This window comes from Gymnodraco acuticeps, unplaced genomic scaffold, assembly GCF_902827175.1.
Source record: "Gymnodraco acuticeps unplaced genomic scaffold, fGymAcu1.1, whole genome shotgun sequence".
NCBI lineage: Eukaryota > Metazoa > Chordata > Actinopteri > Perciformes > Bathydraconidae > Gymnodraco > Gymnodraco acuticeps.
The window spans coordinates 40480-102141 of record NW_022991848.1 but is presented as its reverse complement, the minus strand read 5'-3'; the positions used below and the strand labels follow the sequence as shown (position 1 = coordinate 102141).

The 61662-nt window shown below is 40.7% G+C and overlaps 2 protein-coding genes across 2 annotated transcripts; both read right to left on the bottom strand.

Moving 5' to 3' along the window:
- Nucleotides 1-1196: 1196 nt before the first annotated feature.
- LOC117535424 (dehydrogenase/reductase SDR family member 13-like) lies at nt 1197-19095 on the bottom strand. Its single transcript, XM_034199872.1, has 6 exons — nt 18848-19095; nt 11967-12085; nt 9034-9157; nt 5325-5497; nt 4614-4767; nt 1197-1928 (listed from the first exon to the last, which is right to left on the bottom strand). The coding sequence occupies exons 1-6, from the start codon at nt 18972-18974 to the stop codon at nt 1669-1671; spliced, it is 957 nt and encodes a 318-aa protein (XP_034055763.1). The 5' UTR covers nt 18975-19095; the 3' UTR covers nt 1197-1668.
- Nucleotides 19096-26577: 7482 nt separating this feature from the next.
- Nucleotides 26578-34237, bottom strand: hikeshi (heat shock protein nuclear import factor hikeshi). The gene is made up of 2 exons (XM_034199869.1): nt 33646-34237; nt 26578-27479 (listed from the first exon to the last, which is right to left on the bottom strand). Exons 1-2 carry the CDS (start codon nt 33982-33984, stop codon nt 27216-27218), a joined length of 603 nt encoding a protein of 200 aa, XP_034055760.1. The 5' UTR covers nt 33985-34237; the 3' UTR covers nt 26578-27215.
- Nucleotides 34238-61662: the final 27425 nt, after the last annotated feature.

Genomic DNA, 61662 nt, shown 5'->3' with positions numbered 1-61662 from the left:
TCTGTGACTGTGAGCATTAAACAATTAACATTACACTAAACAAACACAACAGTACGTTATTGTCCTAATAAAATAAAAACATACATTTTGTCCACCGAGATAATACAGGCACCTTACCCTCAAGAGATCCTCACGTGCTATGAGAATCTCCCACAATGCATTGCCGTAACAAAGCTAATGCAGGCACACGTTTGTGACACCAGATGGCGCAATTGTGTATGTGCGTGTGGGGAGTCTTGCAGTAGAAAATTCGACTGTAGCGCCGCCACTGTGGGCTAAGCCCCGAATGTTTCCAGGTCCAGGCAACGCCCCTGGTGCTCAAACATGTGGGGTTTCCCATTAATGTACCGGGCACTACAGAGGAATGTTCTACTACAACACTCCCCACACGCACGCACACAGTGCACCCGCGACTGTTACAATGAAGGCTCGATAATCAGCTCACGGCATATGTGTAAGCAGGGGTAAAGTGCTATTTTCTTTAAGTGGGGGGGGACCTAACCTCCTCTAGGGGGAAGATTTTTTTTTATTATTGAAGTCAAACGCATCAATCTGGTGCACTTTGAGAGCAAAATGAAGAGATCTATGGATACATCTCTCAACACCAATATGAAATAGAACTGTAAACAGATTTTTTATTTCACTAATCACTCCCCTTTTAAACTGTATTCTTGTTTTACTGTCATAGTATTTCATAACTGTTTTTCATGTATTACTCTTATATTAATATCTGACATCACATACATCGTAGCATTAAAGTTCACAGTTTACTTATTATTACAAAAATACGTGTTCATTGGGGGAGAGCAGGAATGTCAAATGGGAGGGCCTTGATTTCAAACATTAATAAGAACATCAATTAATGAATGATTAACAAAATAGGTTCTAATGCATGGCTGCTATGAGCCAAGAATGTAAGGACTCTTTTTACCCTGTGAAATATATGACAGTAGCATAATAGATGAATACCACAGTAGATACAAATGTCTTAAATTGCAGTAAGGTCCCTATAAACTGAAGGTAACATGCTGTACTACAGACTCATGAGTTCCCCTTTATAAGTTAATATTAAAGTGAACCAGCAGAAAATGACAGTCAGATCGTAATCAATTTACTGAGTGCAATAAACAGACAATAAATAACAACATGTGTTCCCAGAGGGGAGGAATACTGTAAATAAAAGATGCTACACAACAAAACTTTGAACCAATTTATATCATGACATGGGTACAGGCAATTTGACTTAAGTCTTACAGAAAATACTTGAATAACAGAGTAAACGCAGGTAAACAAGAAACTAAGAGAAGAGGCAAGGTAACACTAAACAAAAGATAAACAGCACAACTAAAGTAGATACAAAATGGGATGGCGGAAAACAGGCAGCGAGTCCAGAGGAAGAAACAGCCGAAAGGAAACATGGTAGATAGAAACATCGATGAAACATTGACGAGTAGAACCACGGTAAACATCAACGCCCAGAAAAACTCTGGGAAAGAGAGGCGTATGTACACAAAGAACTAATAACTAACAAAAGACAGGGCGGGGCAAACAATCACAAAAAGGCGGGAAGAAAACCAAAAGGGCGGGAAAACAAAGACAGAGTGAACAGTTATTTTACTTTGATCCCTCCTGGACTTAACAACCCATTTACAGCAGAAGATAAGTGTTTTAAGAGATTCCACAGAGCCTCTCGCTGACCTCCCATAGTTTCTGGGCCACGGCGTCGTCCCGAGCCTTCGCGCACGATTCCTGCACGGCGCAGCAGGCAAAGTAGCGCCCGCTCAGAGGTTCGATTCCCTCCTGGAGGCAGCAGTGCAGCGTGGTCTGAGCGCCGGCCTCCGGGTCCAGGAACAGCAGCCGGGCGATGGGCTCGATGAACACCTTCTGCCACAGACTGCAGTGACGGGACAGCCCGGTGCGAACCACGCCTGTAGGAGGAGAGACACCTGGGTCAATGCAAGCATGAGGTAAGACAAGACTACAACTTCACACTAACACAACCTTCATCACAGGTGTGGTGGGTTGTACCCAGTGGTGACTGGTCATTAGGGCACAGCCCCACCTAGTGTCAGCAGAAAGTATTAAAAATAATGATTACAAAAAAATGCAAAAAAATAAAATATATTTTAAGATCATGTTTAATCATCTGATTCGTCTGTACATTGCTGTTTTAGTCTGTGTTCTTCTAATTAGTGTCTACAGTGTGTGCCTATTGAGCTGTTTAGAGCCATGTGGGACAAAACCCGATCATGCCCCTCCCTCTCACTGTCTAAGTGAACATTGACTGTAAAAACTACACTGCGCATGCTCAGAGTATTGTCCTATTTAATGTGTGTGGCAAAAAAATAATGACCATAGGGGCATAGAGCTGCCATCCCCACCATACGTCATCTCACATAATTCAGAGCTGATTGGCTGTAAGTACGTGTGCCGCGAAAAGTGTGGTGTGTGAAGAGGAGACGAGAGAGCTGCATTGACGCATCCTAAAACCCGGAAGTAAGCTGCGCATGGCTTCCCTCCACAAAAAAGCAATGACATTTCTCCATAGGATTTTAGAAAATAGCTCAAAATAAGATCTGTGGGAAACAAACCTGTTAAATAAATGCATGTTTTGTTCAGCCAGATAATATCCACATGTCTACCCTACTTTTATAATTTTTGAATCATAAATCTATCGATTAGATTTATGATTCAACTTTTGAAACTAGAAGAAGATAAGGAGAACTTTTACAAAAAAGTAATAGAGATTTTAGTCCAGTAGGATAGTACTTGGTGTAGTAGCGGCTATTAGCTTTCAATTTGCCTGTTTTAAAGGTTACCCGTCCCCTTGTGTGTCATGATGGTTTTTCTGCTAGTGGAGCCTCACAGATGGGGGTGCTGCAACCCCCTCAGCACCCCCCCCTTCCCGCGTGCATTTGCGATCTCTTGCTGTCTCGCAGACCCCACGCAGCAAGCAGGATATTAACCCAGCTCACACTGTCTGCTCCTCGCAGCAGCGAGCCCCGCAACGTCCCCCCCAACACGGCACCAAGACCCCACGCAGCATTCTCATCTGTTTGTCATTACTGGTGTCATTTTTCTGGTTGCTAACAAACGCCATTGTAAAACATAATCACTGGTGTTCTGCTGTAACGGTGGTGGACTCAGAACAGAGTGGGAGAGCTGACCAATCAGAGCACAGTGGGCTCACAGGGAGGGGGGAGGCAGGAGCTCCAACAAGCCGTTTAGGACAGAGAGTGAATACACATACTATACAGAGATGCTGTGAGAAACCAATGTGAGTTTGGAAAATTGAACAATGTAAATCTATTCTAGTAGACCTCAACAATGGAATTATGATCAGTAGAAATGGCCAAGACATGGGTCCTTTAAGATGCATTTCAATTTGCATTAGGAAATGTGAGTAATAGCAATTGAAATTAAGTTTATAACAGCTCTAAAAAGTGTTTCCACTTGGCTGTGCAATATATTTGCGTTTTATTTGATGCAAATGTAGATTTTTGTAGGACGACCCAGATGTTAGCATCACAAAGGCTCCCTTGACAAAAAGCAAATAGGCTCTGTGGCACGTTTATGATAGTTATGTGTTTTTTTCAGCAGGATAATCTCCACATATTAACACCACTTTATATCATTTTTTACGTAAAAGCTAAAGTTAAGCTATAAAAGGAACTACAGCACGGTCACATGACTTCACATCACCACCGCTAAGCTAAAGCTGGCTAATGTTGGGCTATAAAGGAACTACAGCACGGTCACATGACTTCACGTCACCACCGCTAAGCTAAAGGTGGCTAATGTTGGGCTATAAAGGAACTACATCACGGTCACATGACTTCACGTCACCACCGCTAAGCTAAAGGTGGCTAATGTTGGGCTATAAAGGAACTACAGCACGGTCACATGACTTCACGTTACCTCCGCTAAGCTAAAGGTGGCTAATGTTGGGCTATAAAGGACCTACAGCACGGTCACATGACTTCACGTCACCACCGCTAAGCTAAAGGTGGCTAATGTTGGGCTATAAAGGACCTACAGCACGGTCACATGACTTCACGTCACCTCCACTAAGCTAAAGGTGGCTAATGTTGGGCTATAAAGGACCTACAGCACGGTCACATGACTTCACGTCACCACCGCTAAGCTAAAGGTGGCTAATGTTGGGCTATAAAGGAACTACATCACGGTCACATGACTTCACGTCACCACCGCTAAGCTAAAGGTGGCTAATGTTGGGCTATAAAGGAACTACAGCACGGTCACATGACTTCACGTCACCTCCGCTAAGCTAAAGGTGGCTAATGTTGGGCTATAAAGGACCTACAGCACGGTCACATGACTTCACGTCACCACCGCTAAGCTAAAGGTGGCTAATGTTGGGCTATAAAGGACCTACAGCACGGTCACATGACTTCACGTCACCACCGCTAAGCTAAAGGTGGCTAATGTTGGGCTATAAAGGACCTACAGCACGGTCACATGACTTCACGTCACCACCGCTAAGCTACAGGCAGCTAATGTTCAGCGTGATGAGGTGTCTTCAGTTCCAGCACTTAGAAAACATTATTCAGACGTTTCCCTCTGACATGTTTGTCAGAAGTGTGTTTGTTCACCTGGGTGCAGGCTGTAGCAGGTGACGTTGGATCCCTTCAGCCTCTTGGCGAGCTCGTGGGTGAAGAGCACGTTGCACAGCTTACTGTTGCAGTACGCGTAGAAGAACTGCCAGCTGTATTTGCCGGTGCCCAAGTGTTTGTCCACCTCCAGAGCCTGAACACAACACACATCAACAAGTTCATGAACACAGCATCACCTGAATGAGTGAGTGAGTGAGGGGGGAGGGGGAGGGGGAGGGAGAATGTTCTCTGCAGAGCGCACAGGAATGTCTTTATGCGACATAAGAATTTCATCATGTCACACCTGAACCAAAGTAATACCTGAAACTCAAGAACAGGTTCTGATGCTCAGTCAAAGTTTCTGTTAACAAGGTCATTCACGTAAAGTCTTGATGTGACTATTCTGAGAGGTAAATATAAAAAAAAGAGAAAATTAAGTAAGAAGTAGCAAAGAAGGAGATTGTATTAAAATTCCTCTTGTTCATTCCTTAGTATGGCTTTACAATATGTATCAAATTCCTTAATATTAATCAGCAAAACTAAATAAAGCTATAAATCATATTTTACAGACTTAACAACACATACAGTATAACATGAGATAATTATTCAATTTCATGCATTAAATCGCAATATCAGTAAAATATTCACAATTAGTTTTCTTCTCCAAATCGTGCCACCCGACTAATATTTGTGTGATGATGGGTGTTTTACCTCCGGGTCGATGTGTCCCCAGCTGTGAGCCATGGAGGACAGAGTGACCACCCGGCCCCCCCCAGCCTCCTTCAGGCGTCCCAGAAGCAGGTGAGACAACAGGAAGTGTCCCAGGTGGTTCACTCCCAACTGGATCCCAAACCCGTCCTCTGTCTGCCCGTCACCCACCAGACCTGCAGGACACACACATTCACTTTTAAAGATCTCCGATTATACTGTGTTTAATCAATATATCACAAGTCTCAGATATATACAGAACCTGTCTCTGATTGGCTGAAACATCAAACAGATCATTGCAGCATTACCCATAATCCCCTCTGTTTCAGCCCTGTTTCCAAAGTGCTGATTCTCTGTCTGTTACTTTAGATGAAAATAAGGAGCCCCTCCCCACGCCCCTCTGAGAGAGATTTGGTTACAAAGAACTCAATGGTGCTCTAGGAGGAGATTCAGGTGATAAGGTGGGGGGGGGGGTTACCTTGGTTGCTGATTGGCTAATGGTTATACAAGACAAAACATCGTTATGACATCACAAAGTGGCCAAAATCTGATCAGCTCATTTTCAGACCGGTTTTTATAGAAATGGATCAAAAAGAGAGAGAATCTTTGTTCCTGAAACTTTCAGAGTCTCTTTCCACAGAGGGGACACATGTTGATGTAGAAGAGACATGAAGAAGAGGGGACACATGTTGATGTAGAAGAGACATGAAGAAGAGGGGACACATGTTGATGTAGAAGAGACATGAAGAAGAGGGGACACATGTTGATGTAGAAGAGACATGAAGAAGAGGGGACACATGCTGATGTAGAAGAGACATGAAGAAGAGGGGACACATGTTGATGTAGAAGAGACATGAAGAAGAGGGGACACGTGTTGATGTAGAAGAGACATGAAGAAGAGGGGACACGTGTTGATGTAGAAGAGACATGAAGAAGAGGGGACACATGCTGATGTAGAAGAGACATGAAGAAGAGGGGACACATGTTGATGTAGAAGAGACATGAAGAAGAGGGGACACATGTTGATGTAGAAGAGACATGAAGAAGAGGGGACACATGTTGATGTAGAAGAGACATGAAGAAGAGGGGACACATGTTGATGTAGAAGAGACATGAGGAAGAGGGGACACATGTTGATGTAGAAGACACATGAAGAAGAGGGGACACATGTTGATGTAGAAGACACATGAAGAAGAGGGGACACATGTTGATGTAGAAGACACATGAAGAAGAGGGGACACATGTTGATGTAGAAGAGACATGAAGAAGAGGGGACACATGTTGATGTAGAAGAGACATGGAGAAGAGGGGACACATGTTGATGTAGAAGAGACATGAAGAAGAGGGGACACATGTTGATGTAGAAGAGACATGGAGAAGAGGGGACACATGTTGATGTAGAACTGAGACATGAAGAAGAGGGGACACATGTTGATGTAGAAGAGACATGAGGAAGAGGGGGACACATGTTGATGTAGAAGACACATGAAGAAGAGGGGACACATGTTGATGTAGAAGACACATGAAGAAGAGGGGACACATGTTGATGTAGAAGACACATGAAGAAGAGGGGACACATGTTGATGTAGAAGACACATGAAGAAGAGGGGACACATGTTGATGTAGAAGAGACATGAAGAAGAGGGGACACATGTTGATGTAGAAGAGACATGAAGAAGAGGGGACACATGTTGATGTAGAAGAGACATGGAGAAGAGGGGACACATGTTGATGTAGAAGAGACATGAAGAAGAGGGGACACATGTTGATGTAGAAGAGACATGGAGAAGAGGGGACACATGTTGATGTAGAACTGAGACATGAAGAAGAGGGGACACATGTTGATGTAGAAGAGACATGAAGAAGAGGGGACACATGTTGATGTAGAAGAGACATGAAGAAGAGGGGACACATGTTGATGTAGAAGAGACATGAAGAAGAGGATTTTGCACAATAGGTAACCTTTAAAGCCTGGTTCAGCTTTTATATCTGCGATCAAACGCTTTTCATACATATGCTACACAATAGAAAAAAATAAGGTTGAATTAAATATTATATACATTTAAAAATAAATAGCAAAATGCAGTTTTAAAAATGTAAACCCAAGAACTCATATCACAATATTTGAAGCATACTAATACTACAACAACATAAATAGATTTGGCTTGATTGAATTAGCAAACACATTCAAGTAAAAGTAAAACAAAAAATTGAAAACACTGAAACGTCCCCTGAGACAAATGTAAAATGCGTGATATTGGGTTATATAAATAAACTTGAATTGACACCGTGTGCTCCGGCGTCTCTCCTTTTGTCCTCAATATTCTGGTGTCAGTTGAATGAAAAGAAGCGCACTATAGACCTGTGTCTCAGTGCTTTGTGAAGTGAAAACAGTGATGACAGACAGACAGGTGTGCCCGTTGTCTCACCGTCACACCTGAGCTTCACCTGAGCTTCACCTCTCGGGTCAAACGTCTTTTTTACCCGTCTTAAAACCCACCATTTCTCCTTAGCATTCGAAACCAAGTAGATTGTTGCTTTTATTTGCTTTCAGTGGTCTATTGTTTTTATTTTGTAATTGTTACGTTTATTCTGGTTTGTTTTGTGTTCATACCTTTTATACTTTTTTTTTTTTTTGTGAGCTGAGCGATTTTATATTGTATGTATCTCTCTGTACAGCACTTTGGTCTTTTGGTTTTAAAGTGCTTTATAAATAACGTTGGATTGGACACATCTGTCAGAGTCACATCCTGTCTGCTGGTACTCTGTGTTCTCTTGTCTTTCCATTCATGAGTATCTCCTGCTCTCTCCCAAATGTAGGTATTAGACAATAGTTTGCACCGCAGGCCTTTTTTAAGATCTGATAATTTCATGAGTATTTTAATGTTTTTGTCAGTTGAATTAAAGACTCCAGACTTAATGGAACTCAAAGAGAGTTTTTGTGTCAAAAACCTTCTTTTTTTTTAATGGTTTACAATCATGTTTTATCAGTTTATCATGTTTGGTACATACAATCTGTAAAGTAACATACATGTATTTACCTCTTAGATATTGTTGAGTAAATAGAAGTATATGGTAGCATATAATAGAGATAATCAAGTAACTTACAAGTGCAGTATTTGATTAAATGTATGTGACCACTGTTGACATGATTTAGGGGAACTAATAAGGATTTCACTTTAGTATAGTTACCAGAATGTGCAGTTGTTAAGGTTTCGATTGTATTCTCGTCCTAACTTTAATATAATGTTATGGTTTGAATCAAACGTTTATGTAACTGTGTGTGTGTGTGTGTGTGTGTGTGTGTGTGTGTGTGTGTGTGTGTGTGTGTGTGTGTGTGTGTGTGTGTGTGTGTGTATGTGGGTGTGTGTGTGTGGTCTAGCATTACTATACTTGTGGGGACCTAAATCTGTTTACATAGTCACGTGTGGGGACTGGCTTCCCTTATGGGGACAAATTGGAGGTCCCCATGAGGGGGATCATTAATTTTAGGGTGAAGACTTGGTTAGGTTAAGGTTAAGGGTTAGGGTTAGGCATGTGTTGGTTATGGTTAAGGTTAGGATAAGTCTCCAGGAAATGCATGTAAGTCAATGTAATGTCCCCTGAAGTGATGTATACGTGTGTGTGTGTGTGTGTGTGTGTGTGTGTGTGTGTGTGTGTGTGTGTGTGTGTGTGTGTGTGTGTGTGTGTGTGTGTGTGTGTGTGTGTTTACCGGCGTTGTTAATGAGCAGGTCCAGTCTGGACTCGGTCTTCAGGAACATTTCTGCGAAGCTGCGGACGGACTTCATGCTGGCCAGGTCCAGCTCCATGTAGAACACATCAGTACTTCCTGTTTCCTGCAACAAGATCATCGTCAGGTCAAGAGGAAAAAAACATACAATCTACACTTTAGTAAAATTACTTAGAGGCCCTATTATGCTTTTTGGGGTTTTCACTTTCCTGAAGTGTGTTGTATAGGTTTTAGTGCATGTAAAGGGTATCCTTTGTTTACTTCTGGAACACAGTGACATCAGTATTCAACACTTGTGCTTCTATTGGCTAGCGCACATTGTACGTGATAGGCTAAGGGGCGGGACATCTCTAAGCTGTTGACCAATCACAACAGAGCCGGCCAGCTAACCAATCAGAGCAGACTGGGCTCTGGTTTCAGACAGAGGGTGAAAAGAGGTGCTGCAGCACAGACAGTATGAGAAATATAAAAGAGTTTTTTGATCATTAAAAGGTTTTATACTGTGTTTCATCAATACATCACAGGTCTCAGATATATACAGAACCTGTCTCTGATTGGCTGAAACACCAAACAGATCATTGCAGCATTACCCATAATCCCCTCTGTTTCAGCCCTGTTTCCAAAGTGCTGATTCTCTGTCTGTTACTTTAGATGAAAATAAGGAGCCCCTCCCCACGCCCCTCTGAGAGACATTTGGTTACAAAGAACTCAATGGTGCTCTAGTACCCATTCACACCAACGGTGTTTCAGGGCCGGTTCGGAGCTGGAGCTTGAAAAGCACCGGGTTTTCCTGTTCACACCGCAGCGGAGCAGCTGCTCCGGAATCCGGTTCGTTTCAAGCACCAAAAAATTGTCCGGCTAGAGCAAAAGCACCGCATACGTCACGCTTACGTCGAGGCGGGGACAGGGGCGGGATCAACTCCTGAACAACAACAAAAAGCCGGCGTTTTATCCAGCTTGTACACAACGATGGAGAAACTTAACAAGCAGCAGTGGTCCACTGAAGAGACCAGCTACCTGCTGGGTATCTGGTCTTCCGAAGAGGTACAGAGGAAGCTGGAGCACAATCGGCCATTGTTGTTGTTGTGGTGTCAGCTGTGAGGGGTTTCCGCGAGGTTTGGCTTTATGAAGCAGGCAAGCAAACGGTTACGTCATGACGCAAACGATGACGCAGCACCAGTCGGACTCTGGGCGGTGTGAAAAGAGCCGGAGCTAAACCGAAGAACCGGTTCTGAACCTGAAAAGCTCTAGCACGGAGCTTGAACCGGAGTTGCGTTGGTGTGAATGAGTAGGAGATTCAGGTGATGTGGTGTGGTGGGGGGGGGGTTACCTTGGTTGGTGATTGGCTAATGGTTACACAAGACAAAACATCGTTATGACATCACAAAGTGGCCAAAATCTGATCAGCTCATTTTCAGACAGGTTTTTATAGAAATGGATCAAAAAGAGAGAGAATCTTTGTTCCTCAAACTTTCAGAGTCTCTTTCCACAGAGGCGACACATGTTGATGTAGAAGAGACATGAAGAAGAGGGGACACATGTTGATGTAGAAGAGACATGAAGAAGAGGGGACACATGTTGATGTAGAAGAGACATGAAGAAGAGGGGACACATGTTGATGTAGAAGAGACATGAAGAAGAGGGGACACATGTTGATGTAGAAGAGACATGAAGAAGAGGGGACACATGTTGATGTAGAAGAGACATGAAGAAGTGGATTTTGCATAAGGTGACCTTTAAAGCATGGAGACATGTCACAGTAGAGACGCTACATATGAATAGGGTTGGGTACCGGTTGGGTACCGGTTCGGAACCGGTTCTCGGTTCCAACATTTCGATTCCAACGGCATCATTTAGAAATGTGAATTTCGGTTCCGCTTTTCGATGACTGAGGAAATGTTTCTCGCCGCTCTCCGTAGCCTACTGTAGGACTGCGGCGGGGCGGGAAATGTAGCGTTGTACCTACACTTCCTACAGCGTAACCTGGGACCAGGGCCGGCCCGTCGCACTGGCGTTATAGATGTTCGCCTAGGGCGCCAGATCTGGGAGGTGCTGCGCTGACAGCTCTGGGAAGGAAAAAAAATGTTTTGACCGTTGGAGCTCATCCTAATTTTCGGCCTTGATGTAACAACATTCATAATTAAGTAAATGTAACACGCTTTTTATCCCGGTTACACTTTTCATTTGCCCTGTACGATGGGCGCTGTAAGTGATGAAAATGGGGGATGTTGGCTTATCTGGCGCCCGCAGCTCACAGCCAAAGTGCGAGTGAGCGTGGGGGCGAGCGAGGGAGAAAGGGAGGGTGCACCGGTACCAGCGCTGTTGTTATTAGCATCTGGTGCTAGCTGCTCTAACAGAAGAAGAAGATGTTTCTACAATGATGTGGAGGGAGAGTCCTCTCCAGTCAGACTGAGAGGCTGATAACTACAGCTCAGTGAGGTAAAGGACTCTGAGGGTTTAGATAGTTCACTTTAGTCTAAGTTATCTCAGTGGGTCTCAAACGGTTTGATCACAATTTATGTAAACAAATATTTCCAAGGCACTCCTTTATAATTATTGGGATAAAACAGGTTTCCTTTAAAAGTTGCACTGTTGTAGCTTCAGTGGTTCTCAGGTTACAGTTACATAGCAGTGAATATAAACAGACTGATTAATGTGAATATTACTGTAAATGAACCTGTGTAAAAGTTTCTCGAATAAATGTAATTTTTTTTTGGTGGAAGAAGCATGTATCATTTTTTTACCCTGCCCCTCAAAGAATCGGAATTGAGAACCGTTAAGAACCGGAATCGAAAAGTAGAATCGGAATCAGAATCGTGGAAATTCAAACGATACCCAACCCGACATATGAATGTACATAGGTTTGTATTATTGTATTCTTAGTGTCAGGAGTAATTGTTGTTTTCTACCCCCACCTGTTGTATATCAGCGATGGCGTCCTGGGCCTTGTCCCGGTTGCGGCAGGCGAGGATCACTTTGGCCCCCCGGCCGGCCAGGCGCAGAGCCGTGGCTTTACCGATGCCCGTGTTCCCGCCTTCAGAAGCAACAACACAGCATGTCAGCAAATAATTATGAAACAGTTCTGATCAATGTATGTCTGTTTCTGTTTATTGTTTTAAAGGAAATGTGATTTTGAAAATGATCTGAAGATTTGGCAAGTTGTGTAAGAATAAACCTGGGATTTGGCTTTAAAGTAGATATTGAAGTGCTCAGGAACATTTCCTTTTATAATCGGGGGACTATTGTTGCCTGATAATGCAACTGCAATATGATTTGCGATATAATAGGTGATGACAATTATTTAATCAGATTTCACATTATCATTGAAACAAGAGCGTCTGTACCACACAAGGGTTTCTCCGTATACTAATCTGTAAACTGGAACTACTCTGCACCTCTACAATACTTCACATTCAGATATTATCACATATTTTGCCCTTACTAATTATTGTACTTACTGATCATGAAGTAGTACATCATGCGATTTTGATAACATTTCAGTTCATTGTGCAGTAAATCAATGTTTTTTTATGTAATCATTCAAATATATCAACATTTACTGGATGGATCGTCCCCAATTTGGGTACGACCAATCATTGTCCCCAGAGGATGAATCATACTGACTCTGGTGATCCTCTGACTTTCCTTCTAGCGTCACCAGAAGGTAGACTTTTCAGTTTTCTTGTGAAATACCGGATGGATTGTGATGAAATGCGCTTCCTCTCAGGGTTGATTATATAGTTACTTTGCAACCCTCTGACATTCCATCTGCTGCCTCACTGGATCAACATTTTGATTTATGCAGAACTAATGACGTTCCCTTCAGACTGAGCTTTCTTTGTTTTCACTGCTTAACGTTGACTTGGCTGACAGGAAGAACAAGTCGAATGTCTGCGAGTTCAAACCTAACCCCCTTTTGTTTGTTGATGCAGTTCAGAGAGCAAGGTATAGAGCAAAGACAACTGGATAAAAAGAAGTCAATAATGAAAAGGAAATTATCATTTAGTTTCTTAATTAGGGAATAATACTAATGGTTATTCGTTTTATCAAGGAAACTATATTCTTCAATTAATAAATGAGTCAGAAAATTGTAAAAAGGTCTTTAAAAATCTGAAACAACGTGACAGTGATTGGTGACTTTTGCTAAACAAGTAAAAATATGAATTGATCCACATTATCCTTGTTTAATTAGTCTTTCTAGCGATTCACTGTTTCAGTGTTCAGCCTGATTTATTCTGACATTTAAATAACAAATAAAGCAGTTTCTGAAATATCACACTTTTAAAAAAGGACTTCAATCCGTGTATCTACCGTCCAATTGTTTTTCTTATTAAACAAGTAAACAGAAGAGCGTCTGAGAGGCGTTTTTGCTTTTTACCTTACTAATGGTCTAATGGTCATTGGAGCGAGGGGCGGGGCCAAACTCCCGGAAGTGATTTCAAAACAAAAGCACTCGTGTGCTTGGAACGGTGATAATATTATAAACAAGGTGAATTTAGCGATCACAACGAAAACGGCCAAGACACATATTGAGCCCAGAAAATGAATGATATTAAGGGCTGTATTTATAAAAGGCCTAAGTCTAAAATGGACAACATTGTTAGGAGATTTAAACTACAGCGATTCTGCACTGCGGTCACTCCGCCGTCTCTCGAGTTTGTTTTTTCAATTTCAGATGCTCTTCATTTTTTGTCCTGCTATATTTGATGATCGATAGCGATACAAGCAGTGCTTGAATTGGGCTGGTACTCACCGGTACGCAGTACCGGCACTTCTCATTTTTACGCATGTGGTACCGGCACTTCTTACTGAGTGGAGTCCTGTGGCAAGGTGCCGGTACTCATTAAAATGCCGGTACTCAGCCGTCTGTGGCATCTCATGACGCATCTATGACGCTCCGCAGCGATAGACTAGAGCAGAAAAGACATCACATAACGTTAGCATTTCGAAAATGTTAGCGTGTCTTCATAATAGTGCGAAAATACAGCGGTTGTCACCGGACAAGGATTCCCTCTCTCCTTTCCTGCTGATTCGTGCTGAGCAGTGGGTAGGCATTAGGGGCAAAGCCCTCGAATGGTTTAGGTCGTATCTGACTTGTAGGACTTTCTGCATCAGCCTTGGGGACTCTGAGTCCTCGTTTGCTCCTCTCCTTTGTGGGGTTCCACAGGGTTCAGTGTTAGGCCCCCTGTTATTCTCCCTGTATTTGCTCCCTCTTGGGTCCATTCTTAGGAAGCACGGTATCGCTTTCCATTGCTATGCAGACGATTGCCAAATATATGTGCCACTTAAAAAGAACGACTCATTTTCAATTAAACCGCTGTTAAACTGCCTTGAAGACATTAAATCCTGGATGTCATGCAACTTTTTAAAATTAAATGATGACAAAACCGAAGTGATGGTTTTTGGTGCCCCTCGGACCACTCCGATAGACCTAGGATCCCTGGGCCACTCCACCAGGCCTACCATCACAAATCTTGGGATAAAGATGGACCCTGAACTCAAGCTTGACAGCCAGATCAAGGCAGTTGTTAAAAATAGCTTCTTCCACCTCAGGCAGCTAGCCAAAAGAAAGCCTTTTTTAAGTAGTGACCTTTTTGAAACGGTAATCCATGCCTTCGTCACCTCCCGCTTGGATTATTGTAATGCACTATATATGGGGATAAGTGCATCCTCCCTTGCTCGCCTGCAGATGGTGCAAAATGCAGCAGCACGGCTACTAACTGGCACACGCAAATACGAGCACATTTCCCCCATTTTATCTTCACTCCACTGGCTGCCCGTTCATTTGAGGATTCATTTTAAAACTCTTTTATTTACTTTTAAAGCCCTCAATGGCCTGGCCCCGCCCTACCTCTCTGAGCTGTTACACAGCTACACGCCCACTCGCACTCTCAGGTCAGCTGATCAGTTGCTCCTGAGGGTGCCAAAAACAAAGTCTAAGCGTAGAGGGGACCGTGCTTTCTCTGCTGCCGCCCCTAAACTGTGGAACGACCTGCCCTTGCTCATCAGACAGGCTCCCACACTGACTGCTTTTAAATCTCGTCTTAAAACCCACCTCTTCTCCTTGGCATTCAGAAACAAGTAGATTGTTGCTTTTATTTGCTTTCAGTGGTCTATTGTTTTTTATTATATGGCTGTTATTTATTTTTTAATTATTACGTTTATTCTGGGTTGTTTTGTGTTTGTATCTTGTATTTTAAATGTATTTATATTATGTTGTGTGAGCTTATCTCTCTGTACAGCACTTTGGTCTGAAGGTTTTTAAAGTGCTATATAAATAAAGTTGGATTGGATTGGATTGGAAGATGGTGAGTGTACTCAGGGACGAGGTGTAATTTAACCAGCCGCCAGTAGGAGTCAGGCTTGACTTTCTTTTATATCCAAAGAAAAAGTAAATCTGTTTACAGTTGTTTCATATGGATGTTGAGAGGTATCCATATATCTCTTCATTTTGCTCTCAAAGTGCACCACATTGATGCATCTAACTTCAATATTTAAAAAATAAATCTTCCAGGGGGAGCATGCCCCCGGACCCCCCTAGTGTGTCAGGTCCACTCCCCACTTATAAAAATAGTACTTTACCCCTGCACCCCCTCTAATTTCAGATGCACCCTGAGTCATTTTGTTTAAGTACAGTGAGCCTTTGTAAAATATACAGTAAAGAGACAAAACCACCAGCATTAAAGGATATACTATATGACTTTGAGCCAAATACTTGTTTTTGGGCTGTATAAATAAATTGACTTGAAACAGTTGCTGATTTAGAGTACTGGCACCTTTTTTATTCCAATTCAAGCACTGGATACAAGTATTTGTTATCATACGTTCTTAATAAAACTGACACTGTTGGACTCGGTACTAGTTTGACTGCTACCAGAAATACAATGAAGTACTTTTACGGTGTGCTTAGTGAGTAATCCTCTGCCAGAGTCCCCTCCATAGTACAGAATGCATGTTTTCTGCTATCTTTGAAGAATGATAAAAAGACAATTTTACCATTAGTTCTTAATGATATTGATACTGCTTGACTCAGTAGTCTTACACCTACTACCACAATACAATGAAGTACTTCTAGTGTGTTGTTTAAAAAAATAAATCCTCTGTCAATGTCCCCTCCTGAGAACAAAATCAAGACACTTCTGTTAAGTTTGATGAGGGAAAAAATTATTTATTTTTTGCCATTAGTTCTTTGTGAGTTTGACACTGTTGGACTCAGTACTAGTGAAACTACTCCCACAAGTACTATGAAGTACTTTTACTGTGTACTTTTCATGTAATCCTCTGTCCCGTCCTGAGTACAAGAATGCATGTTTTTCTGCTATTTTTAATAAGCATTAAAAAGCCTTTCTTCCTGAGACTGACAGTATTGGACACTCCAATGGGGGCAGCAAATTGGTCAGAACCAGCCCTGGTGTCATCCCCACAGCACCCCCCCATTTGAAACATGTTCCCACGGCTTTGGATGCCTAAGTCCATGAGTGGGAAATATAATCTACGTATTCGTCCAGTATTGGATCTTCTAAAGTTTCACCATCCTGGAATAAAACAATAAATCTATGTAGGTTATTGGGTTATTTTTCAATATTTGGCAGATGGGACAAAAAAGGGAGGTGTAGCTCAACAGGAACCTTTGATCTTGTGTTGGGTAACATTGACTCTGTAAACACGACTCTTAAAGTATGTGGGTCACACTGCAGCTTTTCTAAGTAAAATACTTTGATAAATGGTAGTTTTGGACAGAGTATTTTAAAAGGATATGGTGGACATATTATCAGCAATACTTCCAGTCAGTACTCCAGCAGCAGCATTTATACACCTTGGAAAGTCTTTAGAGTCTGGCCTGGATAGCTGGTCACAAATATCCTTCAGCACACTGACACTCTTGTTGGCCTCTTATGATGTTGCTGTCTTTTAATATATAATTATTTCTCTGCCGCTAGTTTGTTCCTCGCAGATTCTTCATTCTCATCAGCATCATCCTTCCATCAGTCCCAATCAACGCATCAGCCTCCAGCACACTTCCAGTGTCTGACTCCATATGATATTGTCCTGATGCTGTAAGGGTGATGCCCCATGATCACAAAATGACCCCTCAAGAGTCTGAGCGCCAACTGCCAAGGACCTCATATTATGTCTGTCATTAATGTTACATCACCCATTATAACAATTTTATTTCCATTTTTTCTCTTCTCTTAACTGAATAGTCCTGTCTTTAAGTATAATACAATGTAAAGTATTTTTCCTGCTCCATTTAAAAGGCTTCAAAACAGGCATTTTTACTGTATGTGTTTGGAGAAATGACACAATCAATGGCCCAGAATTGTGACTATGAATCTTGTGGTGCTTGAAGAAATACACACTGGCTAAGCCGGCCATAGGGCTGTCAAGTTAACGCGTTAAAAGACAGCATTGTCATAAGAGGCCAACAAGAGTCAGGGTGTGTCACTTTGCTGAAGGCCAGACTCTAAAGACTTTCCAAGGTGTAAAAATGCTGCTGCCAGAGTACTGACTGGAAGTATTGCTGATAATATGTCCACCATATCCTCTTAAAATACTCTGTCCAACAATATCAGTCTCATGAAGAAAGGTTTTTTTAACGCTTATTCAAAATAGCAGAGAAACATGCATTCTGGTACTCAGGAGGGGACATTGACAGAGGATTGTTGGAAAAGTACACAGTAAGTACTTCATAGTACTTCTGGGGGTAGTTTCACTAGTACTGAGTCGAACAGGATCAATCTCACGAAGAACTAATGGAGACAAAAAATAATTCCCTCATCAAACTTAGCAGAAGTGGCTTGATTTTGTTCTCAGCAGGGGACTTTGACAGAGGATTTCTCAAAAAATACAGAGTAAAAGTACTTCAATGTATTGTAAGTAGTAGGCTCACTAATACAAAGTCAAACAGTATCAATTTCATTAAGAACTAATGGTAAAATTATATTTGTATCATTCATCAAAGATAGCAGAAAACATGCATTATGTAGCCTACTATGGAGGGGACTCTGACAGAGGATTACTCACAAAGTACACAGCAAAAGTACTTTGTGTGTCAGTTTTCTTAAGAACTTGTGGTAAAACATATTTGTATCACTCGTCAAATATAGCAGGAATGAAGAGCAGCTGATTTGAAAAAACAAACTCGAGAGGCGGCGGAGTGACCGCAGTGCAGAATCGCTGTAGTTTAAATCTCCTAACAATGTTGTCCATTTTAGACAGAGGCTTATTATATTTACAGCCCTCAATAACATCCATTTTCTAGGCTCAATATGTGTCTTGGCCGTTTTCGTTGTGATCGCTAAATTCACCTTGTTTCCCTTTGTTTATAATATTATCACCGCTTTTGTTTTGAAATCACTTCCGTGAGTTTGGCCCCGCCCCCCGTTGCACTGACCATTACACCATTCAGTAAGGTGAAAAGCAAAAAGGCCTCTCAAACGCTCTTCCGTGTTTAATAAAGAAAAACAATTGGACGGTAGATACACGGATTGACTTCTTTATCATTCAATTCAGAAATAAGTTGTACAATTTCAAAAGAAACATCTGAAATTAGCTAAATCAATTCAAAATGTGTCTCAGTTTCTCATTATATGTTTTTATTATTAAGAAACATATCGTTTATCATTTCAAATCTAATTTATTTGCAGTATTGTAAATCATGTTAAAGGTTTCATGTGTCCTTATTTTGACAATGGCTTCTGTCTCATATCATTAAATAAGCAATCTCAATTTTTCAACCGTTCCTCTTTTATGTGTTACCTGTGCTAGCCCCGCCCCCCCCCCTCCCAGGACTCACCTGTGATGATGACGGTCTTGCCGGCCATCGCTGCCTGTCCTTTACATTTGGACCTTTTGAAGAGAGTCTGCGTGAGTAAGATGTATCCTCCCAGAACCACGCCGGCCAGCACCAGCAGGTGAAACATTGTGAGTTACTGCTGTGAGATCCACGTGAGAAATCATTGCCTGTCTCTGCAGCTCTGCGTTTTGTATGCCCCCGCCTGGCGGAGGGATCTCACCTGACCGACCGGTTCCTCTTGCCTGAAGCGTCACAGCTCGGCAGGTCCGACCGGTTCTTCTGACGGTGCTCATCGTTAAACTGAATCAACAGAAACTCCCACGGAGGTTTGAGCTTCCACCCATTTGATGAACCGTGATTTTAAACTTGTACAAGTGAAGAAAAAGGTGATAAAGTACACATGAAATTAGATTAAATTGTGGAATATTTATGAAGTGACAAATAAGTAAAGGAAAGCCCTAGAGGGAAAGCACTTCCTGTTTAAACCTTCAAAATAAAATATTTTAAACTTGTATAATTGAATAAAAGGGTGATTAAGTTCACAGAAATTAGATTAAAATGGTATATTATTTATTATGTGACAAATAAGTAAATAATAGCCCCCAAAGGGAAAGCACTTCCTGTTTAAACCTTCAAAATAAAACATTTTAAACTTGTATAATTGAATACAAAAGGTTTAAAGCACACATGAAATTAGATACAATAGGTGCAGTATTTATTAAGTGACAAATAAGTAAAGGGAACAGTACTTCCGGTTTAAACCTTCAAAATAAAACGTTTGAAAGTTTCCAAATCAAGGAAAATTAGATAAATGATGCAAGAAATTAGAATTTAAGAAACTCTCAAAATATCTAATGAACTGTCAAACTGTCAAACTGAGAGATTCAGTTTGACATATTACCATTATTATAATTACGAATGTTTTTAATTTACTTGTAAATCAATTTAATGTCGAATTAGTTTTTTGATTACAGTATACAAATATGTTTCTGCATGTGTGGAAGGTGTTACATTTATAAATTACAGATTTATACACGGATTGATAATATTCCATCCATCCATCCATCTTCTCCCGCTTATCCGTGGTCGGGTCGCGGGGGTAGCAGTTCCAGCAGAGAGCCCCAAACTTTCTTTTCCCTGGCGACATCAACCAGCTCTGACTGGGGGATCCCAAGGCGCTCCCAGGCCAGCGAAGAGATATAATCCCTCCTCCTGGTCCTAGGTCTACCCCTTGGTCTCTTCCCAGCTGGACGTGCCTGGAACACCTCCCTAGGGAGGCGCCCAGGTGGCATCCTAACTAGGTGCCCGAACCACCTCAACTGGCTCCTTTCGACGCGAAGGAGGAGCGGCTCAACTCCGAGTCCCTCCCTGATGACCGAACTTCTCACCTTATCCCTAAGGGAGACACCAGCCACCCTGCGGAGAAAACCCATCTCGGCCGCTTGTATCCGCGATCTCGTTCTTTCGGTCATGACCCATCCTTCATGACCATAGGTGAGGGTAGGAACGAAAATGGCCCGGTAGACAGAGAGCTTTGCCTTCTGGCTCAGCTCCCTTTTCGTCACAACGGTGCGGTAAAGCGACTGCAGTACCGCTCCCGCTGCTCCGATTCTCCGGCCCATCTCACGCTCCATTGTTCCCTCACTCGAGAACAAGACCCCGAGATACTTGAACTCCTTCACTTGGGGTAAGGACTCATTCCCTACTTGGAGTGGACAGTCCATCGGTTTCCTGCTGAGAACCATGGCCTCAGATTTGGAGGTGCTGATCCTCATCCCAGCCGCTTCACACTCGGTTGCGAACCGATCCAGTGAGTGCTGAAGGTCGCAGACCGATGAAGCCATTAGAACCACATCATCTGCAAAAAGCAGTGGTGCAATCCTTAGTCCACCGAACTGCAGACCCCCTCCCCCATGACTACGCCTCGAAATCCGATCCATGTATATTACAAACAGGATTGGTGACAAAGCGCAGCCCTGGCGGAGGCCAACCCTCACCGGAAATGGGTCCGACTTACTGCCGAGGACCCGGACACAGCTCTCGCTTTGGGAGTACAGAGATTGGATGGCCCTGAGTAGAGACCCCCTCACCCCATACTCCCGCAGCACCTCCCACAGTAACTCCCTGGGAACTCGGTCATGCGCCTTCTCCAAGTCTACAAAACACATGTAGACCGGATAAGCGTACTCCCAGGCCCCCTCCAGGATCCTTGCGAGAGTAAAAAGCTGATCCGTCGTTCCACGACCAGGACGGAATCCGCATTGTTCCTCCTCAATCTGAGGTTTGACAATCGGCCTGACCCTCCTTTCGAGTACCTTAGAGTAAACTTTCCCGGGGAGGCTGAGTAGTGTGATGCCTCTGTAATTGGCACACACCCTCTGATCCCCCTTTTTAAAAAGGGGAACCACCACCCCGGTCTGCCACTCCTTCGGTACTGTTTCCGACTTCCACGCAACGTTGATGAGACGTGTCAACCATGACAGTCCCTCAACACCCAGAGCCTTCAGCATTTCCGGGCGGATCTCATCCACCCCCGGGGCTTTGCCACTGTGGAGTTGTTTGACGACCTCAGTGACCTCCCCCCGGGAGATTGGTGTTGATCCCCCGTCATACTCCAGCTCTGCCTCTAACATAGAGGGCGGAGTTGTCGGGTTCAGGAGTTCCTCAAAGTGTTCCTTCCAACGCCCTAACACTCCATCAGTTGAGGTCAACAACGTCCCATCCTTACTGTACACAGCTTGGATGGTTCCCTGCTTCCCCCTCCTGAGGTGTCGGACAGTTTTCCAGAACAACTTTGGTGCCGCCCGAAAGTCCTTCTCCATGTCTTCTCCGAACTTCTCCCACACCCGCTGCTTTGCCTCGGCCACGGATGAGGCTGCTGCCCTTCGGGCCTGTCGGTACCTTGCAACTGCCTCGGGAGTCCCCCGGGATAACAAATCCCTGAAGGCCTCCTTCTTCAGTCGGACGGCTTCCCTGACCACCGGTGTCCACCAGGAGGTTCGAGGGTTACCGCCCCTTGAGGCACCTAGGACCTTGAGACCACAGCTCCCCGCCGCGGCTTCGGCAATAGAGGCTTTGATTGATAATATTGTTACACAATATGATTGAGACAGATCAAAACCCATTCAATTGCTTTTAACATGTGGGCCTTGTGAATGAAATCAACAATAACAACAACATAAAATCACCCTTTTACGGACGGGAGAAGGTGGACAGCACATCCCATTGATTTTTTTGGTAAAGATGAAGCTTAATTGTCCCACTTTACCATTAACTAATTAAGGATATCCCAAACATTAAAAGTAGGTATTGCTGAATCAGTGAGGCGTGTGGCGCAGTGGTCTAGTGCGTTGGGATCAGGGGAGCACAGGTTCAAACCCCACTGCAGTCAGCATGTTGTTGTGTCCCGGGCAAGACAATCACCTGTGTGTGTGTGTGTGTGTGTGTGTGTGTGTGTGTGTGTGTGTGGTACAGTGTGTGTGTGTGTGTGTGTGTGTGTGGTGTGTGTGTGTGTGTGTGTGTGTGTGTGTGTGTGTGTGTGTGTGTGTGTGTGTGTGTGTGTGTGTGTGTGTGTGTGTGTGTGTGTGTGTGTGTGTGTGTGTGTGTGTGTGTGTGTGTGTGTGTGTGTGTGTGTGAGAAAAGCATCTAACATTTTGCTTTTGACTCTACCTGTTGACTTCACCTCAGAAATAGGTGAAAAGTCAGCAGTGAAGTCAGTGAGGAAGCATTTTAGCTGAAGGCTATTCCTTTGTTTTACACGAGCCTTAAGCAAACATATATTTGAGATTCCTTTGTCGTAACGTATTTTTTGACACAGACAAATATGTTGACATTCTGTCTGCAACACATTCTTCCTCAGAGATAAAAACACATTTTCCTTTCATAACAGTTCACTAAATCTTACTTGGATAACTTCAGTAATTTGAGTTATTATAAGGTTTATCACCATACGAGTTATATCGAGACATAATGTAGCTGGAAGTATCTGGTCATAAATGGATAACGTATACAGTTTCTCGTGGTGAAAAACGTTTAAAACTAGAAATGTTTTCTTTAGCAAAAACACAGAAAACCGCATTAACGTTGTGTTTTCAGATAGTTTATATTAGCTTTTTAGGCTTAGTCATTGGTATTTTCTTCTTAACAAATATAATATGCATTTGAGTTTTCATATATTTTACACTTTTACATAATTTTATTATATTTGCCTTCTTTTTATATATTTAATATGTATTGTTGTCTTATTTGGAGCATCTTAGCATGTCACACGATTGTTACTGTACATCCAGAATGACAATAAATACACCTTTTTAAATTATTGATTCTTGAAATAAATATTTTTTGTTTTTATAATCTTTTTATCTCACAGGTAAAGAAAGGCACATTATTATGATCGAAGCGGCTGCTTTAAGTGAACGGCAGCGCCATCTGGAGGCTGATGGCTGAACTGCAGAACACAGAATTACATATTTACTCAAATCAAGGTTAAAGTAAAGGTAGGGTAGGTAGGAATGGAGAACCCAGCTTGAGTGCGCTAGAATTTGAAAGTACGCAGCCGGAAACAATCTGCCCCTTCCTTCAGACTTCCTCACAGAGCCCCTCCTCCAACACACGAACGCACACATGACCAATGAGGGCACGAGATGAGTTTGTGCACAGATGGAAGGCTGACAGGCAGGTAGGCCATCCAGTTACTTTAGCCGGGCCGGCTCAGGTCGTGCTTTTTACAGCGCCACGGCTTCCACTGATGAAATATTTTATGTATTTATTGTCAAAGCATTTAATGTATTCATTGCTATCGGGATGTTAAGAGCATTCCATGGAATATAACAAAGTGTTTCTGAAGTGAATGACTACCCTACCTTTTAAGGAATACTTTAGTATGTTAATCATAGTTGGTGATAATGTGTAATCCTAGACAACAGGCTTTCAGGGTTTCTCTTTTAAATGTAATGATGATATGGTGGATTGAATTTATTTTACATTTTTTAGTATTGTGTTGTTGTCTCGGCCCCTGTGAGTCACCTTGTTGGATTCCTATGTTGAGACTTTGAATATTTTCTTTCATTAAAATTTTTGGAGCTTGTAGTAACTTCGTCGTGATATTTCAGATATTTTACCAAAAGCTAAATTAAATGGATAACTCATGGTAGACCCCCACACTCACACAACTCACACGACTAAGACACCACTGTTGTGTAATGACACTTGTAATGGCAACTTTTAATGTTCCATTGTCCTTCCAAGCCATCCTTTAATGTTTAATTGAACTATTCACATCTTAAACTGCACTGTAACTTTTATCCATGTATTTTTTCTTTTAAGGTTTCTTTTATTAGCTTTTCTTTTTAATGACTGATTTTAAATGCCATTTTCTTGATGTCTTTCATTTTTTGTAGAGCACTTTGAATTGCCTTGTGTTGAAAAGTGCTATATAAATAAACTTGCCTTGCCTTACTCTTTTATTGCCATTACTTCACAGGAGGAGATGGAGTGATCCAGACGCAGACACAAACAGATGATTTCCGGTCCTTTGGTGCAGTTTAGAATGATGTTTATTGAGCTTTACATACCAAGGTTTCATTATGCTGTCAAAGGTGTGGGGGAAACTTCTGTAGCAATTGGAAACAGGACTCAGAGAGCTGGAGCTTTGATGGAAAACACTGACGGTTTATTTGGAGCTTCGGCCGGAGAATTGACAAGACAGGTGGTGTGTCACGAGTTGAAACAGCGGTTGCCAAATCAATTCTGAAGAACTCTTTCTGCAACTCGAGGTTTTAACTAGTTCGGAGTGTAATAATCAACATTCTTCATCAGCGAGACTAAAGCAATATGGACCCTGAATCTAACTAGAGCTCTCGTCCATAGAAAATAATGTGCGCCAGGGAACCTTCGTCCCTGAACAGTAAACTACCTCATGGCGGCTTGTGCTCTGTCACAGACTGGCAAAAACAATGCGCCCAAGCTGCTCCTCCTCCTTGTGAGAGATAGCAGCAATACCAAAGGCCGTAGACCTATGCCGCGGGAAAGGAGACAGTGAAGAGAGAAAACGATTAACTGGGTCGAAGGTTGAATACTTAAGCAAATTACTCCCTAACAAAAGGTTGTGGTATGAGCATCTGCCGGGCTGTTGACAACATAATTACACCTTGGTATGTAAAGCTCAATAAACATCATTCTAAACTGCACCAAAGGACCTGAAATCATCTGCTCCTGTCTGCGTCTGGATCATCCATCTCCTCCTGTGAAGCAATGGCAATAAAAGAGTAGGACAATGGAACATTAAAAGTTGCCATTACATTAAGTGGAATCGGTATGCTCTCTTCTTCATGTGTCCTCGTCCTTTCACCTATGACCCCTTGTATACACCCGGTGCAGCTAAACCCCGCCACCAAGTGTCCAAAAATAATATTGCAGTATAAATATCAATTAAATAAACTGACACGCCAACTACACCCATAACATGACTCCTACGACACTTATGTGCACTGTGTCTACTTCGAATGTAACTTTGACATTTTATACGTTTTGTGAATGCCCTATTTATCTAATAGTGTTTTATTTTTGTAATCTATCTTCTCTTATGCTGTCACAATGTACATTTCCCCTCTGTGGGACGATATAAAGTTATTCTGATATTCTGAAGGGCTATTTTCTTTATAATCAATGCTTTCTGTCTGTCTGTTCAACTCACTTTGTTTTCCTGTACCATCTGGGGCCCCCAGTGAATGTTTGCCTAGGGCCCCCACAGACTCTAGAATCGGCACTGTCTGTATTATTAATATTGTATTAGTTCAATATAAAACAAAAAACACTTAATATTGTATTCTTCTTGTCTCAGTTTCATACATGTTGTTGTAGGTTACATGTTGTTGTAGGTTACATGTTGTTGTAGGTTACATGTTGTTGTAGGTTACATGTTGTAGGTTACATGTTGTAGGTTACATGTTGTAGGTTACATGTTGTTGTAGGTTACATGTTGTTGTAGGTTACATGTTGTAGGTTACATGTTGTTGTAGGTTACATGTTGTAGGTTACATGTTGTTGTAGGTTACATGTTGTTGTAGGTTACATGTTGTAGGTTACATGTTGTAGGTTACATGTTGTTGTAGGTTACATGTTGTAGGTTACATGTTGTAGGTTACATGTTGTAGGTTACATGTTGTAGGTTACATGTTGTAGGTTACATGTTGTAGGTTACATGTTGTAGGTTACATGTTGTTGTAGGTTACATGTTGTTGTAGGTTACATGTTGTAGGTTACATGTTGTTGTAGGTTACATGTTGTTGTAGGTTACATGTTGTTGTAGGTTACATGTTGTAGGTTACATGTTGTTGTAGGTTACATGTTGTTGTAGGTTACATGTTGTAGGTTACATGTTGTAGGTTGTAGGTTACATGTTGTAGGTTACATGTTGTAGGTTACATGTTGTAGGTTACATGTTGTTGTAGGTTACATGTTGTTGTAGGTTACATGTTGTTGTAGGTTACATGTTGTAGGTTACATGTTGTTGTAGGTTACATGTTGTAGGTTACATGTTGTTGTAGGTTACATGTTGTTGTAGGTTACATGTTGTTGTAGGTTACATGTTGCATTTTCTCTTGAAATCAAAAGATATTATTACAGCCTAGCCAAGACCTTAGTTGAGCCATCACCCTTTTAACATTTATGTTTTTATGTGGTTGTACTGTCATAAAACAAATTAAAAAAACAACAAGGAAATTGTTCGATTTGTTTTAGAAGAGTATTTAAAGTCTAGCATTACAAAATGGACCAATGATATCAATCCCTCCATAAGAAACGATAACTTGCCTATTAAAGGTTAACAAACATAATTTGAGAACAACTCCATCTATAATTTTAGGGATTTCAGTGTAATGACTATCAGGTGAATGAATAATGTCCTAGTGAACCAAAGGCAATGCAGTTTCTGAGCTTTTAGTAGTTTTTAAAATGTCTCCGTTATGTTTATTTTGTATTGGGTGCAATTTGGTTTGGATAACTATTTATAGAAAATAAGGAGCATTCTTGATTCTGAGCTGTTTTGTTTGTGTCAATGCAGGTGAGGTATTATTGTAGAAGAAATGAAATCTACACTTCGAATAGTGTGGAATAATCTATTTTATTTTAAGAGAAAAACCAAGTAAATCTTAGTTTGTTTTCATTTAGGGCTGCTGTTTCCATGGCCAAGAATGATCCTGAATCTCATATTTACTATCGTTGTTCTTACTTTAATAAAAATAAACGTGTAATGATGATGAACCAAAACCCGTTGTGCACGTCATGAACTGTCGGAAGTAAAGCTGTGTCTCAGAGACGAGTGGTTTGGCTGTAGGCACTGTGGAAACTGTCTTTTTTAGTCTTAGATTCAGTTCTTCCAGAAGTTGGGGTTCTGGCTCATCCTCCTCTGGAAGTTCTCGTACCACTTGAGGACGCAGCTGGAGGGGATGAAGGTCTCCGAGGGGTTCGGGGTCATCTGAGCCTGCGTCACTGCGAAGGACGAGGCGAAGTTGTAGAGACTGTCCAACGTCTTCTGGGTGAAATGCAGGAAGGAGTCCGCGGTGGAAACGGCGGCGCTGGAGACCGGAATCTGCTGGCCGAGCTGATCCAGAGCCTCCACCGACACACCGACCTGAGACCAACAAGACATATGGGGGTCAAACAATTACTTCGTTACTGTACTTAAGTACATGTTTCTGGTATCAGTACTTTACTCCACTACTTATTTTTCTGACGACTTTTTACTTTCATTTCTTACATTTTGAACACAAATACCAGTACTTTCTACTTCTTACATGTTGAACACAAATACCTGTACTTTCTACTTCTTACATGTTGAACACAAATACCTGTACTTTCTACTTCTCACATGTTGAACTCAAATACCTGTACTTTCTACTTCTTACATGTTGAACACAAATACCTGTACTTTCTACTTCTCACATGTTGAACTCAAATACCTGTACTTTCTACTTCTTACATGTTGAACACAAATACCTGTACTTTCTACTTCTTACATGTTGAACTCAAATACCTGTACTTTCTACTTCTTACATGTTGAACTCAAATACCTGTACTTTCTACTTCTCACATGTTGAACACAAATACCTGTACTTTCTACTTCTTACATGTTGAACTCAAATACCTGTACTTTCTACTTCTTACATGTTGAACCCAAATACCTGTACTTTCTACTTCTTACATGTTGAACTCAAATACCTGTACTTTCTACTTCTTACATGTTGAACACAAATACCTGTACTTTCTACTTCTTACATGTTGAACTCAAATACCTGTACTTTCTACTTCTTACATGTTGAACACAAATACCTGTACTTTCTACTTCTTACATGTTGAACTCAAATACCTGTACTTTCTACTTCTTACATGTTGAACACAAATACCTGTACTTTCTACTCCTTACATGTTGAACTCAAATACCTGTACTTTCTACTTCTTACATGTTGAACCCAAATACCTGTACTTTCTACTTCTAACATGTTGAACACAAATACCTGTACTTTCTACTTCTTACACTTTGAACTCAAATACCTGTACTTTCTACTTCTTACATGTTGAACTCAAATACCTGTACTTTCTACTTCTTACATGTTGAACTCAAATACCTGTACTTTCTACTTCTCACATGTTGAACTCAAATACCTGTACTTTCTACTTCTTACACGTTGATCCCAAATACCTGTACTTTCTACTTCCTACATGTTGAACTCAAATACTTGTACTTTCTACTTCTTACATGTTGAACTCAAATACCTGTACTTTCTACTTCTAACATGTTGAACTCAAATACCTGTACTTTCTACTTCTTACATGTTGAACTCAAATACCTGTACTTTCTACTTCTTACATGTTGAACACAAACACCTGTACTTTCTACTTCTTACATGTTGAACCCAAATACCTGTACTTTCTACTTCTTACATGTTGAACTCAAATACCTGTACTTTCTACTTCTCACATGTTGAACTCAAATACCTGTACTTTCTACTTCTTACATGTTGAACACAAACACCTGTACTTTCTACTTCTTACATGTTGAACTCAAATACCTGTACTTTCTACTTCTTACATGTTGAACTCAAATACCTGTACTTTCTACTTCTTACATGTTGAACCCAAATACCTGTACTTTCTACTTCTTACACGTTGAACCCAAATACCTGTACTTTCTACTTCTCACATGTTGAACCCAAATACCTGTACTTTCTACTTCTTACATGTTGAACTCAAATACCTGTACTTTCTACTTCTTACATGTTGAACTCAAATACCTGTACTTTCTACTTCTTACATGTTGAACTCAAATACCTGTACTTTCTACTTCTCACATGTTGAACACAAATACCTGTACTTTCTACTTCATACATGTTGAACCCAAATACCTGTACTTTCTACTTCTTACATGTTGAACTCAAATACCTGTACTTTCTACTTCTTACATGTTGAACTCAAATACCTGTACTTTCTACTTCTCACATGTTGAACCCAAATACCTGTACTTTCTACTTCTTACATGTTGAACACAAATACCTGTACTTTCTACTTCTTACATGTTGAACACAAATACCTGTACTTTCTACTTCTTACATGTTGAACACAAATACCTGTACTTTCTACTTCTTACATGTTGAACCCAAATACCTGTACTTTCTACTTCTTACATGTTGAACTCAAATACCTGTACTTTCTACTTCTTACATGTTGAACTCAAATACCTGTACTTTCTACTTCTTACATGTTGAACTCAAATACCTGTACTTTCTACTTCTCACATGTTGAACACAAATACCTGTACTTTCTACTTCATACATGTTGAACCCAAATACCTGTACTTTCTACTTCTTACATGTTGAACTCAAATACCTGTACTTTCTACTTCTTACATGTTGAACTCAAATACCTGTACTTTCTACTTCTCACATGTTGAACCCAAATACCTGTACTTTCTACTTCTTACATGTTGAACACAAATACCTGTACTTTCTACTTCTTACATGTTGAACACAAATACCTGTACTTTCTACTTCTTACATGTTGAACACAAATACCTGTACTTTCTACTTCTTACATGTTGAACACAAATACCTGTACTTTCTACTTCTTACATGTTGAACACAAATAGCTGTACTTTCTACTTCTTACATGTTGAACTCAAATACCTGTACTTTCTACTTCTTACATGTTGAACACAAATACCTGTACTTTCTACTTCTTACATGTTGAACACAAATACCTGTACTTTCTACTTCTTACATGTTGAACACAAATACCTGTACTTTCTACTTCTTACATGTTGAACACAAATACCTGTACTTTCTACTTCTTACATGTTGAACACAAATACCTGTACTTTCTACTTCTTACATGTTGAACACAAATAGCTGTACTTTCTACTTCTTACATGTTGAACTCAAATACCTGTACTTTCTACTTCTTACATGTTGAACCCAAATACTTGTACTTTCTACTTCTCTCATTTTCCAAACAGCTGGTTCCTTTAGTCTGAATGTGTGTTTGGTGCGTGGTCATTATTCTTTAGAGTCATTGCGTGCCTATTGATTTGAACACGATCCGTGTATCCATCATTTCCTGGTCTTCTCTAAAGAAGAGGGACCAATGGAAACGTTGTCATGTTGCCGTTGTTCAGCATGGAAACATTCATTAGCTAACAATGACATTATTGTTCTATTAATATAAAGGGAGGTCAGGTACTCTTTAAAGCAGCTGCTAGCTATGGGTACTTTTTACTGAAGTACACTTCAAAGCCTCTTTACTTTGACTTGAGTAAAGAAGTTTAGTCAGTACTGCTGCTTTAGTAAAGGATGTGTGTACATTACATTACATTGCATTGCATTTAGCTGACGCTTTTATCCAAAGCGACTTACAATAAGTACATTCGACCAGGAAGACACAACCTTGAAGAAAACAGAATCATATATATATTAGGGCTGTCAGTCGATTAAAATAGTTAATCGCGATTAATCGCAAATTAATCGCACATTTTTTATCTGTTCTAAATGTTCCTTAGAGGAATATGTTTCAAGTTTTTAATACTGTTATCAACATATGAGTGGACATATATGCTTTATGCTAATGTTTATTATCATTTCAACAATGACAAATATTCTCATGAATATTAAACACAACAACCTCTGAACATTACAAATATCCGCCTCAATTCAACTCGAACGGGAGCTGCCTGGACGCTGCAATCATGTTGCGCACTATCCGTGCTGAGTGTGCTGACTTTTCGTACAATGTCCCACTGTCTGGCTTCCTGCATAAAGTCAAGTGCTCGGCGCAGTTGTCGGCAAAATGACGCTCCTCTGTTTTTTTTACATTACATTACATAGTATTTAGCTGACGCTTTTATCCAAAGCGACGTACAATAAGTACATTCGACCAGGAAGACACAACCTTGAAGAAAACAGAATCATATAAGTACATCAGGTTTCATAGAGCCAAACATTTCAAGTGCTACTCAACTGGCTTTAGATAAGCCAGTCCTTTATTAGTATATAAGTGCTTTGTTAATAAATCTATCGCTCGAAGTGGAGTCGAAAGAGATGAGTTTTCAGTCTGCGCCGGAAGATGTGCAAGCTATCTGCCGTCCTGATGTCAATGGGGAGCTCATTCCACCATCTTGGAGCCAGGACAGCAAACCCACGTGTTTTTGATGATGGGAACTTGGGTCCCCCTCGCAGCGAGGGTGCAACGAGTCGTTTGGCTGATGCAGAGCGGAGTGCACGTGCTGGGGTGTACGGTTTAACCATGTCCTGGATGTAGGAAGGGCCAGCTCCATTCGCAGCATGGTACGCAAGTACCATTGTTTTGATGTAATGTAATGGATGTGTGTACTTTTGCAGAGGTTTACACGTTTATATGATCATTATAAAAAAATAAGAGAATAAATGAAACACAGGTATGACAGTAAAAAAAGAATAAAGTTTAAAAGGGTGATTTGTAAAATATCCATAAAGAAAAGGTAAATCTGTTTACAGTTCTGTTTCATATGGGTGTTGAGAGATGTATCCATAGATCTCTTCATGTTGCTCTCAAAGTGCACCAGATTGATGCTTTTAACTTCAATATTTAAAAATAAATCTTCCCGGGGGAGCATGTCCCCGGACCCCCCTATGTAAGGTCCACACACCACTTATAAAATAGCACTTCACCCCTGCCTATATGCCGTGAGCTGATTCTCGAGCCTTCATTGTAACAGTCGCGGGTACACTGTGTGTGTGCGTGTGGGGATTGTTACAGTAGAACATTCCACTGTAGCGCCCAGTACATTAATGGAAAACCCTACATGTTTGAGCACCCTCTATGAAACGTCAAGCTTATGGGCGGCGCCAGAGATTTTCTGTTGGGGATGCTGTGGGGTAGCTTGCCGCTTCATAGAGGTTGCTCAAACATGTAGGGTTTCCCATTAAGGTAGCTATAAGGGCTACAGTGAAATGTTCAACTGCAACACTCCCCACGCACACATACAGTAGGCTACACCCGCGGCTGTTACAATGAAGGCTCGATAATCAGCTCACGGCATATAGGAAGGATAAAGTGCTATTTTTTATAAGTGGGGGGCGGACCAGCCTCCTAGGGCTGAAGTTAAAGTTAAATTATTGAAGTTAAAAGCATCAATCTGGTGCACTTTGAGAGCAAAATTAAGAGATCTATGGACACATCTCTCAACACCCATATGAAACAGAACTGTACACAGATTTCTTTATGGATATACAAATCACTCCCCTTTTAAACTGTATTCTTATTTTACTGTCATAGAGTATTTCATACCTGTTTTTCATTTATGCTCTTATTGTTTTATAGCCTAACTATAATGATCATATGAAGGTGTGCCTCGGAAATACTTGTACATAGATGGTGATCAAACTGTTTTGAGACCCACTGAGATAACTTAGACTAAAGTTAACTATCTAAACACTGAGAGAGTCCTTTACCTCACTGAGCAACATCTCTCTCTCGCTCGCTCACTCGTGCCACACACACGGAGCCGAGCTTGAATGAAACACCCAGAAGTAGGCTACTTGTACTGTACTGTAGCATATCATTTTCGAATCAATCGTTTTTCAAATTATGAATTTCACATATATAAAAAAAAACATACATTTCTTGGGGTTGCTTAGCAGTTGCTAGGCCAATTGTTGGTGTTGCTGTAGCAACTGCAAGCTACCGCCTGGCGCCGCCCCTCCCCACAGCACCCCCAAAATAAATCTCTGGCGCCGCCACTGAGCCTGCAACCCCGTTTTGAAGACATGTGCAGTGCAAAACAGGCTCATTGCAGCCACTAATGATAAGACACGCTTTTTTGCCAAATATCAGCATTTTCTTTCTTTTCATTTGTTTGCACAGATTGCAAAGTGGCAAAGTATTATAACTTATTGTTCTAGCAAAGGGATTGCACAATTGTATTTATTTTGTTGACCACACAGACGTATGGAGCATTGTTTCATTATCACTGTTCTAGCAAAGTGATTCTTTTAATTTTTTTTGAAAGGAATGCTCACGTTCATATTGATGTATTTTAATAAATGTTAACTTGGCCCATTACGTGTCTATCCAAAGATAGAAAAAGTTTGAGAACCACTGATGTAACGAGTGATGTAAAGTAACTACTAACTAAGATTTAGTACTGTACTTAAGTATTTAAATGTTTTGCTTTGTACTTCTCCTCCACTACAGTTCAGAAGTAAATGGTGTACTTTTACTCCACTACATTTATTTAATAGCTTTAGTTACTTTACAGCTGGTCCTCCTACCTGAGCCACGGAGGATGACAGCCGGGAGGAGGAGGCCATTATACCGAAGGGGTTTTCCCCGCCCTTCCCCGCCTTCAGGCCGGAGATCTTAAAGATGGCACTGGGCTTCTCGTTGGTGATGAAGCCGAGCAGCTGCCACACCGCGCCGCCGCCCGAGGGGTCCGGGAAGGAGAAGTGGACCGCTCCTCCGGTACCGGCGGGGAACGGAACCGTGCCCAGCATGAACACCACCACGTGGTTCACCTTCTCATAGTCCGGCAGGTTGAACACGAACTTGTCCGAGGCGACTTGCACCGCGTCTGTCTGCACCAACCTGCCGGCCACCAGACAGCCGAACATCCCGCTGCAGCTGCTGGAGGATTCGCCGTTAGCTTCGCTGTTAGCCTGCCTGGCTTCAGCTCCTCCTAGTTATTTAAAAACCCAGCAACACGTGTTATCCGGTAAAAGGCAGAGACATGACTCCCGCTGCCGGTGATGTTGATCTTAAAGATAGCTGTTACAGCCCGGTGGAAACTTCTAGTACAGTGTGGTGAAGTGCTGTAATGCTCGACTATCGATTATGCGTCCTGATAACTGTCCACTGTGTTTACTGTACTGAGGTCAATGCAAAGGGTTAATGTAGCCCTTTGTTTAGACTGACAGGCAAACCTTACTCCCGGCAGAGCAAAGACATTATGGGATGTGACCAACAGCTTTCTGAACATTCTGAGAAGTCAGAACTCAATTTATTTTAAACTTAAGTCAAAACCCAACATAAACATTTTTTTTTTTTACGAAGATCAGTGGACTATATTACAATATCATTTTATTGTTATTTGTTCAGTCTTGTAATTGCATTGTTGAGGATCCTGCGACAAGTGTTTAATTCATTACATAACTACACCTTAGTTGTGTATATGATATGATAATAAACCATTTGAATTTAAAATGTATATAACTTTATTTATCAGTTTTGCAAAACAAACTTACAATAACATAAATGGTTGAGCCTTCATGAAAAAAGTTGTGAGCATAACATCTTATTAAATTATATCACCAGAATCAGAATACCTTTTATTTATTACATTCATTATAATGATGGTCAATTAATCTAAGCTAATGCCTTAAAATTGTCAGGTTTTGTATTTATACATATTTATTTTTATAAATAACTACTTTAGCTGCAATGGTCACTCGAAAGGTCTTTAGTTTGACACTGAGAGAATGAACTCATAGGGCTGCTGATCACCATAAGCTAAACAGTCTGTATATTGCACTACATTTGTATAATGTAAGCTTCGTTGATACTTTGCCTGCGGGAATAAGAAAAAAATAGTTAGATATACTGGATATTATTTGATCTATTCCACCACTAGCTTAATCCCAAATAATGTAGAGGTGTGTTGTAGGTGCCTTAAATAACCCCTTATTTTATAGTGAGATGTATTTTTATGTTCATATAATAGTGATTTCAATACCACCCCAAAATGATCATTGGTTCCATCCTGGCCACCCCACTGAAAATGTCCTGGCTCCGCCACTGCCCAGAAGCTACTTCACTGGTTTGATAAGGGTGGGTCTTAATGCAGGGCACATTTCGCCCTTCTGTTTGTTGTGAGCCGTGAAGGCGCTCGATGATTCGGTTATCGACTTGAGCTAGATGTCAAGAAAGCAGGGCTGCAGTCGAATAGTCCAAAACTCAACTCCTAAGTTCTAACCCTATCATCTATTCCTTGACCTCTGAGTGAAACGTCATGGGGTTAAGGGATAGTGGATAGGAGAATTCAAAAGGACTTAGGAGAAGAGACTGCGGTACTTTAGAGAATCCGACTGCACTTTCACTATCCGACGTGTTTATGATGCGCCAGCTGACGTCATTTTGTGCGTCTGCTGCTGTGGGGAAACTATGGAAACTACAGTTTTCTATACAGCGGACTACATGTTTCTGTTTATTAAGGATCCCCATTAGCTTTTGCTCTTGACAAAAGCTACTCTTCCTTAGGGTCCGACACTTAAAACAATACAACAATAATACAGCAACATTCAGGACATAAGTCCTGACATTATTAACAACATCACCAATATCATCAACAATCTCCAACATCATCAACAATGTAATCCACTTTCAATATCAATCTCAGCAAGACAAGACACCCACCAGCACAAAGCATGAGATCAAATTAAATTAGGGTTCACAGCTCACAAGGGTACATGGTCATTAGTAGATGGCCCTTCAATCTCTTCTTGAAAGAGGCTCTGGACTCTATAGGCAAGGTAGTTTGGCAATAAGTTCCATTCCTTTATAAGACACTGAAGATTTCAGAAGATTTGTCCTGGGTTTCGGTGCCAGTAGATGGCCTGATGTAGCTTGTCTAGTCTTATGGTCATGCTCTCTTGTGTAAACTATTTGATCATAAAAATAGTGTTTTTTTGCTTTTAGAAAAGTGATAACACGAGATTGCAGACGTGGATGTTTAATAAGAACGAGGGACTGCTGTAAACTCATCTAGAGACTCTGCACCGTGCTCTGATGCTGTTGTTTTATGCTTTATGAACGTGGACAACAGAGAAACATATTCTTCATGACCAAAATTGGAATTTAAATAAAAAAGGAAAGTGAAACGTATGCTCCTCACCCTCTCCCTCCGGTCCACATTAATACAAATCTCTCTTTCTGTACACACAAACTGAAAGATTGACGTTAAAGTTGACTTTATATGTCACACACATACATGTACACAGTGACCTTTGACCTCTGCATTTAACCCCTCCTAGCACTAGGAGCAGTTGGCAGCTGCCTTGCTCAAGGGCACTTGATAATATACATTGTTTTTATTAAACGCCAAAATTGTACTAAGAAATAATAGGATCCTTTAAAATGTCAATCAGTAAGATTTGATGGTGAGTTATATATCTTTGGATGGTCACATAATAGGGATTCTGGATGTATATAATGGGGTGGGGGGGGGGGTAATGTTTTATTTAAATAGTTATTTAGGTAGTCAACAAAGAAACATAAAACACCAGAAACACATATTTGTAAGAATTTTGAATGTGATCATTTTCTTCAGCTTTAAACGGCGGCGCTCAAAATGAGCCCCAAGGATCAAAGGAAGACAAAAGTGAAGTCTCTGTTCTTTAATGTGAAAGTGAAGCGTCTCTGGCTGTCCGTCACTTTGGATCTGAGTTCAGTTTAGTCGTTTGTTACCCTCTTATTCTCCAAGTGCTCTAAAGCTTTAGTAAATCAAAGCAGCATTTACTCCTCATGGTGGCTCCGCTGTTACCCTGATTCTGGCCCAGTATCATCATTAACTCTACTCGTGAATGACTTCATTACTGCTCCTTACTACCATGCAGTGGTGTAACGTAGTGAAGTACATTTACTCAAGTATTGTACAATATTGTGGTACTTGTACTTTACTTGAGTATGTCCATGATATGCTACTTTACACTTCAACTCCACTACAATTTGACAATTATTTGACAAAATTAGGTACTAGTTACAAATTCAGATTAGCTAAAATAAAAGATCAATAAACTATGATATATAATTACATTACATTGCATTTAGCTGACGCTTTTATCCAAAGCGACTTACAATAAGTACATTCGATCAGGAAGACACAACCTTGAAGAAAACAGAATCATATAAGTACATCAGGTTTCATAGAGCCAAACATTTCAAGTGCTACTCAACTGGCTTTAGATAAGCCAGTCCTTTATTATCTTCGTTAATAGTTCTATCGCTCGAAGTGGAGTCGAAAGAGATGAGTTTTCAGTTTGCGCCGGAAGATGTGCAAGCTATCTGCCGTCCTGATGTCAATGGGGAGCTCATTCCACCATCTTGGAGCCAGGACAGCAAACCCACGTGTTTTTGCCGATGGGAACTTGGGTCCCCCTCGCAGCGAGGGCGCAACGAGTCGTTTGGCTGATGCAGAGCGTAGTGCACGCGCTGGGGTGTACGGTTTAACCATGTCCTGGATGTACGAAGGGCCAGATCCATTCGCAGCATGGTAAGCAAGTACCAGTGTCTTGAAGTGGATTCTAGCAGTTACCGGAAGCCAGTGAAGGGAGCGGAGGAGCGGAGTGGTGTGGGAACATTTAGGAAGGTTGAAGACCAGACGAGCCGCTGCATTCTGGATGAGCTGCAGAGGTCGGATGGCACATGCAGGTAGACCAGCCAGGAGGGAGTTGCAGTAGTCTAGGCGTGAGATGACGAGAGCCTGGACCAGAACCTGCGTGGCTTTCTGAGTCAGCTGGGGACGTATCTTCCTGATGTTGTAAAGCGTGTATCTGCAGCAACGGGTTGTAGCAGCGATGTTTGCAGTGAAGGACAGGTTGTTATCTAGGGTCACACCCAGATTCCTTGCAGTCTGAGTCGGGGAAACAATAGAGGTGCCGATGTTGATTGTTAGGTCAAGAGTGGGACAATCTTTTCCCGGAAGGAAGAGCAGCTCAGTCTTGTCAAGGTTGAGCTTGAGGTGATGAGCAGACATCCACTGAGAGATGTCAGCTAGACAAGCAGAGATGCGTGCGACGACCTGGGTCTCTGAGCGGGGAAAGGACAGAATTAATTGGGTGTCGTCAGCGTAGCAGTGGTAAGAAAAACCATGCGGGCTAATGACTGATCCGAGCGAGTTTGTGTACAGGGAGAAGAGGAGGGGACCAAGAACAGAGCCCTGAGGGACTCCTGTAGTTAATTGACAAGGGTCGGACTCAGACCCTCTCCAAGTCACCCTGTAGGTACGGTCTTTCAGGTATGAGGTGAGGAGGGAAAGTGCAGAGCCTGAAACTCCAAGTTTTTGGAGAGTGAGAAGGAGGATCTGATGATTCACCGTGTCGAATGCAGCAGACAGGTCCAACAGGATGATGACAGAGGAGAGGGATGCAGTTTTGGCAGTGTGCAGTTCCTCCGTGACAGCAATGAGAGCAGTTTCTGTGGAGTGACCTGCCTTGAAACCAGACTGGTGCGGATCCAGAAGGTTGTTCTGATGGAGATAACAGGAGAGTTGTTTAAAGACAGCGCGTTCAAGTGATTTAGACAGGAACGGGAGGAGAGAGACAGGCCTGTAGTTTATAACATCAGACGGGTTGAGAGTGGATTTCTTTAGGAGAGGGTTTACTCTTGCCTCCTTGAGACTGTTTGGAAAGTGACCAGAAGTTAGAGAAGTGTTGATGAAATGGGTGAGAAACGGTAGAATATCAGGAGCGATAGTCTGAAGGAGGTTTGAAGGGATAGGGTCCAGAGGACAGGTGGTAGGGGCGGGCAGAAGTAATGAGGGTAAGAACCTCACTTGGAGAGAGAGGGGAAAAGGAGGTTAGTGTGTTGGTGGAAGGAGGGTCTGGTCACAGGAAACTAAATAAAATAATCCAGTAATTCAATAATGATAGATTAAATTATCCAGCAGCAGTATAGAAAGTGAAAGTTGCTCCACTTTTATCAACACATGAATGTATTGTTATGACCGGCTCGTAGGCCACAACAGGAAAAGAGAGAGAGACGTTCGAGGGTTCCAAAAAACCACGGCACTTTTATTGTGGCGATTCCAAAACAACACTGAAAACATGAGAGGATGGGCGAGGGGAAAGGATCCCGGCGAGAGTCTTCCCACAGCGGGCTTGGAGAGAGACACGAAGGCCATGTGACTCCGGGCAGCTGGGCTTAAGCAGCACCTCAGCTCCGGCCAGGTGTCCCCAGTCATGCTGATTGGCGTCCTCAGCTCCACCCCCATCACAGGACCTGCAACACACCTGCACACTCACAGGCTCTGGGGCCGTCACAGGAAACTAAATAAAATAATCCAGTAATTCAATACATAAGATTCTAAAATGGGACATTGGGCACAGTAAGTACTTTTAATTTTGGTACTTTAACTAATTTTTTAGGCCAATACGTCTTAGTTTATGCTGCTTTATACTTCAACTCCACTACAATTTGGAAACCAGTATTGTACTTTTTACCAGAGGTGGGAGTAAGTCCTACATGTGCAAGTCATGAGCAAGTCTCAAGTCTTGACCTACAAGTATCAAGCAAATCCCAAGTCACTGTGATGAGAGTCAAGTCAAGTCATACGACATTCTGATGAATAAGCCCAGTTTCCGCATTTAAATCAGTTAAAAGACAGTGGTTATGAAAATGCATTCAACCCACACTATGATCTTCATTACATACACAGTTAATCATTTGAAATCTAATTTAGACCGATGACAATCATATTAGATTCATATTAACCCTAGAACTGCAGACAATAGCTATAGGACTCAATCAAAAAGTCTGTTCAAAAAGGCAGCATTCCAGGTAAGAAAATCATATATGGCATTTGCCATTACACATATTTAATTTAAATTTCTGTTAACACTAGAACCGCCAACAGCGTCAGCACCTACATAGATATCATTTAATTTCTTCCTCTTCATAATTTCCTTATAAACTAAGTAGATTTAAAACACACTTAATTGGGTTCATTTAGAAATGGCTTCAGTTTATCATCATAGCAGATCAAAAAGTTCAGATTCATTTTACAATAAATCAAAGAATGATGTACTTCCACAAACAACATAATTAAAACATTTAAACAAACTACTAAAAGTAGATGAACTACATTATTCAAAAGTTTACAGTAACTTCTGATAATAACACAGGGGAAATAAACGAGGCATCTCTTTTCCTCTCTCTCCCTCTCCTGACAGACCGTCACTATCAGGGTTAGTAAAAATGAATCACTTGGAGGTTCTAGTGTTCATTTACCGTTTTGTCTTCTCTTTGCTTAATCGATTTGAAACCAAGTCTAACGTAGCTAAAACTTAACGTTAGCTTTCTAGCTAACACAACACATTCACGCACCTTTCTCTGTGGGGTTTTTTGTAGTGACGAATGAAGTTGGATGTTGTGGTGGTCGTGTCACTGATCTTTATGCTGCAGACCCTGCATACCGCTGTTCTCTTCTTATTACCGTAATCAACAACATAATCCTTGAATCCAAACTTGACTATTTTTGGAGTAACGGAAGCCGCTGCCATGTGGAGCGTCCACACAGCAGCGTGCGTTGACGCTTGGAGGTGGACGTATCTGAAGCTTGGGGATTTTTTGCGAGCAACGCGACCAACAACCAATCACCTGAATCTCCCGCCCCCGACATACAAAGCAATAGCAATGTTAAAACGAAATAAACTGGATATAAAATCCCCAAACAGCAGGGGCGGCGGGTGCTGGAGGCTAGGGAAGGCTAAGCCTTCCCAAATATTTGTGTAACTGCATCCTGGTAAAATAAAAATATAATGTCTTTGACATTAGCGCTGCTATGCAGCCACCTGTGCCCTGTACCACGAAGCCAGTTCAACAGACCCTGGATATGCTTGAGTTATCTTAACTAACCCTAACAAACGCGATCTCGCTAAACGGTCCTATGGCGCTGGTTATCAACTCGGTAAATCAAGCCAGAGTTTCTCTCTCCAGCTGAGAACGCGTTCACGTGAAAGGGGCGGGGTTAGCTACATGTGACCAATCACAAACAGGGACAAGTCTACTGACAGCGCAACATCATACTTCATTAATGAAAAGTAAACTAATATTAGACAAATATGAACTTTAAACATCCATGATGACTTAAACATATAATCCAGGATACAAGCCACATAGTTGCACCTGCAAGGAGAATACAGAACAACTCGTTAAAAAATAAACTACCGAGTGTTTGAAAGCGTACAACAGTTTTATGATACTGCCCCATCTAAAACACGAGGGGATCTGACTTTATTACATTTGAGTTGAGTGTTTCGTCAACTTAATGTGTTGCTTAAAATAATACGTCTGCATACAGTAGGCCTATATGTGACAATGTAACTAAGTGTTGCACGGCCAGATACGGCTCGAGAAGCTGACTCAGATAAGGAAATATTGTGATATCGTTGTGAGATCGATGATCTGATTGATGATGTGATGTCAGTGTAATATGAATGATAAGTGCGACACGTTGGCGTCTTCTCTGCATACGGCAGTTTAAACTGCATTTCCTTTTTCCTGTAATATGACTTGATAGATTTAAACTCCGCACACTGAGCTCTGATCGGTCAGCAGGCGGTGCTTTCACTGAGTTGATCTCTTTTCTATAGAAAAAAAATATAGCCGGAGGCGGGCAGCGTAAGATGAAAAAAAAAGTGATTTAGCCTTCCCAAACCTGAGCCTCACGCGCCGCCTATGCCAAACAGGCGAAAACCTACCAGTTTCACCCACTGTCTCTGCCTCCTCCCTCCATGCCTCGCTCCTCCGGTTTGTATCCCGGTAGATCAACAGAGACTGATCATACAGCACCGGGTGATTCACTACCGCTATAATGAATTTTCCCTAAATTTTTTGGAATATGAGGAAATGACCTGCGTAGTCTCTCCCAGCATACACGCGGTTTGATTGGCTAGCGCTTGTACTGGCAGATTTGCATAAACGGGATTTCATTGTCTGACGCCTCCGTCGAGGCGTCAAAAGTTGAACATTGCTCAACTTTTGACATCAGCAATGCCAGCAACGCTCCACGTCGCTTCCCAAAATGCAGTTCGGCTAAAAGTGACGTCACCCCATTCAAAGTGAATGGGCAGAAGCGTTGGAAGCTTCAACGCACGCCGCTGTGTGGACGGGCCAGTTACTGACACCCAAAACCGGAAGCTGCATACACTCTGGTGGCTACCATTAGCAGCTAACTTTTGTGCTCCAATTTTTACATACAAATGGAATTATGGATTATAAACAATTGCTTCAAAGCCACATATACATTATCAACCTATGGATCAACCGATTCAGCCGCGTTTCTCGTTTTAATGCCATTGAACACGTCTTTTGATCAGATTGACAGCTACGGTGAGACGATCTCCCCTAGAAGCTCCGTAAAAGGTACGTGTTGTTATGTCTGTGTTTGCTTCCCCTGTTGCGAGATCGGATCGCTTAGATACTATACTTAAATAATCTGTGGAGTCTCAGCTTTAATCGGATATATTGTATGTGCAGTTTCGATAAGTAATAAGGGTATCTTTATTTTAAATTCTGTGCTAAAGTGCGTTAGCATTTTCTAAAAAAAATGAATAAAACCGCACGTCCCTGCGGTGTGAATATCGCGCATGCGCATATCGCGGTTATCGCCATGACACGGTATATCATTCAGCCCTAACGTGCTTTATCATCTTCTCACGAGTTGTTCTGTAGATTTTGGAGTTTCTTTAGGCGGCGCTCCTTCCCGTGTCGGTTTAGCCACGGAGGCTAATTGAAGAAGGAAATAAAACACATTCAAAGAAAAGTGATAAAAAAGAAAAGTTAACGGGTTGAGTTTGTAATAAATGATGTTTCTATTTTCAAGATGAGTGCCACATTAACACATGTCTGTACAAAATAATATGTTGGGGTTTTGCTTAATAAAGAAATAAGAGTACAAAAGTGAAAATCTCAGTCTTTTTAATTATAAAAATATCTCTTGTACATTTAAAACTTAAACATCGAATGTAAAGTAATAAAAGGTCAAATATATTTTCTTCTTGTTCTTCAGAGAGTGATGAAAACTGCTGCAACACTTTTTAAAACGTAAAACCGGGAGGATATTGAAACCAGAGCTGAAAAAGGTGTACTTGTACAAGATAAAAAAGGCATCTCTTGCTAAGATGTAGCAGGAAATAAATAATGGAGGCTGGAGGCCGTTTCTCTCTCTGGAAGGTATTGAAGCAATATGCTCTTTTTCCCATACAAATATTAATATAAAAACATTTAAAGTATTAAAATGCAATAAAAAGAGGTGTGTCCTATGCAGCCAGTGTAGTTATTTGACCCAGCACTGATGTTGAGTCATTAGGTCACATGACCTGGAAAGGATTGAAGCAATATGCTAATTTTCCCATCAAAATATTAATAACACGTATTAAAATGCAATTAAAAGAGGTGTGTTCAACAAATACATGCTCTAGAGTGGATTTGCTTCACATTCACACGATCGGGAAGCTGTCGATTTATTAAAAAGAACATTGTTCTTGTGTAACTGAAAAGTCTTTTGATGGTCCCTAAGTGAAAGCCTCGTTTCGCGGAGAAGATCTCCCCGTCGTAATACAGCCAGCAGCAGGGGAAACTGACGCTGCTGGCTGGTCCGCGAATGTCTGTCGAATATCCAACCTAAAACTAACTTCACCGCGGTACTATATTATTGAGGGAGAATTGTCCGGGGCTAAAGAAAAAACATCCGGGGCTTCCGTTATCTCCCTCAAGGTAACCGCGGTGAATTTAGTTTTAGGTTGGATATTCGACAGACATTCGCGGACCCGCCAGCAGCGTCAGTTTAACGGGGAGATCTTCTCCGAGAAACGAGGCTTTCACTTAGGGACCATCAACAAATGACTTTTACAAAATAAGAAAAATGTTCTTTTTAATAAATCGACAGCTTGTCGATCGTGTGAATGTGAAGCAAAGTCACTCTAGCATACATTCATTGAACACACCTCTTTTTATTGCATTTTAATACTTTAAATAAGTTTTATTAATATTTTTGACGGAAACATTTGCATATTTCTTCAATAACAGTTAGGTCATGTGACCTAATCACTCAAAAATCAATGCTGGGTCAAATAACTACACTGGCTGCATAGGACACCTTTTTATTGCATTTTAATACTCTAAAAAATGATTAACAGAATTAGAATTGAAGTTCTAAAAAAAAATAAGCAAAACCATTTATTTGATTAGTTTTATAAAGCATCTGCAGGAAAATAGGCTACATCTAATAAAAGCATTACTACTGATCCAATTAAAGTCATTTTCTTTAAGAGTATCATGATTTTTTGTTTTGCCAGGTTCATATACTTCGCACTCTGCTGTTCCTCAGCGCCGCCTCCCGCTGAAATTATGAATGAACAGCATATAGTAAGTCAGGGTTCTTACACCTTTTCCAAAGTCAAATTCAAGCACTTTTCAAGCATTTTCAAGGTGCATTTTCCAGCTTTTCAAGCATCTTACGGCTGTTGTAAATTACATATTTATATACACATACTCAAATTATTATTTCCCTACCTCACATTAAATCAGATGTTCTTTATGCTATAAACAAACGTGTGTTTCGTGATAGCCTTCTACTTGAGGATGAAAAATTAAAGAAAAAAAACTAAGTTTAATATTTCAAAATGAGTGACCCATCTGTATGTCCCATATAACCTGTCTGAGCCAATATAAAACAATCAGCCAAATAACTTTTCAATACATTATTGATTACTATTTTTGAGGTACTTTTAGGTTGGCAGTAAACACAACTCAGAGGTACATGGTGTACTTCTACTCCACTACAGTTCAGAGGTACATGGTGTACTTCTACTCCTCTACAGTTCAGAGGTACATGGTGTACTTCTACTCCTCTACAGTTTAGAGGTACATGGTGTACTTCTACTCCACTACAGTTCAGAGGTACATGGTGTACTTCTACTCCTCTACAGTTCAGAGGTACATGGTGTACTTCTACTCCTCTACAGTTTAGAGGTACATGGTGTACTTCTACTCCACTACAGTTCAGAGGTACATGGTGTACTTCTACTCCTCTACAGTTTAGAGGTACATGGTGTACTTCTACTCCTCTACAGTTCAGAGGTACATGGTGTACTTCTACTCCTCTACAGTTTAGAGGTACATGGTGTACTTCTACTCCACTACAGTTCAGAGGTACATGGTGTACTTCTACTCCTCTACAGTTCAGAGTTACATGGTGTACTTCTACTCCTCTACAGTTCAGAGGTACATGGTGTACTTCTACTCCTCTACAGTTTAGAGGTACATGGTGTACTTCTACTCCACTACAGTTCAGAGGTACATGGTGTACTTCTACTCCTCTACAGTTCAGAGGTACATGGTGTACTTCTACTCCTCTACAGTTTAGAGGTACATGGTGTACTTCTACTCCACTACAGTTTAGAGGTACATGGTGTACTTCTACTCCTCTACAGTTCAGAGGTACATGGTGTACTTCTACTCCTCTACAGTTTAGAGGTACATGGTGTACTTCTACTCCTCTACAGTTCAGAGGTACATGGTGTACTTCTACTCCTCTACAGTTCAGAGGTACATGGTGTACTTCTACTCCTCTACAGTTTAGAGGTACATGGTGTACTTCTACTCCACTACAGTTCAGAGGTACATGGTGTACTTCTACTCCACTACAGTTTAGAGGTACATGGTGTACTTCTACTCCACTACAGTTCAGAGGTACATGGTGTACTTCTACTCCACTACAGTTCAGAGGTACATGGTGTACTTCTACCCCACTACAGTTCAGAGGTACATGGTGTACTTCTACTCCACTACAGTTCAGAGGTACATGGTGTACTTCTACTCCACTACAGTTCAGAGGTACATGGTGTACTTCTACTCCTCTACAGTTCAGAGGTACATGGTGTACTTCTACTCCACTACAGTTCAGAGGTACATGGTGTACTTCTACTCCACTACAGTTCAGAGGTACATGGTGTACTTCTAGACTTCCACTACAGTTCAGAGGTACATGGTGTACTTCTACTCCACTACAGTTTAGAGGGTACATGGTGTACTTCTACTCCACTACAGTTCAGAGGTACATGGTGTACTTCTACTCCACTACAGTTCAGAGGTACATGGTGTACTTCTACTCCAACTACAGTTCAGAGGTACATGGTGTACTTCTACTCCTCTACAGTTCAGAGGTACATGGTGTACTTCTACTCCTCTACAGTTCAGAGGTACATGGTGTACTTCTACTCCACTACAGTTCAGAGGTACATGGTGTACTTCTACTCCACTACAGTTCAGAGGTACATGGTGTACTTCTACTCCACTACAGTTCAGAGGTACATGGTGTACTTCTACTCCACTACAGTTTAGAGGTACATGGTGTACTTCTACTCCTCTACAGTTCAGAGGTACATGGTGTACTTCTACTCCTCTACAGTTCAGAGGTACATGGTGTACTTCTACTCCTCTACAGTTCAGAGGTACATGGTGTACTTCTACTCCTCTACAGTTCAGAGGTACATGGTGTACTTCTACTCCACTACAGTTCAGAGGTACATGGTGTACTTCTACTCCACTACAGTTCAGAGGTACATGGTGTACTTCTACTCCACTACAGTTCAGAGGTACATGGTGTACTTCTACTCCACTACAGTTCAGAGGTACATGGTGTACTTCTACTCCTCTACAGTTCAGAGGTACATGGTGTACTTCTACTCCACTACAGTTCAGAGGTACATGGTGTACTTCTACTCCTCTACAGTTCAGAGGTACACGGTGTACTTCTACTCCACTACAGTTCAGAGGTACATGGTGTACTTCTACTCCACTACAGTTCAGAGGTACATGGTGTACTTCTACTCCTCTACAGTTCAGAGGTACATGGTGTACTTCTACTCCTCTACAGTTCAGAGGTACATGGTGTACTTCTACTCCTCTACAGTTCAGAGGTACATGGTGTACTTTTCCTCCACTACATGTATTTACTCCCTTTAGTTACTTTACAGATGTGGATGAATGATGTGAAATCTAATCAAGTGTTGAATCAGACTTTAGTTCCACCTGGAGTAAATCCACCAGCTACCCTGCAGTATACAAAGTACTTCAAACTAGCTGCACCTTTACCAGCTTTGAGAACACTTTCATGATCAATCTTTATAAAACATATCATATATATTATTCTGAAATGGACCAATCTGCACAACGACTACTTTTACTGTCGCTACTTTCACTATATTTTGATGAGAATACTTTCCTACTTTTACTTGAGGAACATTTTGAATGCAGGACTTTTACTGTAACAGAGTATTCCTACACTCTGGTACTTTTGCTAAGTACAATACCTGAGTACTTATTCCACCTCTAGTAGCGTATTAGTCTGAATTATAGCCACAAAATCACGCAGAGCTGCATAAAAATAGACTCACAATGGTAACAAGTGGAAAATAATATTTACAAATGTGTACAATGATTTGTAGGTAATGCTGACTACTCAAGAACCTGACTTATACATCTTCAAAGGAAGACTGTGTTCATTCTACAATTACATGGGATTAAAGCAACATGTAGTTTTACTTGTATAATACTTCAATTTTATATAAAGACAGTTTGTTTTCATCTGTTTTCAAATAAACAAAGTCTTGGCTTTCAGAATATTAAACTTGTTTCGGCAAATTCAGATGATAAATACAACTTTGAAGCTTCGGCATAATTACAAGCAGAGAACGGACTAATGTAACATCACAGCAAGCATAACAACAGCTGGTGTTTCTTGTGAGTGTTTCCCCGGTACACAAACGCAAAAATACACAAACACACTCGCGAGCTTCCCCCAGACCAGTAATACAAACGAAGATGTGTCTTCGGGTCAATGTGACTGATTTCGATAGAGCAAGTCACATTTGGTTTAGGCACGAAACATACTACCAGTAGAAATACATTGCTTTCAAAATCACTCTGTGTCGAATCAAGAGATTATATTTCGTGACTATAACACGAAATGCCGTGAGTGCTTCATCCTCTGAACACCACAGGATGGCGACTGTAACGCACATAACATAGGTACGCTCCTCTGAAATGATTGTCCCCTGCAATTATTATTATTATCCCTCAATCGAGTTCGCTATTCAGCTCGCTAACGTTAGCTTAAACAAACGTAACATGCAACGTTAGCCTAATCTAAAATGCTCTACGGCGTACCTTTCATGTGGCTCGTCAGCGCAGACTCTCGCATCGTTATTTTTGCAAACTTTGCAGGAGGCTACTCGTGGGCTTAACCCTCGTCTTAGCCATGTATGGCAAGCCATTTGAGTATTTATTCAATTTCCTTGATATCAGACGACAGCGGACTACACTAGTTGGCTCTTTGATTTCACTTGTTAGATATATGGTCAAACTAGTTAGGCACGCTGCTTTACTAGTTGAATAAAACATTTCACTAGTCGCTCTTTTTCAGCAACTAGTGGCACTTTTGTCCGACTAGTTAACACGTATGCCTTACTAGTGACGCCAGGAGCAGCACTAGTAGCACCAAAGTCCCAACGTGTAAGCTTTTTGATGAACTAGTGGCCCTCTGACCGTACTAGTGACCCTAAAAGTCTTACAAGTTAACTAGTGCGCTGCAAAAGCTCTGACATGTTAACTAGTCACACAAAAGAAGCACAACTAGTTAACATGTCAGAGATTTTGCAGTGCACTAGTTAACTAGTCGCACCCAGAATCACTCACTAGTTAACTAGTAAAGGCAAAATGTTCACTAGTTGACGCCTCTTTTGACCTTACTAGTTAACTAGTGGGGCTCAAAATGTCTACACGTTAACTAGTGAACCCTTTGCCTTTTACTAGTTAACTAGTGAGAGAAGTTTAAATTCCACTAGTGAACTAGTGAGGCTTAAAATGTTCACTAGTAGCACTAGTGGATCCCAAATGCGCACTAGTCACACTAGTTGCACAGAATGCTAATGAGGAGGAGGGGAAAGAACGCATCGAGGTCTCCTATTGGCCCTAAGATATAGAGCGCCACCCAGCCCAAATAGTTTATTTAAGAGCTTAAATACACTGTTTTAAAATATGACCATATTTACACAAATATAAAACAAAGTATTTGTGTAATTATGATCATTGTATATCAAATTAGGTAAGAACATTGAAGACTTTCTTAAAATTAGAAAGTTGCCTTAGGACTGCAGGCAGGAATATAGATCCTCTTTAACACATTTTATTAAACTGCAATTTGAAAGGTGCTTGGATTAGATTAGCATTGTGATAACAGAGGGACATTATTGATGGATAGAAAGAGGAAGTAACGCTCTTCGGATCACAGCTTTGAGAGATCGCCGTGACTTCCGTAAATATTAGTCTTGGCAAATATGGAGAGGTTGTTTATCTTCATACGGATCTATCGTTACCCTGATTTTAAGATCTGTCCAGTGTTTCTGCTTTATTCATTTCATGAGGACCGCTGATAAAATGTCCCACGATCACTTCCTCTACTTTTGTGTCTCGAGTGCCGGTGTTCTCACACACAAGCGTGCGCACATTCGCACCAACAAAAACACACACACAAAGCGGAACAAAGCAGAAGCAGAAACATGTATTTTCCTAGGCAAAACACACACTGACTGACTTCCCACGGACAATATGTTAACAGTAGGCATAAATACCCGACTGATGCACCTCACGTCTTCAAGACGTTGCTAAAAACATCGCAGAAGAACGCCCCCTCAGGCTCTCCCTCAGAGAGCTGAACTGACCAATCAGAATCTGGGTCCCGCCTGCTTCATTTGCATATGGCTGACTAGTTAACGTGTTGGCCATATGAACGGCAACTAGTTAACTAGTGGATACATATTGCAGCTTACATGTTAACTAGTGAAGGCAACATTTTCACTAGTGAACTAGTTGAAGCCTGTTTTGGTCTTCTAAGCTGACTAGTGAGGCTCAAAATGTGCACTAGTTAACTAGTGAGGTCCAAATTGTCCACTAGATACACTAGTACAATTGTTTTTACCTTACTAGTTAACTAGTTACACACACTTTATCTCACTAGTTAACTAGTGAAGCCTTAGAGGAGTCACTAGTGAACTAGTGACACAGATGTTTTTCTTACTAGTTAACTAGTGGAGGGAATTTCTTCTCACTAGTGAGGTTTTGTTATAAACATGTTAGACTTTGACCTGACATGTTACACATTTGTCTAACATGTAAGACCTTTCCTTCAACTAGTTTGGTATGGCAAGCCATTTGAGTATTTATTCAATTTCCTTGATATCAGACGGCTATGGCAAGCCATTTGAGTATTTATTCAATTTCCTTGATATCAGACGGCAGCGGACTACACTAGTTGGCTCTTTGATTTCACTTGTTAGATATATGGTCAAACTAGTCAGGCACGCTGCTTTACTAGTTAAATAAAACATTTCACTAGTCGCTCTTTTTCAGCAACTAGTGGCACTTTTGTCCGACTAGTTAACACGTATGCCTTACTAGTGACGCCAGGAGCAGCACTAGTAGCACCAAAGTCCCAACGTGTAAGCTTTTTGATGAACTAGTGGCCCTCTGACCGTACTAGTGACCCTAAAAGTCTTACAAGTTAACTAGTGCGCTGCAAAAGCTCTGACATGTTAACTAGTCACACAAAAGAAGCACAACTAGTTAACATGTCAGAGATTTTGCAGCGCACTAGTTAACTAGTCGCACCCAGAATCACTCAATAGTTAACTAGTAAAGGCAAAATGTTCACTAGTTAACTAGTTGACGCCTCTTTTGACCTTACTAGTTAACTAGTGGGGCTCAAAATGTCTACACGTTAACTAGTGAACCCTTTGCCTTTTACTAGTTAACTAGTGAGAGAAGTTTAAATTTCACTAGTGAACTAGTGAGGCTTAAAATGTTCACTAGTTAACTAGTGGATCCCAAATGTGCACTAGTCACACTAGTTGCACAGAATGCTAATGAGGAGGAGGGGAAAGAACGCATCGAGGTCTCCTATTGGCCCTAAGATATAGAGCGCCACCCAGCCCAAATAGTTTATTTAAGAGCTTAAATACACTGTTTTAAAATATGACCATATTTACAAAAATATAAAACAAAAGTATTTGTGTAATTATGATCATTGTATATCAAATTAGGTAAGAACATTGAAGACTTTCTTAAAATTAGAAAGTTGCCTTATGACTGCAGACACGAATATAGATCCTCTTTAAAACATTTTATTAAGCTGCAATTTGAAAGGTGCTTGGATTAGATTAGCATTGTGATAACAGAGGGACATTATTGATGGATAGAAAGAGGAAGTAACCCTCTTTGGATCACAGCTTTGAGAGATCGCCGTGACTTCCGTAAATATTAGTCTTGGCAAATATGGAGAGGTTGTTCATCTTCATACGGATCTATCGTTACCCTGATTTTAAGATCTGTCCAGTGTTTCTGCTTTATTCATTTCATGAGGACCGCTGATAAAATGTCCCACGATCACTTCCTCTACTTTTGTGTCTCGAGTGCCGGTGTTCTCACACACAAGCGTGCGCACATTCGCACCAACAAAAACACACACACAAAGCGGAACAAAGCAGAAGCAGAAACATGTATTTTCCTAGGCAAAACACACACTGACTGACTTCCCACGGACAATATGTTAACAGTAGGCATAAATACCCGACTGATGCACCTCACGTCTTCAAGACGTTGCTAAAAACATCGCAGGAGAATGCCCCCTCAGGCTCTCCCTCAGAGAGCTGAACTGACCAATCAGAATCTGGGTCCCGCCTGCTTCATTTGCATATAAAGGCTCACTAGTGAACGTGTATGGCCTTCACGTTCACTAGTGAGCCATATGAACTGCAACTAGTTAACTAGTGGATGCATATCGGTCTCCTATTGGCTCTTAAGATAGACCTCGCCCATCAATCTTCACAGAAGTTCAAACACAAACATGGGAACCGTAATATGTGATTTTCACAGAGCATGCTTTTGAAATGATTTCTAACAAAAACCTTTCTAAATTATAGTAAATTATTAAAAAAGTTTTAGTCAATACGTTTTTCTGCCTAAAATAGTTTAAATTGAACGTAAACTATATGAAACACCAGATGCATGGCAATTAACCCATTTTTGCCCGCTACTTAAATTGACTTTGGTTAGTTAATACAAATATTGATATTATATATATATATAGCATATAATTGATGCAGTCTTTCTGAACACTTTTTAACAAAAATACTGCAAATAAAGAATATTTAAAATGTTCTGCACAGATAGTGCCCTAACTTACAGCAGTTGAAAAGATTTGTGGCTCTCTAGATAAAGGGCGTTGTATGGTTGCTTGTATTATCCTCAGATAGTGGTTTGTTTAAATAACTAGTGACATTTTAATAAATATTGCAAAAAAGGGCTCCAAAAAAGGCATATATATATATATATATATATATATATATAACCTGGCCGGCTTAGCCAGTGTGTATTTCTTCAAGCACCACAAGATTCATAGTTTATAAAGTACAATTCTGGGCCATTGATTGTGTCATTTCTTCAAACACATACAGTAAAAATGCCTGTTTTTGAAGCCTTAAAATGGTGCAGGAAAAGGACTTTATATTGGGTTATACTTAAAGACAGAACTATTCACTTAAGACAAGAGAAAAAAGGAAATAAAATTGTTATAATGGGTGATTTAACATTAATGACAGACGTAATTTGAAGTCCCTGGCACTCAGACTCTAGAGGGGTCATGTTGTGATCATGTGTTCTTGTTTAAGATTATTCATACTAATGTGTGTATTTAACATCCATATCACTCTTCAAAACTGAAACAACTAAAACATTTTTTTTAAAGCATTGCAGGCCTAAAGCTCCACGTCAGTGACCTATATTTTAATTTCTTCCATCAAACTTTAAAAATGGCAAACAGCATGTTTTTAAAGATGTAATCTTTTAAGAAACAAAATATCAACTTTGAACAGAAGGGTTTAAACACACGTTTTTAATGCAAATAAACTTCAACATATATATATATATATATATACACACACATACATATATATGATATACATCATATATATATACATACATATATATGCAAGTATTGCTAATGCAATTGTTTTTTAAGTTTTTGTACATAGTCTCAAATGTTGAAATTGATTATGGAGGCATTACAATTTAAGACTGATAAATTAACACTGAAACTACTGTTTTTTTTGCATTAAGTCATACTGGGATGTTTGCTGAAATTGATTGCATGTGGTACAGCCCTACTTAGAAAAAAAATCCACCAGCCGCCACTGCTTATAAGTAGGGATGGGTATCGTTTGAAATGTATCGATTCCGATTTCGATTCCGGTTCTGCTTATCGATTCCGGTTCTTATCGATTCCCCGTTTCGATTCCAAAATTGTAAAATAAAGAGGTCAAACGTTTAGATAACAAAAATATATTTATTCTTAAAAGCTTTAACTGAAATTGTTACTAAAAAATATACATGCAATACAAATGTATTGCACAATAGCTGTGCTTTATTTTAACTGAGCTATGCCTGTGGCAAGCTATTAACAGGCATTACACTTTGCCTTTTCTTTTTCTTTTTTAGTGTAGTGGAGCCTCACTTCAGAGTGTTTACCGCGACCTATCTTTGGTGTTATGAAGTGACTGAGCTCGTGAAATGTCTACGGGAGGGCGGGGGAGCATCGCTGCGGGGCAACTGTGGACCTCTGTCGCCTGTCAGCGCAATTTATATGATGCCGTTTAAAAAAATGAAGGGCGGTGCCGGCCGTCAGCTTACCGAGCCGGCCGTCAACGGCCCGCTAACGACCGGCCGTTCTGTGATTCTCCAGGTCCGCCTTGTATTCCACCGGGTCACCGCAGCACCGCGGTGCAGACGGACCCGCTGGAATACAGGGTCTACCGCGTTTAGGAACCGTTAAGCAGAACCGAAATTGTGTATTTTGTATGGGTACCCGGTACCCGGCATTTTCTTATCGGTTCTCATCTGGAACCGAGTTTCGGTTCCCAACCCTACTTATAAGGCTCTTCACTCAGTTTGGACACTGACCAATCAAAATCTGGGTCCCGCCTGCTTCATTTGCATATGGCTGACTAGTTAACGTGTTGGCCATATGAACGGCAACTAGTTAACTAGTGGATACATATTGCAGCTTACATGTTAACTAGTGAAGGCAAAATGTTCACTAGTTAACTAGTTGAAGCCTGTTTTGGTCTTCTAAGCTGACTAGTGAGGCTCAAAATGTGCACTAGTTAACTAGTGAGGTCCAAATTGTCCACTAGATGCACTAGTACAATTGTTTTTACCTTACTAGTTAACTAGTTACACACACTTTCTCACTAGTTAACTAGTGAAGCCTTAGAGGAGTCACTAGTGAACTAGTGACACATATGTTTTTCTTACTAGTTAACTAGTGGAGGGCATTTATTCTCACTAGTGAGGTTATATTATAAACATGTTAGTCTTTGACCTGACATGTTGCACATTTGTCTTACATGTAAGGCCTTTCCTTCGACTAGTTTGGCTTTGTTTGCACTAGTGAGCAACTGCATGCAACTAGTTAGCTATTGATTTAACATGTATGGCTTTTTCCAGAACTAGTGGATATTTTCAGCCCACTAGTTGTGCTTTTGTTCTCTCTAGTTCAACACAATGACTTACTAGTTGACGTGTACGTGCAACTAGTTAACTAGTGAATTGTTTAAAAGTCATACATGTTGACTAGTGCATTTGTTGACACATCACTAGTAAACTAGTTGTACGTACACGTCAACTAGTAAGTCATTGTGTTGAACTAGAGAGAACAAAAGCACAACTAGTGGGCTCTAAATATCCACTAGTTTAAGAAAAAGCCATACATGTTAAATCAATAGCTAACTAGTTGCATACAGTTGCTCACTAGTGCAAAAAAAAAGCCAAACTAGTCGAAGGAAAGGTCTTACATGTTTGAAAAATGTGTAACATGTAAGGTCAAAGACTAACATGTTTATAATATAACCTCACTAGTGAGAATAAATGCCCTCCACTAGTTAACTAGTAAGAAAAACATCTGTGTCACTAGTTCACTAGTGACTCCTCTAAGGCTTCACTAGTTAACTAGTGAGATAAAGTGTGTGTAACTAGTTAACTAGTAAGGTAAAAACAATTGTACTAGTGCATCTAGTGGACAATTTGGACCGGACTGGACAGATCTTAAAATCAGGGTAACGATAGATCCGTATGAAGATAAACAACCTCTCCATATTTGCCAAGACTAATATTTACGGAAGTCACGGCGATCTCTCAAAGCTGTGATCCGAAGAGTATGGCAAGCCATTTGAGTATTTATTCAATTTCCTTGATATCAGACGGCAGCGGACTACACTAGTTGGCTCTTTGATTTCACTTGTTAGATATATGGTCAAACTAGTCAGGCACTCTGCTTTACTAGTTGAATAAAACATTTCACTAGTCGCTCTTTTTCAGCAACTAGTGGCACTTTTGTCCGACTAGTTAACACGTATGCCTTACTAGTGACGCCAGGAGCAGCACTAGTAGCACCAAAGTCCCAACGTGTAAGCTTTTTGATGAACTAGTGGCCCTCTGACCGTACTAGTGACCCTAAAAGTCTTACAAGTTAACTAGTGCGCTGCAAAAGCTCTGACATGTTAACTAGTCACACAAAAGAAGCACAACTAGTTAACATGTCAGAGATTTTGCAGCGCACTAGTTAACTAGTCGCACCCAGAATCACTCACTAGTTAACTAGTAAAGGCAAAATGTTCACTAGTTGACGCCTCTTTTGACCTTACTAGTTAACTAGTGGGGCTCAAAATGTCTACACGTTAACTAGTGAACCCTTTGCCTTTTACTAGTTAACTAGTGAGAGAAGTTTAAATTCCACTAGTGAACTAGTGAGGCTTAAAATGTTCACTAGTAGCACTAGTGGATCCCAAATGCGCACTAGTCACACTAGTTGCACAGAATGCTAATGAGGAGGAGGGGAAAGAACGCATCGAGGTCTCCTATTGGCCCTAAGATATAGAGCGCCACCCAGCCCAAATAGTTTATTTAAGAGCTTAAATACACTGTTTTAAAATATGACCATATTTACAAAAATATAAAACAAAAGTATTTGTGTAATTATGATCATTGTATATCAAATTAGGTAAGAACATTGAAGACTTTCTTAAAATTAGAAAGTTGCCTTAGGACTGCAGGCAGGAATATAGATCCTCTTTAACACATTTTATTAAACTGCAATTTGAAAGGTGCTTGGATTAGATTAGCATTGTGATAACAGAGGGACATTATTGATGGATAGAAAGAGGAAGTAACGCTCTTCGGATCACAGCTTTGAGAGATCGCCGTGACTTCCGTAAATATTAGTCTTGGCAAATATGGAGAGGTTGTTTATCTTCATACGGATCTATCGTTACCCTGATTTTAAGATCTGTCCAGTGTTTCTGCTTTATTCATTTCATGAGGACCGCTGATAAAATGTCCCACGATCACTTCCTCTACTTTTGTGTCTCGAGTGCCGGTGTTCTCACACACAAGCGTGCGCACATTCGCACCAACAAAAACACACACACAAAGCGGAACAAAGCAGAAGCAGAAACATGTATTTTCCTAGGCAAAACACACACTGACTGACTTCCCACGGACAATATGTTAACAGTAGGCATAAATACCCGACTGATGCACCTCACGTCTTCAAGACGTTGCTAAAAACATCGCAGAAGAACGCCCCCTCAGGCTCTCCCTCAGAGAGCTGAACTGACCAATCAGAATCTGGGTCCCGCCTGCTTCATTTGCATATGGCTGACTAGTTAACGTGTTGGCCATATGAACGGCAACTAGTTAACTAGTGGATACATATTGCAGCTTACATGTTAACTAGTGAAGGCAACATTTTCACTAGTGAACTAGTTGAAGCCTGTTTTGGTCTTCTAAGCTGACTAGTGAGGCTCAAAATGTGCACTAGTTAACTAGTGAGGTCCAAATTGTCCACTAGATACACTAGTACAATTGTTTTTACCTTACTAGTTAACTAGTTACACACACTTTATCTCACTAGTTAACTAGTGAAGCCTTAGAGGAGTCACTAGTGAACTAGTGACACAGATGTTTTTCTTACTAGTTAACTAGTGGAGGGAATTTCTTCTCACTAGTGAGGTTTTGTTATAAACATGTTAGACTTTGACCTGACATGTTACACATTTGTCTAACATGTAAGACCTTTCCTTCAACTAGTTTGGTATGGCAAGCCATTTGAGTATTTATTCAATTTCCTTGATATCAGACGGCTATGGCAAGCCATTTGAGTATTTATTCAATTTCCTTGATATCAGACGGCAGCGGACTACACTAGTTGGCTCTTTGATTTCACTTGTTAGATATATGGTCAAACTAGTCAGGCACGCTGCTTTACTAGTTAAATAAAACATTTCACTAGTCGCTCTTTTTCAGCAACTAGTGGCACTTTTGTCCGACTAGTTAACACGTATGCCTTACTAGTGACGCCAGGAGCAGCACTAGTAGCACCAAAGTCCCAACGTGTAAGCTTTTTGATGAACTAGTGGCCCTCTGACCGTACTAGTGACCCTAAAAGTCTTACAAGTTAACTAGTGCGCTGCAAAAGCTCTGACATGTTAACTAGTCACACAAAAGAAGCACAACTAGTTAACATGTCAGAGATTTTGCAGCGCACTAGTTAACTAGTCGCACCCAGAATCACTCAATAGTTAACTAGTAAAGGCAAAATGTTCACTAGTTAACTAGTTGACGCCTCTTTTGACCTTACTAGTTAACTAGTGGGGCTCAAAATGTCTACACGTTAACTAGTGAACCCTTTGCCTTTTACTAGTTAACTAGTGAGAGAAGTTTAAATTTCACTAGTGAACTAGTGAGGCTTAAAATGTTCACTAGTTAACTAGTGGATCCCAAATGTGCACTAGTCACACTAGTTGCACAGAATGCTAATGAGGAGGAGGGGAAAGAACGCATCGAGGTCTCCTATTGGCCCTAAGATATAGAGCGCCACCCAGCCCAAATAGTTTATTTAAGAGCTTAAATACACTGTTTTAAAATATGACCATATTTACAAAAATATAAAACAAAAGTATTTGTGTAATTATGATCATTGTATATCAAATTAGGTAAGAACATTGAAGACTTTCTTAAAATTAGAAAGTTGCCTTATGACTGCAGACACGAATATAGATCCTCTTTAAAACATTTTATTAAGCTGCAATTTGAAAGGTGCTTGGATTAGATTAGCATTGTGATAACAGAGGGACATTATTGATGGATAGAAAGAGGAAGTAACCCTCTTTGGATCACAGCTTTGAGAGATCGCCGTGACTTCCGTAAATATTAGTCTTGGCAAATATGGAGAGGTTGTTCATCTTCATACGGATCTATCGTTACCCTGATTTTAAGATCTGTCCAGTGTTTCTGCTTTATTCATTTCATGAGGACCGCTGATAAAATGTCCCACGATCACTTCCTCTACTTTTGTGTCTCGAGTGCCGGTGTTCTCACACACAAGCGTGCGCACATTCGCACCAACAAAAACACACACACAAAGCGGAACAAAGCAGAAGCAGAAACATGTATTTTCCTAGGCAAAACACACACTGACTGACTTCCCACGGACAATATGTTAACAGTAGGCATAAATACCCGACTGATGCACCTCACGTCTTCAAGACGTTGCTAAAAACATCGCAGGAGAATGCCCCCTCAGGCTCTCCCTCAGAGAGCTGAACTGACCAATCAGAATCTGGGTCCCGCCTGCTTCATTTGCATATAAAGGCTCACTAGTGAACGTGTATGGCCTTCACGTTCACTAGTGAGCCATATGAACTGCAACTAGTTAACTAGTGGATGCATATCGGTCTCCTATTGGCTCTTAAGATAGACCTCGCCCATCAATCTTCACAGAAGTTCAAACACAAACATGGGAACCGTAATATGTGATTTTCACAGAGCATGCTTTTGAAATGATTTCTAACAAAAACCTTTCTAAATTATAGTAAATTATTAAAAAAGTTTTAGTCAATACGTTTTTCTGCCTAAAATAGTTTAAATTGAACGTAAACTATATGAAACACCAGATGCATGGCAATTAACCCATTTTTGCCCGCTACTTAAATTGACTTTGGTTAGTTAATACAAATATTGATATTATATATATATATAGCATATAATTGATGCAGTCTTTCTGAACACTTTTTAACAAAAATACTGCAAATAAAGAATATTTAAAATGTTCTGCACAGATAGTGCCCTAACTTACAGCAGTTGAAAAGATTTGTGGCTCTCTAGATAAAGGGCGTTGTATGGTTGCTTGTATTATCCTCAGATAGTGGTTTGTTTAAATAACTAGTGACATTTTAATAAATATTGCAAAAAAGGGCTCCAAAAAAGGCATATATATATATATATATATATATATAACCTGGCCGGCTTAGCCAGTGTGTATTTCTTCAAGCACCACAAGATTCATAGTTTATAAAGTACAATTCTGGGCCATTGATTGTGTCATTTCTTCAAACACATACAGTAAAAATGCCTGTTTTTGAAGCCTTAAAATGGTGCAGGAAAAGGACTTTATATTGGGTTATACTTAAAGACAGAACTATTCACTTAAGACAAGAGAAAAAAGGAAATAAAATTGTTATAATGGGTGATTTAACATTAATGACAGACGTAATTTGAAGTCCCTGGCACTCAGACTCTAGAGGGGTCATGTTGTGATCATGTGTTCTTGTTTAAGATTATTCATACTAATGTGTGTATTTAACATCCATATCACTCTTCAAAACTGAAACAACTAAAACATTTTTTTTTAAAGCATTGCAGGCCTAAAGCTCCACGTCAGTGACCTATATTTTAATTTCTTCCATCAAACTTTAAAAATGGCAAACAGCATGTTTTTTAAAGATGTAATCTTTTAAGAAACAAAATATCAACTTTGAACAGAAGGGTTTAAACACACGTTTTTAATGCAAATAAACTTCAACATATATATATATATATATATACACACACATACATATATATGATATACATCATATATATACATACATATATATGCAAGTATTGCTAATGCAATTGTTTTTTAAGTTTTTGTACATAGTCTCAAATGTTGAAATTGATTATGGAGGCATTACAATTTAAGACTGATAAATTAACACTGAAACTACTGTTTTTTTTTGCATTAAGTCATACTGGGATGTTTGCTGAAATTGATTGCATGTGGTACAGCCCTACTTAGAAAAAAAATCCACCAGCCGCCACTGCTTATAAGTAGGGATGGGTATCGTTTGAAATGTATCGATTCCGATTTCGATTCCGGTTCTGCTTATCGATTCCGGTTCTTATCGATTCCCCGTTTCGATTCCAAAATTGTAAAATAAAGAGGTCAAACGTTTAGATAACAAAATATATTTATTCTTAAAAGCTTTAACTGAAATTGTTACTAAAAAATATACATGCAATACAAATGTATTGCACAATAGCTGTGCTTTATTTTAACTGAGCTATGCCTGTGGCAAGCTATTAACAGGCATTACACTTTGCCTTTTCTTTTTTAGTGTTAGTGGAGCCTCACTTCAGAGTGTTTACCGCGACCTATCTTTGGTGTTATGAAGTGACTGAGCTCGTGAAATGTCTACGGGAGGGCGGGGGGGAGCATCGCTGCGGGGCAACTGTGGACCTCTGTCGCCTGTCAGCGCAATTTATATGATGCCGTTTAAAAAAATGAAGGGCGGTGCCGGCCGTCAGCTTACCGAGCCGGCCGTCAACGGCCCGCTAACGACCGGCCGTTCTGTGATTCTCCAGGTCCGCCTTGTATTCCACCGGGTCACCGCAGCACCGCGGTGCAGACGGACCCGCTGGAATACAGGGTCTACCGCGTTTAGGAACCGTTAAGCAGAACCGAAATTGTGTATTTTGTATGGGTACCCGGTACCCGGCATTTTCTTATCGGTTCTCATCTGGAACCGAGTTTCGGTTCCCAACCCTACTTATAAGGCTCTTCACTCAGTTTGGACACTGACCAATCAAAATCTGGGTCCCGCCTGCTTCATTTGCATATGGCTGACTAGTTAACGTGTTGGCCATATGAACGGCAACTAGTTAACTAGTGGATACATATTGCAGCTTACATGTTAACTAGTGAAGGCAAAATGTTCACTAGTTAACTAGTTGAAGCCTGTTTTGGTCTTCTAAGCTGACTAGTGAGGCTCAAAATGTGCACTAGTTAACTAGTGAGGTCCAAATTGTCCACTAGATGCACTAGTACAATTGTTTTTACCTTACTAGTTAACTAGTTACACACACTTTCTCACTAGTTAACTAGTGAAGCCTTAGAGGAGTCACTAGTGAACTAGTGACACATATGTTTTTCTTACTAGTTAACTAGTGGAGGGCATTTATTCTCACTAGTGAGGTTATATTATAAACATGTTAGTCTTTGACCTGACATGTTGCACATTTGTCTTACATGTAAGGCCTTTCCTTCGACTAGTTTGGCTTTGTTTGCACTAGTGAGCAACTGCATG

Coding starts and splice junctions, on each gene's coding strand:
- LOC117535424 (XM_034199872.1), bottom strand. CDS start 18,974: ATGTTTCACCTGCTGGTGCTGGCCGGCGTGGTTCTGGGAGGATACATC. Junction 12,086..18,847: donor CAAGACCGTCATCATCACAG/GTGAGTCCTGGG, acceptor TTGCTTCTGAAG/GCGGGAACACGGGCATCGGT. Junction 4,768..5,324: donor GGGGACACATCGACCCGGAG/GTAAAACACCCA, acceptor TGTTGTGTTCAG/GCTCTGGAGGTGGACAAACA.
- hikeshi (XM_034199869.1), bottom strand. CDS start 33,984: ATGTTCGGCTGTCTGGTGGCCGGCAGGTTGGTGCAGACAGACGCGGTG. Junction 27,480..33,645: donor TGTCATCCTCCGTGGCTCAG/GTAGGAGGACCA, acceptor TGTTGGTCTCAG/GTCGGTGTGTCGGTGGAGGC.